We start from the raw sequence: 72,089 nt of genomic DNA, 5'->3' as shown, positions 1-72,089 counted from the left end.
TAGGCCGGTCTTATCTATGCGCCTGATTCATAGAACCAGTTACGCATAGATATGCCTAAGATCTGACAGGTGTAACTGTGTTACACCGTCGGATCTTAACTGCAATTTAAAAATGGCCGCGGGGGGCGTTCTCGCTGATTTACGCTGAGAAATATGTAAATCAGCGAGATACGCCAATTCACGAACATACGCGGGCCCGACGCAGTGTTGTTACAACGTTTACGTAGCGGTTTTCCCGGCGTATACATACCCCTGCTTCTATGAGGCGCAGCCAATGTTAAGTATGGCCGTCGTTCCCGCGTCATTTTTTTTTTTTTACGTCATTTGCGTACGCCGATTCTCAAACGCGCTGGACGCGAGTTACGCTCACGCCGAAACCAATGACGTCCTAGCGACGTCATTGGGAGCAATGCACGCCGGGAAAATTTGCGGACGGCGCATGCGCCTTTAAATCGGCGCGGGGACGCGCCTGATTTAAATGCTACACTCCCCCTAGCCGCGGAATTTGAATTCCGCCGGGGGATTTAAGATACGCCGCCGCAAGTTTGGAGGTAAGTGGTTTGTGAATTACCCACTTGCTTCTCAAACTTGCGGCGGCGGATCTTAAATCAGATAGATTAGACGGATCTAAAGATCCGCTGATCTATGTGAATCTAGCCCCTCATCTGTATTTGGGAATGTGAGTTTGATTATCTTTGGCTGTACAAATGTCCCCTCCACTAAGGGTTGTCCTATAAACCATGAAGATTCTTCTCTTTGCCAAGTTTATTTGTTGCTAACCACCTCTCATACCTGAATTAATGTAGTGTAGGTTTATGTCGATTTATTAGTGACTACACTTTACCTATTTTTGGTTTGTAGTTTTTTATGGTCTGTCTTTAACTCTCCCATGACCTCTGGTGGGAAGACACGGCCCTTTAGTTAATGTCCCTTTATTTAATGTCCCTTTAGTTGATTTAGTTGATGTCCCTTTAGTTGATGTCCCTAGTTGATTTGGTTGATGTTCCTTTAGTTAATGTCCCTTTAGTTGATGTCCCTAGTTAATGTCCCTTTAGTTAATGTCCCTAGTTAATGTCCCTTTAGTTAATGTCCCTAGTTGATGTCCCTAGTTGATTTGGTTGATGTCCCTTTAGTTGATGTCCCTTTAGTTGATTTGGTTGATGTCCCTTTAGTTGATGTCCCTTTAGTTAATGTCCCTAGTTAATTTAGTTGATGTCCCTTTAGTTGATGTCCCTAGTTGATTTGGTTGATGTTCCTTTAGTTGATGTCCCTAGTTAATTTAGTTGATGTCCCTAGTTGATTTGGTTGATGTTCCTTTAGTTGATGTCCCTTTAGTTAATGTCCCTTTAGTTAATGTCCCTAGTTGATGTCCCTTTAGTTGATTTGGTTGATGTCCCTTTAGTTGATTTGGTTGATGTCCCTTTAGTTGATTTGGTTGATGTCCCTTTAGTTAATGTCCCTTTAGTTGATTTAGTTGGTGTCCCTTTAGTTGATGTCCCTTTAGGTAATGTCCCTAGTTAATTTAGTTGATGTCCCTTTAGTTAATGTCCCTTTAGTTAATGTCCCTAGTTGATGTCCCTTTAGTTGATTTGGTTGATGTCCCTTTAGTTAATGTCCCTTTAGTTAATGTCCCTAGTTGATTTAGTTGATGTCCCTTTAGTTGATGTCCCTAGTTGATTTGGTTGATGTCCCTTTAGTTAATGTCCCTTTAGTTAATGTCCCTAGTTGATGTCCCTTTAGTTGATTTAGTTGGTGTCCCTTTAGTTGATGTCCCTTTAGTTAATGTCCCTAGTTGATTTAGTTGATGTCCCTTTAGTTGATGTCCCTAGTTGATTTGGTTGATGTCCCTTTAGTTGATGTCCCTTTAGTTGATTTAGTTGGTGTCCCTTTAGTTGATGTCTCTTTAGTTAATGTCCCTAGTTGATTTAGTTGATGTCCCTTTAGTTCATGGGTGCTCAACCTGTGGCTCTCCAGCTGTTGCGGAACTACAATTCCCATGAGGCATTGCAAGCCGCTGACAGGTACAAGCATGTCTCCCAAAGGCTGAGGCATTATGGGAATTGTAGTTTTGCAACAGCTGGAGAGCCACAGGTTGAGCACCCATGCTTTAGTTGATGTCCCTTTAGTTGATTTAGTTGATGTCCCTTTAGTTGATGTCCCTTTAGTTGATTTAGTTGATGTCCCTTTAGTTGATGTCTCTTTAGTTAATGTCCCTAGTTGATTTAGTTGATGTCCCTTTAGTTGATTTAGTTGGTGTCCCTTTAGTTGATGTCTCTTTAGTTTATGTCCCTAGTTGATTTAGTTGATGTCCCTTTAGTTGATGTCCCTAGTTGATCTGGTTGATGTCCCTTTAGTTGATGTCCCTTTAGTTGATTTAGTTGATGTCCCTTTAGTTAATGTCCCTAGTTGATTTAGTTGATGTCCCTTTAGTTGATGTCCCTTTAGTTGATGTCCCTAGTTGATTTAGTTGATGTCCCTTTAGTTAATGTCCCTAGTTGATTTAGTTGATGTCCCTTTAGTTGATGTCCCTAGTTGATTTGGTTGATGTCCCTTTAGTTGATTTAGTTGGTGTCCCTTTAGTTGATGTCCCTTTAGTTAATGTCCCTAGTTGATTTAGTTGATGTCCCTTTAGTTGATGTCCCTAGTTGATTTAGTTGATGTCCCTTTAGTTGATTTAGTTGGTGTCCCTTTAGTTGATTTAGTTGATGTCCCTTTAGTTGATTTGGTTGATGTCCCTTTAGTTGATGTCCCTTTAGTTAATGTCCCTAGTTGATTTGGTTGATGTCCCTTTAGTTGATGTCCCTTTAGTTGATTTAGTTGGTGTCCCTTTAGTTGATGTCCCTTTAGTTCATGTCCCTAGTAGTCCCTTCAGTTGATGCCTTACTGCCTCTCGGCCCAGGGTAAATTTCCTGATCCTATTTATGGGGCCAGATTACTACTAATAACACTTCTTGCCTATTTCTCTGATATATTTTGCATTACAGTGTTGTTTTTTTCTCCATTTTTAGACATTGTAAGCCTTCATACCTCCTGATGAAGCAGCCGAGCGCCGTGAAACATGTAGAGACACACGGATTGTGTAACGGTTCCCCACGCACCAGACAGTCTGATGTTATAACAGTCTCTGTTTCTATGTGTTGTATACCAGTTGATACTATGAGTACTGATTTTTTTTTATGTGGGAACAGAGTCCAAGGATATGAGCCAGTATTAGGCTTGAAAGAATGGAAGTCTACATATTTCTCTTGGTTTTAGTATATTTTATATTCCTTTATTAACCACTTAAGGACCCGCTCACGTACAGTGGGGATCGAAAGTTTGGGCACCCCAGGTAAAAATGTGTATTAATGTGCATAACGAAGCCAAGGAAAGATGGAAAAATCTCCAAAAGGTATCAAATTACAGATTAGACATTCTTATAAGTTGTCAAAAAAAGTTAGATTTTATTTCCATCATTTACACTTTCAAAATTGCAGAAAACCAAAAAATGGCGTCTTCAAAAGTTTGGGCACCCTGCAGAGTTAATATCTTGTACTGCCCCCTTTGGCAAGTATCACAGCTTGTAAACGCCTTTTGTAGCCAGCCAAGAGTCTTTCCATTCTTGTTTGAGGGATCTTTGCCCATTCTTCCTTACAAAAGTCTTCCAGTTCTTTGAGATTTCTGGGCTGTCTGTCACGCACTGCTCTTTTAAGGTCTATCCATAGATTTTCAATTATGTTGAGGTCAGGAGATTGTGAAGGCCATGGCAAAACCTTCAGTTTACGCCTCTTGATGTAATCCCCCGTGGATTTTGAGGTGTGTTTAGGATCATTATCCATTTGTAGAAGCCATCCTTTCTTTAACTTCAGCTTTTTCACAGATGGCATCAAGTTACCATCCAAAATTTGCTGAAATGTTATTGAATCCATTTTTCCTTCTACTCGTGAAATGTTCCCTGTGCCACTGGCTGCAATACAACCCCAAAGCATGATTGATCCACCCTCATGCTTCACAGTTGGACAGAGGTTCTTTTCATTAAATTCTGTGCCCTTTCTTCTCCAAACGTACCTTTGCTCATTCCGGCCAAAAAGTTCTATTTTAACCTCATCGGTCCACAGAACTTGTTTCCAAAATGCATCAGGCTTGTCTATATGTTCATTTGCAAAGTTCAAACGCTGATTTTTGTGGTGAGGACGTAGAAGAGGTTTTCTTCTGATGACTCTTCCATGAAGACCATATTTGTACAAGTATCTCTTTATAGTGGAATAGTGTACCACAACTCCAGTGTCTGCCAGATCTTTCTGGAGGGATCGTGCAGTCAGACGTGGGTTTTGAATTGCTTTTCTCACAATCCTGCGAGCTGTTCTGTCTGATATTTTTCTTGATCTTCCAGATCTTGCTTTAACTTCCACTGTTCCTGATGACTGCCATTTCTTAGTTACATTCCGAACAGAGGATATTGACATCTGAAAACGCTTTGCTATCTTCTTATAGCCTTCTCCAGCTTTGTGAGTGTCAACTATTTTCAGTTTCAGTTTTCTAGACAACTGCTTAGAAGAACCCATGGTGCTGATTGTTGGGGGAGGGTCAGATTAGTCTGGGCATTTAAAACCTTTGAGATTGACATCACCTGGTCTTCCCAGACGATGATTGAGAACAATCCATGACACTGGCAGGTCTCAGCTTTGCAAAGGGGGCAGTGCATGCTATAAATTCTGCAGGGTGCCCAAACTTCCCAAATTTTTGCAGACGCCATTTTTTTGTTTTCTGTAATTTTGAAAGTGTAAATGATGGAAATAAAATCTAACTTTTTGGATGACTTTTGGAGATTTTTCCATCTTTCCTTGGCTTCGTTATGCACATTAATACAAATTTTTACCTGGGGTGCCCAAACTTTCGATTCCCACTGTATTTACAGTACAGACCAAAAGTTTGGACACACCTTCTCAATCAAAGAGTTTTCTTTATTTTCATGACTATGAAAATTGTAGATTCACACTGAAGGCATGAAAACTATGAATGAACACATGTGGAATTATACATAACAAAAAAGTGTGAAACAACTGAAAATAGATTTCATATTCTAGGTTCTTCCACCTTTTACAGCAGACACATCTCTAGAACTGATAAGAGGAGACTGTGTGAATCAGGCCTTCATGGGATGGACATTAGACCAGTGGAAATCTGTGCTTTGGTCTGATGAGTCCAAACTTGAGATCTTTGGTTCCAACCCCCCGTGTCTTTGTGCGACGCAGAAAAGGTGAACGGATGGACTCTACATGCCTGGTTCCCACCGTGAAGCATGGAGGAGGAGGTGTGATGGTGTGGGGGTGCTTTGCTGGTGACACTGTTGGGGATTTATTCAAAATTGAAGGCATACTGAACCAGCATGGCTACCACAGCATCTTGCAGCGGCATGCTATTCCATCCGGTTAGTTGGACCATCATTTATTTTTCATCAGGACAATGACCCCAAACACACCTCCAGGCGGGGGAAGGGCTATTTGACCAAGAAGGAGAGTGATGGGGTGCTGCGCCAGGTGACTACCTCTTGAAGCTCATCAAGAGAATGCCAAGAGTGTGCCAAGCAGTAATCAAAGCAAAAGGTGGCGACTTTGAAGAACCTAGAATATGAAATATATTTTCAGTTGTTTCACACTTTTTTTTTATGTATAATTCCACATGTGTTCATTCATAGTTTTGATGCCTTCAGTGTGAATCTACAATTTTCATAGTCATGAAAATAAAGAAAACTCTTTGAATGAGAAGGGGTGTCCAAACTTTTGGTCTGTACTGTGTATATATTACATTTTTTCTAACATTTTCCAAAATTCGAATTTCATTTAGAACGAATCTGGATAGAAAAGATTAGGATAGAATCTAAAATAATAGAAAAACAATAGAACAGAACTTATAAAAACATCTTCCGAAATTCAAATTTCATATACAATGAATGTAAATTTGAATAGAGAAGATTAGAATAGAGTACAAAAGAATAGACCAGAAGAACAATAGAACAGAATAGAATAAAATATAATATATGTTTTTCTAGTTTATCATTTTCTATTCTATTCTAATCTTTTCTATTCAAATTCATTCTATACAAAATTCGAATTTCTGAAAATGGTTTATATATATATATATATATATATATATATATATATATATATATATATATATATATATATATATATAAAATATAAAATAGGGTTAGTGTTACGGCTAACACTAACCCTAATATTTATATACATAACCATTTTCCGAAATTCGAATTTCGTATAGAATGATTTTGAATTAGAATAGAAAAGAATAGAATAGAAAAAAAATGGAACAGAATAAAATATAATATATGTTTTTCTAGTTTATTATTTTTTATACTAATCATTTGTATTCAAATTTGAATTCATTCTATACGAAATTCGAATTTCGTAAGATGTTTATATATATATATATTCAAATTTGAATAGAAAAGATTAGAATAGAGTAGAAAAGAATAGACTAGAATAACAATAGAACAGAATAGAAATATATATATATATAAATAAACCATCTTCTGAAATTGGAATTTCGTATTGAATGAACTTGAATAGAAAAGATTAGAATATAATGTAAAATAATAGAAAAGAATAGCATAGAAAAACAATAGAACAGAAAAAAATATAATATAATATATATTTTATTCTATTCTATTGTTTTTTTTAGGCTATTCTTTTCTACTCTGTTCTAATCTTTTCTATTCAAATTCATTGTATACGACAGGGATCCTCAAACTAGCTGGAGGGCTGTAGTTTGAGGATCCCTGTCGTATACAATGAATTTGAATAGAAAAGATTAGAACAGAGTAGAAAAGAATAGCCTAAAAAAAACAATAGAATAGAATAAAATATATATTATATTTTATTCTATTCTGTTCTATTGGTTTTCTAGTCAATTATTTTCTATTTTCTATTCTAATCTTTTCTATTGAAATTCAAATTCATTCTATACGAAATTCGAATTTCGGAAAATGGTTTTATATACATATATATATTGAAAAGAGTATCAGAAATAGTCGATTGATTATTCTGATCCAAGCGCTCAATGGAATCATGTAAAAACGTTTAACGCAGTGAAAAGCAGCTATTATAACAAAGAAGTACTGAAAAAACAATGTATTACTAAGAAATAGGACGCCCTCTGAAGACGTGGACCTATCACGAAACACGTCAGGGTGGCTACACGACAATCCAGCTTGTGAGGCAGCTTGCTTCTACCCGGGACTCACGAAGGGGATACTGTGGTAAAACTTTGAAGCCATATTTCTGAGTGAGCAGAGGCAGCAGCCCATATGACAAGCCTTTCATACTTTTTTACTGTGTAAGCATGAGCGGGTAGCAGTGGTGCAATATTGAAATAAAAAGGGTTTTTACACTATGCAAAGTTTCTTTTGCTTCCCTGCATGTCTGCCGAGCTACACATCTCACAGCATAAGATCACTACCACCATACACCAGAGGAGGAGTGCCGATGTGTGATCGCTGCAAGTGGTTGTATCCAATGCTTTGAACTTACTACATTCTGGTGAGTACAAAACCATAAGGGGGATATCACAGAGAGATATTTTCAGCATTTGAGCAGACCAGTGCCTACACCCTGAGATTTCTTCCAACAGGATTGAGCAAATCGGTATCTGAGGAAGTGTTTGGACTGCTTTTAATGGGACTTTTAGGATCAGGAATCCTTTGAGTGTTAAACATTTACTTGGGACATCTACCATTACATATTCACAGTCCCAACTACATTCATTATATAATAGATATTTGCGGAATATGGGTGATTGACTCAAGAGCCAGATTTAAAGGCTTTATTTAGCGCTGTTAGTGTTTTATTAATATTTCTTAGTAATACATTGTTTTTTCATATATATATACATATATTAAAATATATCAAACTGAAGCTAAAAAGTCCAAATGATAAAACAGCGCTTGTATTAAATTGGTTAAATTCCCAACTGCATTAAGGCATTTGACGATGCAACAAAGATATTCAACAGTGATGGGTGCTTAAACAATAGATATGTGATGGATCCTACACCTGCTCCCAATCTTCACCACAAGTGAGGCACACTCCCCTTCAGGGTACAAACTCACCAGAAGGCCAATAAATTTGAGCCTTAAGAGGTAACTGTCACTGGAACATCCGTCAGCACTGCCAGGGTCAGCATTGGTTAATACTCCATATGCATATACAGGGGCAGACTGACAACTCATGGGCCCCCGGGCAACAGAAAATTATGGGGCCCCCGGGCTTACAGATGGCCACCATGCCAGGAGGCAGTGCACCTAAAATCTCTGGATTTTCACATCAAAAGCATGTCAGTTTCGGACATATCAGGGACAGATGGAAAAAAAAACACAGATGTGTACATACTGTCCCTGGTCTTACTGAGCCTGGCAACCCTGATGGGGCCCCCTAGTGGCATGGGGCCCTCGGGCAGTGCCAGAGTGACTCAATGGTCAGTCCGCCCCTGTGCATATATAAAGACAAGAAGGCACCAACATAGTGTAATCCCGTTTTTATTAGATAAAAGAGTACCCCTTTAACACATTAAGCAAACCCCCGCTCCAAATGCACGTACCGTCAGTATATTGTTGATAAGCGTATATAGTTAGAGGGGCAGATCCACGTACATCGGCGCATATTTGCGTCGGGCGTAGCGTATCTAAGATACACTACGCCGCCGTAACTTACTTTTTTTTGTATCCTCAAAGAAAGCGCACCGTAGGTTACGGCGGCGTAGTGTATCTTTGGTGGCGTAAGGGCGCGCAATTCAAATGGATGTGATGGGGGCGTGTTTTATGTAAATACGTCTTGACCCGACGTAAATGACGTTTTTTTTCAACTGCGCATGCGCCATCCGTGGGGATATCCCAGTGCGCATGCTCGAAATTAAACCGGAACAAGCCAATGTTTACGACGGTGACGTCATTCTACGCAAATCCCTATTCGCGAACGACGTAAAAAATTAAAAATTTGACGCGGGAACGACGGCCATATTTAACATTGAGTGCGCCTCATATAGCAGGGGTAACTATACGCCTGAAAAAGCCGAACGCAAACAACGTAAAATAATGCGCCGGCAGGACGTACATTCGTGGATCGCTGTATCTAGCTAATTTGCATACTCGACGCGGAATTCGACGGAAACGCCACCTAGCGGCCGGCGGAAAAATGCACCTACGATCCGACGGCGTACTAAGACGTACGCCAGTCGGATCGAGCCCAGATGCAGTCGTATCTTGTTTTGTAGATACAAAACAAAGATACGACGCGGGAACTTTAAAATTACGCCGGCGTAATTCTTCTGTGGATCTGGCCCACAGTGTCTCCGAATGGTAACTATGGGCCAGATTCACGTAGAAGTGCGGCGGCGTAACGTATAGTAGATATGTTACACCGCCGCAAGTTTTCATCGCAAGTGCCTGATTCACAAAGCACTTGCAATGAAAACTTACGCTGGCGGCCTCCGGCGTAAGCCCGCGTAATTCAAAGGGGCGTGTGCCATTTAAATTAAGCACGCTCCCGCGCCGGACCTACTGCTCATGCTCCGTTTCGAAATTCCCGCGGTGCTTTGCGCGAAATGACGTCATTTTTTCGAATGGCGATGTGCGTAGCGTACTTCCGTATTCCCGGACGTCTTACGCAAGAAGGAAACATTTTCAAATTTCGACGCGGGAACGACGGCCATACTTTATACAGCACATACGTTTGCTGTGTAAAGTTAGGGCACCAAAATCAACGACGAACTCCTAATTTGCATACCCGACGCTGGATTACGACGCAAACTCCCCCCAGCGGCGGCCGCGGTATTGCATCCTAAGATCCGACAGTGTAAAACAATTACACCTGTCGGATCTTAGGGCTATCTATGCGTAACTGATTCTATGAATCAGTCGCATAGATACTCTGAGAGATACGACGGAGTATCTGAGATACTCCGTCGTATCTCGGCTATGAATCTGGCCCTACGTCCCCAGGAGCTTGCGAGTTGTTGCCACAACGCTCGAACTCCTTCCTGGTCTGAGAAAAACAATGGTGGAGCGCACTCGTCATTTACGGTTTACGGATCGCCGTAGTAGTGCCGCCCTGACCGGTTTCGTCACTCGATTGACTTCAAAATAGGGTTAACCCTAATATTTTTATATATATAAAACCATTTTCCGAAATCCGAAATCTGTTCTGTTTTGTTTTTTTTATGCTATTCTTTTCTATTCTATTATAATCTTTTCTATTCAAATTCGATTTCATTCTATATGAAATTCGAATTTCGGAAGGTGTTACTATATATATATATATATATATATATATATATATATATATATATATATATATATATAGTATGGGCCAGATCCACAAAGCAGTTACGCTGGCGTATCTATTGATACGCCGCGTAACTTCTAGCTTGCTCCGGCGTATCTTTGTTTTGTATCCACAAAACAAGATACGTCTGAAGCTCTAGTATGCCGTCGGATCTAAGGTGCATATTTACGCTGGCCGCTAGGTGGCGCTTCCGTCGATTTCAGCATCAAGTATGCAAATTAGCTAGATACGCCAATTCACAAACGTACGTCCGGCGCATTTTTTTTCGTCTTTTCTGTAAGGCTTTTTCCGGCGTAAAGTTACCCCTGCTATATGAGGCGTAGCCAATGTTAAGTATGGACGTCGGGCCAGTGTCGAATTTTCCGTTGTTTACGTCATTTGCGTAAAACGTTCGCGAATAGGGCTTTGCGTAGAATTATGTTCATGTCGAAAGCATTGGCTTGTTGCGGGTAAATTTGGAGCATACGCACTGGGATACCCCCACGGACGGCGCATGCGCCGTTCAAAAAAAAACGGCATTTACGTGGGGTCAATAGGAATTACCATAAAACACGCCCACATCTTATCCATTTGAATTGCGCGCCCTTACGCCGACACAGTTACACTACGCCACCGTACCTTACGGCGCAAATTCTTTGTGGATACAGAAAATATGCTGTAAGTTACGGCGGCGTAGTGTAAGAGATACACTACGCCAGACTTACAAATGTGCCGCGCTACGTGGATCTGGGCCTCTGTGTATATATATATATATATATGAAAAGTATAGAAAAAAAATATCAAATAATTATAAATATATATATATATATATATATATATATATATTTTTTTTTTTCTTTTGTTTTATATGCTATTCTTTTCTATTCAAACTCGGTTTTATTCTATATGAAATTCAAATTTCGGAAGATGTTTTATTTAGATATATAAAACAAATATTTTGTATTTTTCTGATTTGTTCTAGTGTTTTTCTAGTCAATTATTTTCTATTCAAATCTTTTCTACTCAAATTCATTCTATACAAAATTCGAACTTCTGAAGCCATCTTCCGAAATTCAAATTCGAATAGAAAAGATTAGAATAGAATAGAAAAGAATAGCATAGAAAAACAATAACAAAAAAACAATAACAAAAAAATGATAATATATATATAATATTTCTATGCCATTCTTTCCTATTATTTTCTTTTCTATTCTTTTGTAATCTTTTTCTATTCTAATTCATTCTATACGAAATTCAAAATTCGGAAGATAACTTCAGAAGTTCGAATTTCGTATAGAATGATTTTGAATTAGAATAGAAAAGATCTGAATAGAAAAGAATAGACTAGAAAAACAATAGAACAAAAGTGAATCAAATATTATATTTTATTCTATTCTATTGTTTTTCTAGTTTATTCTTTTCTATTATTTTCTATTCTATTGTAATCGTTTCCATTCCAATTCAATTTCATTCTGTACGAAATTTGAATTTTGGAAAATGGTTAAATATAGTTTACTTTTCTAATTCGGTAAATTTTTTTCAAATGCAGTCGTTTTTTCTAATTTGGTAGATTATTTTCAAATGCGGTTGATTTTTTCGAATTTAATAAAAAATTTCAGATTTGATCGACTTTTTATGAATTCGGTCAAATTTTTTTCAAATCTATTATAAACTTTTCTAATCAAATTCAATTTCAATAAATAAGAAATTTGAATTTCGTATAGAATGAATTCAAATTCTAATAGAAAAGATTAGAATGGAATAGAAAAGAAAAACAAGAGAATAGAATAAAATATAATATATATTATAATTGATTCTATTCTGTTCTATTGTTTTTCTATTCTTTTCTTTTTTAGTTTCCATGAATTTGAATTATTTTCCAATCTATTCTAGAATTCGAATTTATGCTATTCGAATTTCGGAAGACTGTCATGTTCTATTTTATTCCATTTCATTAACTTCTATTCTTTTCTATTCTTTTTTTATTCTATTGCTTTATTGTTTTATATTTTATTGTAGTTTTTAGAAAATTATTTCTATTTTTTCTAATTCGATTCGAATTAGATTCGAATTTGTTTTCAAATTAGATTCAAATTTGTTTTCGAATTCGATTTAAATTTGTTTTCGATTCGAATTCGAATTTCATTTGCGTTTTTTTGGATTTGTTTAAATTCTTTCTTTTGTAATTTGGAAATTCGGATGCATACGAATTCCGAATAATGAAAAATTTGTCCGAATTGGAATTTGGAACAAAACGAAATGCACATGTCTAAAACCTAAACATTGCTTATTTGATATAGGAAGGAAGAAGAAACCAACACAGCTCAAAAGTCAATAAATTAGCAGTAGCATTTTAACTGTTTAATAAGAGAGCATGAAGCGTTAAAGCCAAAACAAACGTTTTCCAAGTTCAAAAAGTTTCGAACTATAATACATTTTTTCATTATAGAATGTGCACCCTGAGGAAGAATATAAGGCGGTCTTTCTCAACTAGGGTCCCTCCAGAGGTTGCTAGGGGTTCCTTGAGAAATAAGAAATATCTCCCTCTCAGATTAACCAATAAAACCAATGATCTTTTTATTTGTTAGGCTGGGTTCACACTGGTGCGACACAACACTAGTACTACTTTGGATCCGACTTTGCCCTGCGACTTGAAGTCCGACATATGTCCGACTTTCAATGAACGGGGATTCGACTTGGATCCCTGCCAATACCAGGCACGGTGTTTGATATGATTCTTGAGGGAGAACTCCACACCAAATTTTAACAAAAAAAACGTCATGGGTTTACCCCTCCAGGAGCATAACAGGCCCATGGGTCTGGTGCGGATTTAAAGGGGAACCCCCTACACCGAAAAACCAGCGTGGGGGTTCCCCCAAGATCCATACCAGAGCCATATCCGAGCAGCAGCCTGGCCGGTCAGGAAAGGGGGTGGGGACGAGCGAGCGGCCCCGCCCCTCCTTAACAGTGCCAGGCTGCATGCCCTCAACATGGGGAGGTAGGTGCTCTGGGGCAGGGGGGCACCCTGTCCCCCTGTTGATGAGGACAGGGCCTCTTCCCGACAACCCTAGCCGTTAGTTGTCGGGGTCTGCGGGCGGGGGGCTTATCGGAATCTGGGAGCCCCCCACCCTAGGTGAATGAGTATGGGGTACATCGTACCCCTACCCATTCACCTGGAGGAAAAGTGTCTAAAAAATAAACACACTACACAGGTTTTTAAAATCATTTATTAGTCAGCTCTGACTTCTCCACTCTCCGGGGGTCTTCTTCTGACTTCGGGGGTCTTCTTTCGTCTTCTCCGCTCTCTTCTTCTCATCTCCACGCTCCCCGATTCTTCTCCCGCTCTCCGGTGCCTTCTGCCGGACTCCGCCGCCGCTATCTTCTTTGTAGCTCTTTCACTAGCAGCGGCGGCCAGCCCGGTCTTCCTTGTCGCCTTCTTCCTCGTCGCCTTCTTCTTCCCTTTCTTTTCTTCCGATGTTGACTCGACACTCCCTCCCGCTGTAATGCCGGGTGTGTGGTGCGCGATGATTTATATAGGCCTCTTATGACGTCACAGTCCCAGCATGCTCCAGGTGGTCACGGGATGCATGCTGGGACTGTGACGTCATAAGAGGCCTATATAAATCGGTGCGAGCCGCGCACCCAGCATTACAGCGGGAGGGTGCGTTGAGTCAACATCGGAAGAAAAGAAGTCGGAAGAAGAAGGCGACGAGTAAGAAGGCAGGGCGCCCCCGTGCCCCAGAGCACCTACCTCCCCATGTTGAAGGCATGCGGCCTGGCATGGTTAAGGAGGAATGTGGCCGCTCGCTCGTCCCCACCCTCTTTCCTGACCGGCCGGGCTGCTGCTGGATCTAGTATGGATCTTGGGGGAACCTTACGCCGTTTTTTCGGCGTAGGGGGTTTCCCTTTACATCCGCACCAGACCCATGGGCCTGGTATACTCCTGGAGGGGGAACCCATGCTGTTTTTTTGTTAAAGTTTGGCGTGGAGTTCCCCCTAAAGATCAGCAGAGTACAAGTCGCATGCCAAAGTCGGAGCGTGCAAGACTGCTTTCCGACTTTGATCCGAATTCAATGATATTCAATGGAGTGAAGTAGGATCAAAGTCGGACCAAAGTAGTACAGGGAGCATTTTCAAAGACGCTCCGACATGTGTCGGACCAGTTAAGACAGCTCCCACAGGGAAACATTCATTTTCACACGTCATGCGACATGAACTCCCAATGTCGGAGCGTTTGTCGGACTAGTGTGAACCCAGCCTAAGGGGAGGATTCTTCACAATGATTCCACATGTAAGGAGCAATCTTCCCATATAATGACCATATATAAATAAAAATTGTGATCTGGAGCAGTGTTTCTCAACTCCAGTCCTCGGGGCGCACCAACAGGTCTTGTTTTCAGGCTTTCCATTATTGTGCTACAGGTGATTTTATCAGTTTCACTGCCTTAGTAATTACCACAGCAGTTTGATCTAAGGGAAATCCTGAAAACATGACCTGTTGGTGCGCCCCGAGGACTGGAGTTGAGAAACACTGATCTGGAGCACCATTTGGGATGTGCCTCCATCCCTAAATACAGAATTTGCACAAGTTTCATTAGGTCCTGGGACTTGGAATGAGGCAAATGAATACAAGTCTTAAAATTTATACACATGTCTGCAAATGCAAATTAGCAGGGATTCCAAGAATCCAGAAAGTTACTTCAAGGGTTCCTCCATGTTAAAACATGTGAGAAAGGCTGATATAAGCTATCGTTGAGGACCACCTTGAAAATGCTCAATGACTAACTGTTATGATGATCCTCGGTTTTTACCACTTTCTGAGGCATTCACTCTCATAACACTGGTTTTTAGGGATGAGCTTCAAGTCGAACTCATGTTCGACTCGAACATTGCCTGTTCGGCGAACAACGAACAATTAGGGGTGTTCGCGGCAAATTCGAAAAGCCGCGGAACACCCTGTTAAAGTCTATGGGAGAAATCTAAAGTGCTAATTTTAAAGGCTAATATGCAATTTATTGTCCTAAAAAGTGTTTGGGGACCTGGGTCCTGTCCCAGGGGACATGTATCAATGCAAAAAAAGTTTTAAAAACAGCTGTTTTTTCGGGAGCAGTGAATTTAATAATGCTAAAAGTGAAATATTCCTTTAAATTTCGTACCTAGGGGGGTGTAAAGTCAGCATGTGAAATAGCGCATGTTTCCCGTACATAGAACTGTCCCTGCACAAAGTGTCATTTCTGAAAGGAAAAAAGTATTTTAAAACCGGACTTGCGGCTATAATGAATTGTCGGCTCTGGCAATTCAGAGAGAATTCATTCATAAAAAAAAGCGTGGGGGTCCCCCCAAATTCCATTACCAGGCCCTTCAGGTCTGGTATGGATATTAAGGGGAACCCTGCCGTCAAATACGTGGGGTTCCCCCCAAATATCCATTCCAGACCCTTCAGGTCTGGTGTGGATTTTAAGGGGAACTCCACCCCAAATTAAAAAAAAAATCGTGCAGTTCCCCCAAAAATCCACACCAGACCCCTTATCCGAGCACGTTAACCTGGCCGGCCGCAGAAAAGAGGGGGGACAGAGTGCGCCCCCCCTCTCCTGAACTGTACCAGGCCACATGCCCTCAACATGGGGAGGATGTCCCCATGTTGATGGGGACAAGGGCCTCATCCCCACAACCCTTGCCCAGTGGTTGTGGGGGTCTGCGGGCGGGGGCTTATCAGAATCTGGAAGACCCCTTTAACAAAGGGGACCCCCAGATCCTGGCCCCCCCTATGTGAATTGGTAATGGGGTACATTGTACCCCTACCATTTCACGAAGGAAGTGTAAATAGTTGGAAAAAACAAACACACACCGTAGGAAAAAGTCCTTTATTAATAAAAAAAAAAATTAAAAAAATCCAGCGGTGGTAATCCACTCGGTCCCAGTTCCCTGCTCCAACGTTGTCTGTATCCAGCAACGGGTGATCTCCGGTCCAGCAATGAGAAGATCCATCCATCCAGAGCGCAGCCACGCCGACCTCCTCTCCGCCGCACAAAGCACAGCGGAATGACGCGGCTGGAGCTTTGACATTTCTTATATAGGGGAGGCGGGGCCACCCGTCACGTGACCCCGCCCCCTCTGACGCGTCAGAGGGGGCGGGGTCACGTGACGGGTGGCCCCGCCTCCCCTATATAATAAATGTCACAGCTTCAGCTGTGTCATTTGCTGGGCTGTGTCCTGCGGAGAGAGGAGATCGGTAATGCTCCGCTCTGGATGGATGGATCTTCTCATCGCTGGACCGGAGATCACCCGTCGCTGGATACAGACAACGTTGGAGCAGGAAGCCGGGACCGAGTAGATTACCACCGCTGTTTTTTTGTTTTTTTTTATTAATTGAGGACTTTTTTCTACGGTGTGTGTGTTTTTTCCAACTATTTACACTTCCTTCGTGAAATGGTAGGGGTACAATGTACCCCATTACCAATTCACATAGGGGGGCAGGCCAGGATCTGGGGGTCCCCTTTGTTAAAGGGGTCTTCCAGATTCTGATAAGCCCCCCGTGATTCTGACATCCTTCCCATGTTGAGGGCATGTGGCCTGGTACAGTTCAGGAGAGGGGGGGCGCACTCTGTCCCCCCCTCTTTTCTGCGGCCGGCCAGGTTAACGTGCTCGGATAAGGGGTCTGGTGTGGATTTTTGGGGGAACTCTGCGCCATTTTTTTTTAAATTTGGGGTGGAGTTCCCCTTAAAATCCACACCAGACCTGAAGGGTCTGGAATGGATATTTGGGGGAACCCAACGTCATTTTTTTTTAAATTGACGGCGGGGTTCCCCTTAATATCCATACCAGACCTGAAGGGCCTGGTAATGGAATTTGGGGGGACCCCCATGCTTTTTTTTTTTTTATGAATGAATCCTCTCTGAATTGCCAGAGCCGACAATTCATTATAGCCGCAAGTCCGGTTTTAAAAAACTTTTTTCCTTTCAGAAATGACACTTTGTGCAGGGACAGTTCTATGTACGGGAAACATGCACTATTTCACATGCTAACTTTACACCCCCCCCCCCCCCCCCTAGGTACGAAATTTAAAGGAATATTTCACTTTTATTGTTTCACTTTTAGCATTATTAAATTTAACTGCTCACGAAAAAATGGCCATTTTTAAAACTTTTTATTTGCATTGATACATGTCCCCTGGGGTGGGACCCAGGTCCCCGAACACTTTTTAGGACAATAACTTGCATATTAGCCTTTAAAATTAGCACTTTAGATTTCAAATGTTCGAGTCCCATAGACTTTAACAGGGTTCTAAAGTTCACAAGAACATTTGGTGTGTTCGCAAGTTCTGGTACGAACTGAACAAGGGGATGTTCGGCTCATCCCTACTGGTTATAAGCATGTATGAGGCAGTGCCTACTAAAGCATTAAAGCCAGAGAATCAATATGACAGCCTAGTAGCTGCCATTTATAAAAGGAGATCAGGAATGGAAGTCTACATATTTCTCTTGCTTTTAGTATATTTTATATTCCTATATTAAAAAGCAGCAGAAGAGATGAGCAGATGGAGATTGGAGGTATTTTTTGAGGTTCAACAGCACAGCATCTCCTTCTCACAGATATAATTGTACGGCACAGTGCACTGTCTGTCATCCCAATCACTTCCACCGTAGACCGTAACGCAGTCTTGTCCTCCTACGTAACCAACAACGGTCCAGTTATTGGGCTGACCCTTACCCCAGAACCTGCAGGAAACAAGTGCCATTAGTGACCGGGGTGAAGCTGATAATGAACAGTGTAAAGGAGTTTGAGATGATGCAGGAATTTCTGATAATCAGCCGCTTACATTTGAGTTATCACACTTCCTTGATCGGTAAGGCATTTTTGGAACAAAGGGTACCTATTTAACTTCCTATAATTGAACTGTATTACCGTATTTTACGGTTTTTGGGCTTAAAAACTTGCCTCAAAACCCAGGGGTCGTCTTATACACCGGTACCTATCTCGGGGAGCCATTATTCAAAAGCCGCGCCTCCTCCTTGTGGTGTTCCATAATAGGCGGAACACTTGGTTTCCCAGCAGAGCCTCTGTTCGGTGTTCCGCCTATCACAGATGTCTTCTCATCCTCGGCCTTCGGATGAGAAGACCTCCGTGATACAACAAAAAATAAAACAAAAAAGAAAAATAGACTGCTGCACACCCTGAAGAGTTTACTACAAATTTATTATGGTATATATCAAAACAGGACATATATATATGTAAGGCATTAAAAACACAGGTTACCCAAAATGGGATAAATCTACCCATGGGGTAACCCAAAATTACACACTCAAAGAGACGGCATTGACCAGTGACTTACAAGAGAAAAGAAGACTCGATCATCCCAAAGGGGATCAAAGTCTATATGCAGCCCACTCACCCTCCACACAACACACAGAGACCCCCCACCCAAAAGCACAAAAGAGACCCCACTATCAACAATAATCCTAATAGTTTCCACACTAGGCAGTGGTTCCCTGTACCAACAGGTGAAAAAATACCACTGTCTAAGTGGGAAAATGCAATGAGAAGGGATATCTCAAAGAGGAAACATGGGTTGAATCCACTGATAAGTGGTATATAAGCACTGCTCTATTAATGGTTAATGGAAGAAATTAAAAGTCAATGAAGAGTTCCTTAGAGTTCCTAGCTCTAAGGAACGAAACATGTAAACTCTTGGGGAACAGGGACCCCCCCGATGCACATTCTGAACCCCATTGCTTCTCCTTCCCCGAGCTCGGTAACACGGGTACTTTGAGCTACTAAGCAACCATAAGAAGGATATCGCATGGCGACATGAACAGCACAATGTGAATACAATCAGCACGCTCGACTTGGAGCTACTGCCTTCAGGAGACCGATCATCTTTTACTTTCAGTTCGGATATTGGTACCACCTAATATCATCAGAGACACTGTATAACTTAAGTCCTATACTGGATATTTAAACATCAATTCACCTACAACTGCTGCACTGATGAATAGTGCTTCAGGTCTTGTGTAAAGCACACAGATGGATGGCTCGGCTGCAAATCCCTCCAGCAGCACGTGAGTACAGATTAGATGCGATAGCTACAATTCTGAGCTACAGCTTAACAGTGAGTAATACTTCAACTCTTCATTGTTGTGGAACACTGTCCTATCATCTGCTCACCAGCATATTATATGTTCACACATCTACCATCTATTTGTGCTTATCTGCTACCAGCTCATGGAGTACGAGCAGTTTAACAAAACACAAGCACCATAAGGACAAGTCTATCTGAAATTTTTGAATGGACTTTACCCATACGCTATGGGAATCCGTTTATTATTAGTGTCTAGACTGTTGCATTTCTCTCAAGTGCAGTTCAGGTGAATTTTTGACGTTGAAGAATCTTATTACAGTGCCTCCAATACATATATTACTTTTTGAAGGTCTCCTTAATATTTTTGTTTGATGGAATTTGGATAATCTACTACGCCAGACGTGGCGATATATATGAAGAGGATATTTTCCAGCTAGCTGACAAGCTTATGGTCCCTTAATTTCTTCATTGACTTTTCATTTCTTCCATTAACCATTAATAGAGCAGTGCTTATATACCACTTATCAGTGGATTCAACCCATGTTTCCTCTTTGAGATATCCCTTCTCATTGCATTTTCCCACTTAGACAGTGGTATTTTTTCACCTGTTGGTACAGGGAACCACTGCCTAGTGTGGAAACTATTAGGATTATTGTTGATAGTGGGGTCTCTTTTGTGCTTTTGGGTGGGGGGTCTCTGTGTGTTGTGTGAAGGGTGAGTGGGCTGCATATAGACTTTGATCCTCTTTGGGATGATCGAGTCTTCTTTTCTCTTGTAAGTCACTGGTCAATGCCGTCTCTTTGAGTGTGTAATTTTGGACCGATGGACTGTTTTCATCGGTCAAACCGATCGAGTGTGGGGCCCATCGGTGAAAAAAAATAGAACATGTTTTGAATTTTTCTTATGGATAAAAAAATGATAGAAAAATCCGATTGTCTGTATGGAACGCCATCTGTCAAAAATCCACTCATGCTCAGAATCAAGTCGACACATGCTCGGAAGCATTGAACTTCATATTTTTTTTCGGCTTGTCGTAGTGTTGTACGTCACCGCGTTTGGGCACGATCGGATTTGTGTCTGATGCTGTGTAGGCAAGACTGATGAAAGTCAGCTTCATCGGATATCTGACGAAAAAATCCATCGGATTAGATTCCATCAGATATCTGATCGTGTGTACAAGGCTTAATTCTTTCTCTAGCTCTTTTTTATTTAAGTTGTAAAGCCATTTTTTTCCCTGCTTTATTGATTTGTGAGTAGGCTGCTAATTTAAGGCCTTTGAAGTATTTATCATGTTCAGTTATTAATACTGTTCTGAGGAGTGTAAATTGGTACAGTAATGTGTTTTGGGCTGATTTTCCAGTAGAGCAATTTCAGCAAGTAGTGTGGATATTTTTAAGTTTCTCCTTTTCCTCTCTCTGGAGGCCATGTGGATCAACACACCCAACGAAAGCCTTGTGGGTGCACCAAAGATTGAATACACTGCTGGAGGACCCCAAATTAAATAAGAACTCCTTCAGCTTTGTCCGCAACTCCAATACATATTCTGGGTGTGACAATATATAGGTATTATTCCTCCACAATGGCATATTTTTACCTGTGCGTCCCTCTGAAATTATCAGAGAGATAGGGGCATGGTCGGACCATGCAATATATTAAATTTTTGCCCTTGTTACCTTCTGGAGAAGGTGCTTGTGCCAAACTCAATGTGTACCACCAACCTAAATGCTCAGGGTAGGGGAAGATACAAATGGTAAAAATGATGAAAACAATGACTTAGAGCAAGTCCATAAAGTTGTAAATAGCAACTTTTGAAGGCAGCCCATTGGAAGAGTAAGATGTCTTCTGGAATGGCTGGGGATGAAAACACAGGCGCCACTCTAAGTGTAATAAATCAAAGGATTTTTAATTTCATAAATACTTGAGGTACTCACAAAGGTACGATCAAAACAGGCATGTAGGAAAATGAATGCTCCGCCCCCTAATTATAATAAGACCCTGCCTACAGACAAAAAAAATGTCCCTATATTTTTTTTTACAATGTTGGCAACTATGTGTAATGGATGGTCAGAGACTGTGGGCATGGTATAGTGGATGGTCAGAAACTGTGGACATGCTACAGGAGATGTTAACATGGCAAATAAGATATTTAAAGATTGTGGACTTACTACAGGAGATAGCCAGAGACATTGAACTCACTGCAGACATTAGGGATGTCCCGATACTGATACTAGTATCGGTACCGATACCAAGCATTTCCCCGATTCTTGGTGATCGGTGCGGCAGGGGAGTTACAAGCACTGATCTGCCCCCTTTTCAGCTATTTTGGTTAAAGTTATACATCGGTGATCGGTGCTTGTAACTCCCCCCAAAGCCACACCGATCACCGCTGACTGTCCCCCTCCGTGCTGTCTTCCCCCTCCGTGCCGTCTCCCCCCCCCCCTCTGTGCTCCGTGCTGTCATTCCCCCTCTGTGCTGTCTTCACCACTCCATGCTGTCTTCCCCCCTCCGTGCTGTCTTCCCCCCTCTGTGTAAATAAAAAAAACACAATGATAATCCACTCCCCCCTCCCCCCTAAAAAAATAAATCACTGTAAAAAAATTGTAAAAATAAATAAAAAATAAATACTGCCACTGTCACATGACATTAAAAAAAGTATCAGTAATCGTTATCCGTACTTGAACTTGGTCTAAAAAAAGTGGTATCGGACAACCCTAGCAGACATGATACAGAAGATGGTCAGAAACTAAAAATATGCTACAGGAGACTGTGGACGCGCTACAGGAGATAGGCAGAGACTGGGGGCATGCTACAGGAGATAGGCAGAGACTGGGGGCGTGCTACAGGAGATAGGCAGAGACTGGGGGCGTGCTACAGGAGATAGGCAGAGACTGGGGGCGTGCTACAGGAAATAGGCAGAGACTGGGGGCGTGCTACAGGAGATAGGCAGAGACTGGGGGCGTGCTACAGGAGATAGGCAGAGACTGGGGGCGTGTTACAGGAGATAGGCAGAGACTGGGGGCATGCTACAGGAGATAGGCAGAGACTGGGGGCGTGCTACAGGAGATAGGCAGAGACTGGGGGCATGCTACAGCAGATAGGCAGAGACTGGGGGCATGCTACAGGAGATAGGCAGAGACTGGGGGCTTGCTACAGCAGATAGGCAGAGACTGGGGGCGTGCTACAGGAGATAGGCAGAGACTGGGGGCATGCTACAGGAGATAGGCAGAGACTGGGGGCGTGCTACAGGAGATAGGCAGAGACTGGGGGCGTGCTACAGGAGATGGGCAGAGACTGGGGGCGTGCTACAGGAGATAGGCAGAGACTGGGGGCGTGCTACAGGAGCTAGGCAGAGACTGGGGGCGTGCTACAGGAGCTAGGCAGAGACTGGGGGCGTGCTAAAGGAGATAGGCAGAGACTGGGGGCGTGTTTCATGAGATAGGCAGAGACTGGGGGCGTGCTACAGGAGATAGGCAGAGACTGGGGGCATGCTACAGGAGATAGGCAGAGACTGGGGACATGCTACAGGAGATAGGCAGAGACTGTAACAGGTATGACTGAAGACAAAGGACAACACTCCCACTCATTGTACGGTTTGCTGAGCTGCAAAATACCAAAGGGTCACAGGTTTGGCATCAGGGGTGTAGCTGTGGCATCTGAGAATATTGTGATAAAGTGCATTTTATCTTTCAGTTACTATAGATGCACCTTTCTGTTTGGAAGAAGGAATTTGACATTTTGGGGATTCAGGTCTTACTTTGGAGTCATATCATAAGAGGTCCCATCGGACCATTCCCAGGCTCCATTGACCTTTTTGAGATCAATCCAGTAGCTGGTCCGATTTTCTGAAACACCACGTATGAAATTCTTTAAAGAGAAAGACAAAAGAGCATGTTAAATGTGAACATTTTCCAATGTTCTTCTTATTCATCTAGCTCACACTCAAATGTTCCCACCAGCTTTAGGCCTGCCCCCCCCCCCCCCCCCCCGGGCCTGACCACCAACATTCCACAGGGCCCGCCCACTAGCCATCACGCCAAGTCCTTCAGTGCACACACTTTTATTTTAACACTCTTACAATGTCATATAAAAAAAAAGAACAGTGTATTGTTAGTCATCAGTGCTTTCAAGGTTTAACAGCAGGAAATTATATTTTGCCCAAAAAAGACATCCCAAACCAAAAGCTGTACGCGCTCAGTCCCCCTCACACATTTTCTCTCTCAGCCCCCCTCATACATGTACCCCTTAAACAAGAGGACCCCCAGATCCCAGACCCCCCCCCCCCATGTGAATTGGTAACAGGGTACATTGTACCCCTACCATTTCACCCAAAAAAGTGTAAAAAAAAAATGTAATCCATCTTGACCCCGACAATACCGCTACAGATGCGCCTTCAGAGGAGATTCCTGTCGAGTGACGCTTCACTTGCTCTAACAGCTCTTATATAGCTGAGGGCGGGCCACCCAATGATGTATGCGGGTGACTCCGCCCCCTCTGATGCCATGGGGAAACTGCAGGAAACTGTGGTGATTGCCACTCTTACCATCTCATCCTCCCCATTAATGATCACCAGGTGAGCTCTCTTTTTCTCGCATTCACTTTTAGCGGAATTCAATGTCTCCACATTTGTGGACTTGTAGTAGCAGCTGAGACCATAATGCATCCAGGGCTTAACACATAATGACTGAGCAATGCCTGAGAGAGAGAGAGGAGGGATGATAAAAATCATGTTCAAATGATTATACAACACAGTAAGTGGAAAACAATGATACCTCTCAGGCCCCGTACACACGACCGAACATGTCTGCTGAAACTGGTCCGCGGACCAGTTTCAGCAGACATGTTCGGTCGTGTGTACGGCCGATCGGACAGGATTCCAGCGTACATTTGCCCGGCAGACCGTTTTTGAGCGGGCAAATGTTTCTAAACTTGCTTAGAAACATGCCGCTGGAATCCTGCCCGTCGGACATGTTCGGTCGTCTGTACAGACTTACCGTACATGTTCGAGCGGCCGCCATCCCTCGCATGCGTCGAATGACTTTGACGCATGCGTGGAAGCATTGAACTTCCAGGGCTGCGTACATCGACGCGTCATCGTCGCGGCCTCGTCACCGCGTATCGTGTACGCGCGGATTTCTGTATGATGGTGTGTACAGCCATCATACAGAAATCTCTGGGCGGGCATGTACGCTGAAAACGATCCGGCGGACCGTTTTCATCGGACATGTTTGGCCGTGTGTACAAGGCCTCAGACTACCAGAAAAGCCTGTAGCAAATATGAAATATTAAGCGCAGGGCTGGCATGACTAGGCAGCCAGTCACTGCACTATAGGGTTACATTTAGGGGAGTGAACATGGCAAGCTAGGGGGTTGGCAAGAGTTTAATGTTTTCCCGGGGTAGGAGGGGCTGGGGGAGGTCTGCAGTCAGTGAGCCCACAGCATAGGAAGAGGAAGCTGCCACCCTCCCGCCCTATTGTTTTGTGATTTTTTTTTTGATGCAGGTAGGGTTTAGATTGGCGGTTGGGGATCTTTGGAGGCAGTAGACATTTTTGACCAATTTGGCATAAGTGGGAGACCCATCATGGTATGGGATCCTCATTTGATGCCAGTTAACCGTGGTTTAGCTGGCATCGGTTGATGGGTATCAGCGTGGGGAAGGTTCAGAGTGCTATGGTCCTTGAGTCGGCGCACTGCGACTGGGATCGGGGATGGCCACGCTGATACGGAGGAAATTTGGTCAACTCCTTCAATGATCCTTAATAGGGGACAATGGTATCTGGGAAGGATTGTTGAGTGTAAATAAAGATGTTTTGGTTAATATGTCAATAAAATGGCCGATGCGGCCAATTTTTTTACTCCAAATTTGATGTCGCCTGTTTATTCCTTAGGTTAAGGTATAGTTGGGGTTAAGTGGCAATATGCAGTTTATCTGGCTTACCATAGTCAAGGGTCTTTTCCATTCTATAAACTTTTCATTAACCACTTGCTTACTGGGCACTTAAACACCCCTCCTGCCCAGACCAATTTTCAGCTTTTAGCGCTCTCACACTTTGAATGACAATTACTCAGTCATGCAACACTGTACCCAAATGATTTTTTTGTCCTTTTTTTTCATACAAATAGAGCTTTCTTTTGGTGGTATTTGATCACCTCTGGGTTTTTTATTTTTTGCGCTATTAATGAAGAAAAATTTAAATTTTGAAAAAAATTATTTTTTCTTAGTTTCTGTGATAAAATTTGGCAAATTATTAATTTTTCTTCATAAATTTTGGCCACAATTTATACTGCTACATGTCTTTGATAAAAATAACCCAAGGTTTTTGGAAATTAAGTTTTAGAGTCTACAAGCTATAGTGCAAATCATAAAGAAAAATCATCACATCTGATCACACCTGATGTACTGAAGGCCTATCTCATTTCTTGAGACCCTAACAAGCCAGGAAAGTACAAATGCCCCCCAAATAACCCCTTTTTGGAAAGGAGACATTCCAAGGTATTTATTAAGAGGCATGGTGAGTTATTTGAAGTTGTAATTTTTTCCCAAAATACTTTGCAAATTTAAGATTTTTATTTTTTTATTTAAAAATGTTCTCAATATTGTCATTGTGATAGCTTATTTCTCTCACATGGCATATGCATACCATAAATGACACCCCAAAATACATTCTGATACTCCTCCTGAGTAGAACGATACCCCATGTGTGCGACTTTTTCACTGCCTGGCCACATACAGAGGCCCAACCTGCAGGGAGCGCCATCAGGGGTTCTAGGAGCATAAATTGCACATCTAACTAGTTGACTACCTATTACACTTTTGAAGGCCCTGGAACACCAGGACAATGGAATTACCCACAAAGTGACCCCATTTTGGAAAGCTAACACCCCAACGTATAATCTATGAGGCATAATGATTTTTTTTGAACGTTTCAATTTTCCCAAAAGTTTTTGGAACATGTGGAAAAAAAATGAAAACGCATTTTTTTTACACAAAGTTGTCCGTTTATAAGATATTTCCAACACATAGCATTTAGATAGCAAAAATGACACCCCAAAATACATTATGCTGAGCAAAGCGTAAACAAAATATTACCTGTGGTAATAGTAGTGCAGTTCTGCACAGCAGGATAGCACTGGTCCAGGCAGCAGGCAGGGACTTGGTCAGCAACGGCATACACAATTGTCCAGGCAGGGATACTGTCCCGTCAGGGTTAGTGCAGGCAGACATATTGTCAGCAGTGCCAAAAATATTGGTCCTGGTAGTAGGCAGGTCCATGTGGTGTGGTCAGTTCATGCAACAGGCAGAGGCATGATGGCATAGGTCCTACAGGCAGCAGGCAGAAGTAGGGCCTCGTTCAGGACAGAATGGGGACAGGGGTAGAGGCTTCTCCCACCCAAATCTCTTTGAAGCCTCCGGGCAACCAGACCCCAATCTAGGATGAGAAAACAAAAAAAAATGTTTTCTTCATCGAGAAAAACTTTTCTGGAGCCCCTCACATATGTGAGACCTCCTGTGTTGAATCCCACTAGTCCAGTAGCAGGCTACAAGATCAGTCCATGAGGCAGGCAAAAACATGGTGAAAGAGTTCGAGGTCAGTTCCAGATCAGGCAGAGGTATTACAGAATCGTTAGGCAGAAGAGTGGTCGAAAAACAGTCCAGGGTCAGTTCCAGATCAGGCAGAGGTATTACAAAATCATTAGGCAGAAGCGTGGTCGAAAAAACAGTCCAGGGTCAGTTCCAGATCAGGCAGAGGCATTACAGAATCGTTAGGCAGAAGCGTGGTCAAAAAACAGTCCAGGGTCAGTTCCAGATCAGGCAGAGGCATTACAGAATTGTTAGGCAGAAGCGTGGTCAAAAAACAGTCCAGGGTCAGTTCCAGATCAGGCAGTGGCATAAGGGGTGTGAAGGTGTGTGAAGGCAGGAACGGAGGATTACATTTAATAGGGTTGTCCCGATACTAGTATCGGTATCGGGACCGATACTGAGCATTTGCGCGAGTACTTGTACTCGCGTAAATGCTCCCGATGCTTCTGCCGATACTATTTTTTTCTTAACTCATGCAGGCTGAGAGTGGGCGGTGAGTGGGTGCAGTGAGGGAGCGGAGAGCGGCAGCTGAGAAGGAGTGGAGAGAGCAGAAAAGATCATCCTCATTGGTATGTTTTCCTCACCTCGAACGGGTGAAGAGAGGGGGCGGAGAGCGGCAGCTGAGAAGGGGTGGAGAGAGCAGAAAAGATCATCCTCATTGGTATGTTTTCCTCACCTCGAACAGGTGAAGAGAGGGGGCGGAGAGCGGCAGCTGAGAAGGGGTGGAGAGAGCAGAAAAGATCATCCTCATTGGTATGTTTTCCTCACCTCGAACGGGTGAAGAGAGGGGGCGGAGAGCGGCAGCTGAGAAGGGGTGGACTGGAGACAGCGGCAAAGATCATCCTCCTAATTGCTGGTATTTGTTTTAAACAACCTCACATCAAGTGGGTGCAGAGAGGGGGCGGAGAGCGGGGGCTGAGAATTGGTGGAGAGAGCAGCGGAGATCATGCTGCTAAATGATGAGAGGGGTGGAGAGTGGGCGGAGAGGGGCTGAGACTGACCTGAGAGTGTGCTAATAGTGGGCGGAGAGTGGGAGGAGAGCAGGCAGAGAACAGAACGAGCAGGACGGACATCGTAGCAGGCAGCCCTGTAAGCAAGTAAGATACACTGAAGTGATTCAAGCTGAATAAATAGTTGAATACTGTACAGTAGTGCACACTATCACAGTTGGAAGCTATGTGTACTGTAGTTGCCAGAAGTAATTGCCTGCCATGTGTCACTGACTTGTCTAGCATTGCATGTTCTGTGTCAGTATGGAGTCACATAAAAAATAGAGCATTATCAATTGTACTTTAGGAATGTAATACTGTATAGTTTTATTCTAAATAACATTATTCATTTAAAAGAAATTGATCAATTTATGTAGATTTGTATTTTATTTTAGATCCGATTTTTTTAAGCAAAGTTCAGTTTTGATAAGCAATAGGGATGAGCTTCGAGTTCGAGTTGAACTCATGTTCGACTCGAACATTGCCTGTTCGGCGAACAACGAACAATTAGGGGTGTTTGCGGCAAATTCTAAAAGCCGCGGAACACCCTGTTAAAGTCTATGGGAGAAATCTAAAGTGTTAATTTTAAAGGCTAATATGCAAGTTATTGTCCTAAAAAGTGTTTGGGGACCCGGGTCCTGTCCCAGGAAACATGTATCAATGCAAAAAAAGTTTTAAAAACGGCTGCAGTGAGCAGTGAATTTAATAATGCTAAAAGTGAAACAATAAAAGTGTAATATTACTTTAAATTTCGTACCTAGGGGGGGTGTAAAGTCAGCATGTGAAAAAGTGCATGTTTCCCGTACATAGAACTGTCCCTGCACAAAGTGTCATTTGTGAAAGAAAAAAAGGCATTTAAAACCGGCTTTGCGGCTCTAATGAATTGTCGGCTCTGGCAATTCAGAGATGATTCATTCATAAAAAATAAAAAGCGTGGGGTCCCCCCAAATTCTATTAACAGGCCCCTCAGGTCTCATATGGATATTAAGGGGAACCCCGCCATCAATTTTAAAAAAAATTACGTGGGGTTCCCCCCAAATATCCATACCAGACCCTTCAGGTCTGGTGTGGATTTTAAGGGGAACTCCACCCCAAATAAAAAAAAAATGGCGTGAAGTTCCCCCAAAAATCCACACTAGACCCTTATCCGAACACGTTAACCTGGCCGACCGCAGAAAAGATGGGGGACAGAGTGCGCCCCCCCCCTCTCCTGAACCGCACCAGGCCACATGCCCTCAACATGGGGAGGATGTCCCCATGTTGATGGGGACAAGGGCCTCATCCCCACAACCCTTGCCCGGTGGTTGTGGGGGTCTGCGGGCGGGGGGCTTATCAGAATCTGGAAGACCCCTTTAACAAAGGGGACCCCCAGATCCTGCCCCTCCATGTGAATTGGTAATGGGGTACACTCTACCTCTACCATTTCACGAAGGAAGTGTAAATAGTTAAAAAAAACACACAGACACCGTAGAAAAAATTCCTTTATTAATAAAAAAAAAAAAAAATCCAGCGGTTGTAATCCACTTTCGATGCGGCTCCCTGCTCCAACGTTGTCTTCTATCCAGCGACAGATGATCTCTCCAACGACGGGTGATCAGCGGTCCGGTCCAGCGATGAGAAGATCCATCCTTCCAGAGCGCAGCAGGCGAGCTCCTCTCTCCGCTGGACACAGCCCAGCGGAATGACGCGCTGGAGCTTTGACACTTCTTATATAGGGGAAGCGGCCACCCGTCACGTGACACCGCCCCCTCTGACGCACCCTCGTACGTCACTGGGAAAGCCCGGGCAGTTTGTGCTGTATGGGGCCCATGTAGCCACAAAGTGGTCAGGGTCAGGGTGCCCATGCTGATCCATGTCCACAGCCAAAAGCACCTACAATGGGCACATAATTATGAGAACTGCACCACAGAGCAATGGAAGAAGATGGCCTGGTCTGATTTTCTTTTACACCATGTGGATGGCCGGGTGCATGTGTGTCTCTTACCTGGGCAAGAGATGGCACCAGGATGCATCATGGGAAGAAGGTAAGCCGGTATAGGCAGTGTGGTGCTTTGGGCAATAGACATGAGCACACTGAAATATTTCATTTCGGAATTTCGTTTTTGTCGAAAAAAATAAATGTATTTAATTACCTGTATATACTTGAGTATAAGCCGAGCCAAATATAAGCCAAGGCACCTAATTTTACCACAAAAAACTGGGAAAACTTAATTACTCGAGTATAAGCCTAGGGTGTCCATCTGCATGCCTCACTTTGCCTCACTGTGTCCATCTGCATGCCTCACTGTGTCCATGCCTAGACTTATGTTTAACATGGGAGTCTATGGAAGGTGTGCCCGGATTTGAAAAATCGGTGCTCCCCGGCCATAGGTTCCCCAGACAGCAAACTTTGAACACTTTTAGAGAAAGAGTGGGGCTACATGTGTGCCAAGTTTGGGGTCCAGGGGACCTACGGCCAGCCAGTACTGGGTCCCCAAATTCCAGGAGATCAGGCGCAAAAGGGTGACTGGAGTACAAGTCGAGGGGGGCATTTTCAGTACCAAAAAATGTGCTGAAAAAAAACTTGGCTTATACTCGAGTATATACAGAACTCCCAAAATGTTTTTTTTTTTTATTTTGTTTAAAAATGCATTTGTCCGAAAATCCGAATTAAAGGTTGAATCTGTCAATTGAAGGCTTATGGTGTCTGTTGAAGGTTCTAAGAAGATTTGAAGAAGCAGCGAAACTGTACAATACCACAATCGTACATTTCCGGTCGAATGCTCCGCCCATAGGCTATAGAAGAATTCTAATGTTGTATGACACTAGTAATAATTATATTTATTAATTATTATTACTAGTCAACCAACATTAAAATTCTTCTATAGCCTATGGGCGGAGCATTTGACCGGAAATGGCAGTTTGTGGCGATCGTATGTTTTTAGCCGCTTTGTCGAATCTTCATGTCTCTATAATGTCAAATCTTTTCTCTCTATAATGTTGAATCTTTCCTCTCTCTGTCGAATAATCTTGGACTAATGGAGTTAGGTTAGGCACATTCAACCGCAGATTCGATGGACACAGATCACTATTGCCACCGTCATGCCAAATCTTCTATCTGTATCGTACTGTTGTCGCCGGGGCTTTTTATTTCCGCAGAGAATAGGTGCAGGAACTCCCTATTTCTGAGTCACCTGTTGTGTCCACCCCCTACCCACCTCCGAGCACCATTCTGTGGTTCCACCCTCTACCTACCTCTGAGCACCATTCCTTGGTTCCACTCCCTACCCACCTCCAAGCACCATTCCTTGGTTCCACCCTCTACCTACCTCTGAGCACCATTCCTTGGTTCCACTCCCTACCCATCTCCGAGCACCATTCGTTGGTTCGACCCTCTATCTACCTCCGAGTACCATTTCTTGGTTCCACCCTCTACCTACCTCCAAGCACCATTCCTTGGTTCCACTTCCTACTCACCTCTGATCACCATTTCTTGGTTCCATTCCCTACCCACCTCCGAGCACCATTCCTTGGTTCCACCATCTACCTACCTCCGAGCACCATTCGTTGGTTCCACCCTCTACCTACCTCTGAGCACTATTCCTTGGTTTCACTCCTTACTCACCTCCGAGCACCATTCCTTGGTTCCACTCCCTACCCACCTCTCAGTAATGGATACAGAACCATGTATCAATTTGTGGTGCTAAGTAATTTGTATATGATAGGAAGTAAAATAGAGCCCCTGTAGCCAGCAACAATGGATCTCCCCCAGCAACAATAGACTTTGAACAGCTAGCAACAATAGACCCCTCCCTCAACATTTGCTGTCTCCCAGCAACGATTGTCTCCCAGTAGCCCCCCCAGCAACAATAGATCCCCTACAGCGACAACTGACCTCCCCAGTAACAATAGACTCCCCCTGTAAAAATAGATCCCCTCCAGCAACAATAGATCCCCCAGCAGCCAGCATTAATAGACCCTCCAGTACACCCCAGCACCACTTGCCATTGCATACATTCAGAGCTGAAGGTGCCGGAACTGCGTTCCCCGCGTTCTTGCTGAAAAAAAAGCCCTGGTTGTCGCAATGAAACTAAAATAAAGCATTTTTTATGTCGTATCTTTCGAATTTCGGATTCTGCATGGTCGTTATCGTTTGTTAAACCGAACACGAAAATCCCAGAAATTCGGACGAAAACGAATGCACATGTCTATTGGGCAATGTTCTGCTGGGAAACCATGGCCCCTGCTATTCATGCGAATGTTACTTTGACACGCACCACCTACCTGGATATTGAAGTACACCCCTTCATGGAAACCGTATTCCCTGATGGCAGTGGGCTCTTTCACCAGGATAATGAGCCCTGCCACACTGCAAAAATGGTTAAAGAACGGTTTGAGGTGTTTATTTGACCTCAAAATTCTCTAGATCTCAATCCAATCGAGCATCTGTAAGATGTGCTGGAAAAACAAGTCTGATCTATAGGAGGTTTCACCTCCCAACTTACATGATCTGCTACGAACGGTCTAGTGCAGTGGTTCTCAACCTGGGGGTCGGGACCCCTTCGGGGGTCAAATGATGATTTGCCAGGGGTCACCGAATCCTGGGCTGTTCCTGAAGTTCGCACCGCTCTCCCAGCCTTTTTGCAACCACCCAGCCGGGCTGTCCCTGGAGCCTGTGGCCACCCAGCTGGGCTGTCCATGGAGCCTGTGGCCACCCAGCTGGGCTGTCCCTAGAGCCTGTTGCCACCCAGTCAGGCTGTCCCTGGAGCCTGTGGCCACCTGCCTGGGCTGTCCCTGGAGCCTGTGGCCACCCAGCCGGGCTGTCCCTGGAGCCTGTAGCCGCCCAGCCGGGGCTGTCCCTGGAGCCTGTGGCCACCCAGCCGGGCTGTCCCTGGAGCCTGTGGCCACCCAGCCGGGCTGTCCCTGGAGCCTGTGGCCACCCAGCCGGGCTGTCCCTGGAGCCTGTGGCCACCCAGCTGGGCTGTTGCTGGAGCCCGCGGCCGCCCACTCAGCCTCTTCGCAGCCGATCATTTAGTTCACGGCATGGCTGGGGGACACAGACTAGAAGTCAGCTAACTGGTGAGGGATGTGAAGTGGGAGGGGCTGGAGGAGACCTCAGATTTTGGCATAGGTGAGAGAGACAAAAGGGAAAGAAAGGAGAGCAAAGAGAGAGTGGTACATCCTAAAATTTACCATAAGGTTTTTTAATACTGTACAAGTGGAAGGGGCATCAAGGAGCGCTAAATATCCGTGGGTTAGGGGCGGAAAATCCTTGTCTTGCCTTGGGTGCTGACAACCCACACTACGGAAATAATTTTACTGTTGGGGGTCCCCACAACTTGGGCAATTTTATCAAGGGGTCACGGCACTAGAAGGTTGAGAACCACTGCTCTAGTGGATAGTGTTGAGCAGAATATGCCATATTCGATTTCGCGATATATCTCGAATATATATTCGAATATTCGAGATATATTCGCTAAATTCGAATATTCGTGATATTTTATCGAAATTAAATGATTGCGATTTTTCGCTATTGCGAATGCGAAAATAATTGCGATTTTTTGATAACTGCGGTAGGAGCACTCTGATTGGCTCAGAATATTCGTGATATTTTATCGAAATATCGCAACATGCGAATGCGATATTTATTGCGCAATTTCGAGAAATGCTGGAGGAGCGCTCTGATTGGCTCAGAATATTCGTGATATTTTATCGAAATATCGCAACATGCGAATGCGATATTTATTGCGCAATTTCGAGAAATGCTGTAGGAGCACTCTGATTGGCTCAGAATATTCGTGATATTTTACAATACAAAATAATTGCGAATATTCGGCAAATGCAGAAGGAGCACTCTGATTGGCTCAGAATATTCTTGATATTTTACAATACAAAATAATTGCGAATATTCGGCAAATGCAGAAGGAGCACTCTGATTGGCTCAGAATATTCTTGATATTTTACAATACAAAATAATTGCGAATATTCGGCAAATGCGGAAGGAGCACTCTGATTGGCTCAGAATATTCGTGATATTTTACAATAGAAAATAAAAAGTGTTTTGCATTGGTGGTGATTCTTTACTCTATCCATCTGTCACAGCCGTTTGTCAATCAAACACCTTGAAGATTGAACACGTTCATGCTGCATGCTTTGGACTTTTTTTCACTTCACATATCAAAGACATTTTTATGAAAGATTATTTTTCTATTATTGGGACTATATTTCTTTATATATTTGTTTCACTGTGTATTTCACAAGTTATTTGCGCTTGATTATTTTATAATTTGCCCACATGTCTTGTCACTAGACATATTTTTTATTCTTGTAGAGCGACTCCATTTTCTGTCTTGTATTAATTTATGTTGTATAACATTTTTGAGTTGCTGCTGTATTCTCCCCTTTTTTTAAGGTATGCGCAATTTTTTCCTTCTTACAAAAAATAATAATATCAAACATACAAATATTCATAACAGAAACATACACAAAGCCCCCCCCCCTTTTGCATCAGAGACAATCAGAGTTCTCCTACCACAGTTATCGAAAATTCGCAATCATTTTCGCATTCGCAATAGCGAAAAATCGCAATTTTTTTTTTTTCAATTTGGCAACATAAAAGGATCGCCTCAGCTTAGCTACTCGGCCCAGGGTCTCTAATCATACCAGCAATGCTTTTAGACGTCGATAGGATGTGATCTGTTTTAAAAATCAAATTGAAAAAATGCGAATATTCGGAATTGCGAATATTCACCGCGAAATTCGAAATATAGCGCGATTTCTCGAATATGCTATATTCGAGTTGAATATTCGCAATGCGAATATTCGTGAGCAACACTACTAGTGGAGTCCATGCCCGGACAGGTCAGGGCTGTTTGGTGGCAAAAGTGGGACCTACTGAATATTAGGTGGGCAGTCATAAAGTTTTGACTGATCGTTATATGTTGGCAGTTTTTCTCTTTTGTTTATTGTTTATATCTGCACTGATACTTCTGAATAATTGCTGTGTAGAAGGGAGGATATATTCAGTTTGTTGAAGCGCAGAATTTTTGGATTATAATTTATAGAAGTTTCTGCATAGTAATACAAGCTCCTTCTTCACCTACCAGTTTCCCTCAGACGTGACTGCTCCTCGGCCATGTTCTTATCTGGTCAGGTGAAAACAAATATAGGAAAATGTTAGCCAATGACAGAGAACGGACATATCCAAACATTTCTTACCTCTGAGATTTGGATTCGGGTCAAATTCATCTCCAATCCCAAACCAGATTTCAAAACTAAAATACATTCTGTTGTGTTCTTTGAATTCCAATTACATGTGTAATGGAACGTGGAATGTCATATTTCTATCCTCTAGTCCAGTGGTCTCCAAACTGCGGCCCGGGGGCCAGATGCGGCCCCTTTGCTTGCCTTTATCCGGCCCTTGGGGCACTGTTACTATCACTGATGCAAGACACTATACCTCCCACTGACACCAACAATGGTTTAATAATTTCAGGTAAGGACATCAACAACAGGGCACTATTTCCCACATTGATGCCAACAATGGAGCACTATTCCTCCCACTGTTAGCATGGATGGAGCACTATTTCTTCCACTGATGGCAATGATGGTGCACTATTCCTCCCACTGATGGAACTGATGGGGCACCATTCCCCCCAGTGACACCAACGATGGGGGCACTATTCCCCCCCCAGTGTTGCCAACAATGGGGGCACTATCCCCCCCCAGTGATGCCAACAATGGGGGGCACTATTCCCCCCGCCAGTGATGCCAAAAATGGGGGCACTATTCCCCCCCCAGTGATGCCAATGATGGGGGCACTATTCCCCCCCAGTGATGCCAATGATGGGGATACTATCCCCCCAGTGATGCCAACGATGGGGGGCACTATTCCCTCCCAGTGATGCCAATGGTGGGGGCACTATCCCCCCCCCAGTGATGCCAACGATAGGGGCACTACCCCCCCCCCCAGTGATGCCAACAATGTGGGCACTATCCCCCCAGTGAAGCTAGCAATGGGGGTACTATTCCTCCCGCTAATACCAAAAATTGGGCCTTCTTTTTTTTAACAACAAGGTTGGTCTTTATTGAAGATAAAAACACATCATCTCACATGGCATACATTAAAGCTCTCACACACAATTCAGATATTAATGAACAAACAGGTACAGAATATATTCGAGTGTAGCACAATGAATGAACAATCAAAGTAGCAAAAACAAGGGCATACAACTGTCTGAAACATACATAGTTCCATCCAAACATAAGGAGACCTGCCAACCCGGGGAAGGGAGAGCAACCCTCCCAGCAAAAGTGAATCTCGGGTTCTAATCCATGGGCGTACAATACCCCAGAGAACACAAAGAAAATACAAAAAGAAATAAGAAATTTAAGAGGGGGGGGACAACACTCCCCCTCCACCCCCCTACAGTTGCTCAATCCAAGGCAGCCACAAGCGGTCAAATTTCTGGGGACAGAAAAATTGGGCCTTCTTTACTTCCACTGAAGCCAGGACATTTTCTACTTTCACTGGCCACAGTCTGGCCCCCCTAAAGTCTAAAGGACAGTAAACTGGCCCTTTGTTTAGAATGTTTGGAGACCCCTGCTCTAGTCTATGAGGATGAAGTATATGCTAAGATTTTGTCTAGAGGTTTCAAAGCTGTCTCACGTCGGGCGCCCTTCTCAGGGTAACTGTTTATCTCCCAGTGACTTTAACTCTAATACCCGTAATAAAACTTGGTAAGATTGTGTAGGTGATCTTAAGTGTGGAGTCAGTACCGTATTTTCCGGCGTATAAGACGACCCCCTAATTTTCCAGGAAAAATTTTGGTTTTGGGATATACTCACTGTATAAGACTACCCCCTTTTTTTCCAAGCCCCACTGTGCCATTACATGCCCCCACTGTGCCATTACATGCCCCCACTGTGCCATCACAGTACATGCCCCCACAGTGCCATCACATTAAATGCCCCCACAGTGCCATCACATTACTTTCCCCCACAGTGCCATCACATTACTTTCCCCCACAGTGCCATCACATTGCATGCCCCCACAGTGCCATCACATTGCATGCCCCCACAGTGCCATCACATTGCATGCCCCCACAGTGCCATCACATTACATGCCCCCACTTTCCCCCCCACTGTGCCATCACTCACGTTTTGCAGGCCGGTGACAGTCTCCGTCTGCTGCGAGCGTCCATGATTTCGCCGTCTTCTCAGCGTGTCCTGTGATTGGCAGAACACAAATTTTCCCAGTAGCGCCTATGTTCCGCCAATCACGGATGCCTTCTCATCTCGTCCGAGGATGAGAAGGCATCCGTGATAGGCGGAAAACAGAACAGAGGCGCTGCTGGGAAGATTTCTGTTCCGCCTATCACAGGACAGCGAGGACGCGCTGAGAAGACGGCGCGCAGCTTTGAAATTATGACGATCGCAGCTGCACGGAGACCGTACCCGGCGTATAAGACGACCCCCGACTTTGGATGCATTTTTTTGCATCCAAAAAGTCGTCTTATACGCCGGAAAATACGGTAACTGTTCATGAAAATAAAGAGATATTCCCAAGCTACCTGTCGCAATCAGGTGTTGGGCTTGAAGACCAATTGCAATAGCAGTGGCAGGACAGGCATACAGGCAGTCACTTCTGGCAGATGCGGAGTCTAAGTACTAGCTGGTTTTCCCCAGAGCTCCTTATAGTGGAGATGGATTTAGCTGCAAGATAGTACCAGGTCGCGGTCCTCAAGTTTGCCCCACTAGGGTGTGAGCAAGCTGGGGTCCAATAGCGGATAAACAGATGTAGCGCCTGGCTATGTTCAGAGCCGGTGCTATTGGAAATTTAGGGGAAAGTTCAGAGAAATTTTGGCTCTGAACTAGTCTAGTTGTTTAAATTTGGGGCCTCTGCTTTAGCTCTGGCTGAGCTGACTGTACACGCTGTCATTGCTGGGGGAGTGAGTTCTGCCCCGGGACAATAGGTGGCAGCAGTGGAGTCAAGTGCGGTTGGATATTTCCCCCCAGCAGCCAATCAGGGAGGGGGATCGCCTCGCTGTGCATGCTAGGGAGGGGTATTTAGGGGCAGACGCCATTCTCTCTGGGTTCTTCCTCGTGTGGCACCCACCATTGTGTAGTCATTCCAAGACACCCACGCAAATGGCCCTCCTGGCCGAGGTGTGCGTGTGTCACAGTGTTCCTGGACCACGTTGGCTCTGAGCAATTGATCTGCTGTGCGAGCCCAGTGATCGACCGGGTCCCCAATCTGAAGGTGCTCCTGAGCTGTCCGTCCAATTGGAGGAGGCTCAACGATGAGGAGTCTGTCCGAAGGATACCAAGCACGAGGCTGGTGTTCCAGGAGGGGCCTGTCCATTCATCGGAGGACAACCTTGGTTCTGAGAGGCTGGATATTGGTCGCCTGTCAGTTGCCAATTTGACCAAAACCACCTGATCCGGGTGCTGAATCTACTGAAAGAGGATTCTGGACCATAATTGTCTCCAACCTTTAGGAGGGTCTGTGGCAGAGACTTAATCCTAAGTTCGAGTGACACTCTGGCTGCCAGGCTGGTGAGAGAGGCCTGTCCAGATGCACTGTACCCACTCTGGCTGGAGTGGCAAAGTAAAATTGTCGTTGGAAGCAGGACTGTCTCCCTATCAAGTTACACCTGAATTTGCCATCTTCCATTCTGCCATCTCTTCCCCTTCCATTTACTTTTTTTATTACCCAACAGGGTAAAATGGTAGCACAGAAAAGACACCTGTCATGTGGACATTCCCTTTACTACAGCTCTCATCAAGTACCCTAAACAGCGGAGATACAGTAATAACGTGCCACCCAAAACAAACCAGCGGCTCCTTCGGGGGTAGTGCTACACATACATGGATGAAACAGCAGCGTGTTCAGTATGCAAACCAAGGGATCGATCACGAGTGGCTGCAGGTTGGGATCAAGCAGTAGAGTAGTCAAAGAACAGGCCGAGGGTCAAACACAGGTGGTTGCAGATTGGGATCAGGCAATAGAGTAGTCCAGGAACAGGCCGAGGGTCAAACACAGGTGGTTGCAGGTTGGGATCAGGCAGTAGAGTAGTCCAGGAACAAGCCAAAGGGTCAATCACAAGTGGTTGTAGGTACAGATGGCAGCAGGAAAGGCAACAGCACTGGCAGGGAAGGCACAATAACCTGGCAAAGAGGAAGTGCTGAGACAAGGCTTATATAGGAAGTTCATGGGAGGAGCAAGGGGTTCAACAGCAATCAAGACACCAAGCAGAGAAGTCTAATGGATCAGATAAGTTTATCCAGCAGATCAGGCAGGGAACTGTCCCAGATAGCTCAGTGGGAAGAGTCGATGCCACACACAGAAGAGGTCTCAGGTTCAAGCCCAGGTCCTGACACTACCAAAGGAAAAAACGGGGAGGGTGTGACACCAGTTGCAAGCGCCGAAATGGTCAGAATAAAATGAAACAAAATCAATAGATGAGCATCAACCAGCAAACTCGTATACTGACGTCACTTCCGGTGCCTGTCTGTTCCGATGCGTAGCGTCGCGATCACGTGACTTCATCAGGGAAAGATGAAGTCACGTGATCATGACGCTACACATCGGAGAACCTTCCACACCATATATTTCACCCCTGAGATACATATACATCATCCTAAACCACTGACCAGGACATAGAGCTGTTTAGATGAGCCCCATGCCATGCTATTGATAGGAAGCCAGCAGAGGGATCCACTGTAAGACCAGGGATCTACATTTGCTTTAAATAAACGCTGTTACCTTACAGCGGTAAGGTAAGGGGGCCGTGTTTTATTGAGGTGTTATCACACTGAAGAAAAGTCACATTGCTGTATTTGCACAGAATACCAGAGGGATTCCAACACTTGTTCATTCACTGTTTTTTTTATTATCAAATTAGGATACTTTATTTTCTGGGACTATTATTTAATATTTATATTTTTTAGCACTGCTCTTTTGGTATTTTATTTTTTATTTTCATCTTTTGGGTTTTTTCTTGTTTATACCAGGTTATATCCCACCAGGATCAGTAGGAGCCCACCATCTCTCCTACGCCTGCTACGTAGACTCATCCCCTTCATCCCGGAAGACGACACAGCAGTAGGGATGAGCTTCGTATTCGAGTCAAACTCACGTTCGACTCAAACATCGTATGTTCGAATTACGAACGTTTTGGGTCGTTTGCGCCAAATTCGAGTTACGTTTCACAGACCATAATTCACTGTGGCATCGCTGGCTGATGATTGGCCAAGCATGCACTATGACCCGCATGCTTGGCCAATCACAGCTTGAAAAAAAGGAGAGCCATAATTGGCCAAAGCCAGGGTGGCTTTGGCCAATTATGGCTCAGGGGGTTTAGTACACGCCCCACACTAATAAAAAAGGCCGCCTGCAGGTCGGCCTTGTGTAGTGTGTTGCGGTGGTTAAGAGAGGACAGGGAGAGTGTCATTTTTTGCAGGTAGATAGAGCAGGCAGGCTAGTCAGTTAAAGTTACAGTGTGTAGAGGATATATATGCATCCCAGGTGTTGTACATATATTTATACACTGTATAGTTTAGCTAGATCAGCTCTTCCTAATTTACTGGCAGGCAGGCGATTGTGCAAGCTGCAGTATTCTCACGTGGTTTATTGCCTGTGTCCTCTGTAGTTTGCACCTAAAGCTACGTGGTGTGTGTACTGTCTGTGTCTGTGCAATTTTTCTCAGTGATTTTCATCCATATTGCAGGGACCAGACATTACATTAAAGCCGCGAGCAGTTTTAAAGTACTTTTTTCTTATAGTAATCTCATTTTGTGCAGGGACAGTTCTAAACACATGCCACTTCACAGGCATACTATAGACACCCAGCAGGTACAATATTTAAAGGAATTTTTAATTTTTTTTTAATTTAAGCATCATTAAAATCACTGCTCCTGAAAAAACGACCGTTTATAAAACTTTTCTTTCCATTGATACATGTTCCCTGGGGCAAGACCCGGGTTCTCAAAGACGTTTTACGACAATAACTTGCATATTAGGCTTTAAAATGAGCACTTTTGAATTTGAACATTCGAGTCCCATGGACGTCAATGGGGTTCTAAATGTTTGCACGAACGTTCGGTCCGTTCGAAGGTTCTGGTGCGAACCGAACGGGGGGGTGTTCGGCTCATCCCTATACAGCAGTAGTAGTCAGAACAATCATCAATGCTCGACTCGATTACGCTAACTCCCTCTACCTAGGACTACCCAAATACCAGATCTCGCATCTACAAGTCGTCCAGAATGCAGCCGCCAGACTGATAACGAGAAAAAAGCCTTGGGATTCCATCACCCCACCCCTGAAGTCCCTCCATTGGCTAACGGTAAAGGATCGGTTGACATTCAAGACACTCTGCTCATTTACAAATGCACATAAGGAAAAGCAGCGCAATACCTATGCGAGAAAATACGACACTACAACCCTGGGCGGGCCCTACGGTCAACGAATCAAAACCTGCTCTGCATCCCCAAGACCCGCTACAAGTCGAAAGGAGAACGAAGATTTGCAGTCAAGGGGCCACGGCTGTGGAACGCGCTACCAAAGATCATCCGCATGGAAGATAACCATCCCGCCTTCAGGAAAAAAACTGAAGACCCAGGACTGAAGACCCCCATGGACGAGGTCAAGAGGATGTCTGTGATAGGTGGAACACTGAACACTGACTCACTGCTGGGAAACTGAGTGTTCCGCCTATCACGGACGAGGAGGAGGCACAGCTTTTGTACACTGGATGGCCGCCATCTGACTGGGTTAGGCAGTGGAGCCTTGCGGCTTCAACACCCGGGTTCCTACTGCGCATGCGTGAGTCGCGCGGGGCTTTGTGAATGGCTGTCTGTCTTCTGGGACACACAGGTGCACCCCATTCCCCAGAAGACAAAAGCGAGGAGGACAAGAAGGAAGCTCGCCGCGGTATAGGAACTGGCAGATTAGGACGATCTGCCTAGCAACAGGCATTTCTGGTAAGTACATTTTTTTTTCCAATTGTTTCTTTTATGTATTTTAACCACTTAAGCCCCGGACCTTTAGGCAGCTAAAGGACCCGGACAGTTTTTGCGATTCGGCACTGCGTCGCTTTAGTTGATAATTGCGCGGTCGTGCGACGTGGCTCCCAAACAAAATTGGCGTCCTTTTTTCCCCACAAATGGAGCTTTCTTTTGGTGGTATTTGATCACCTCTGCGGTTTTTATTTTTTGCGCTATAAACAAAAATAGAGCGTCAATTTTGAAAAAAATTCAATATTTTTTACTTTTTGCTATAATAAATATCCCCCAAAAATATATAAAACATATTTTTTTTTCCTCAGTTTAGGCCGATACGTATTCTTCTACCTATTTTTGGTAAAAAAAAAATCGCAATAAGCGTTTATCGATTGGTTTGCGCAAAATTTATAGAGTTTACAAAATAGGGGATAGTTTTATTGCATTTTTATAAAAAAAAATTTTTTTACTACTAATGGCGGCGATCAGCGATTTTTTTCGTGACTGCGACATTATGGCAGACACTTCGGACAATTTTGACACATTTTTGGGACCATTGTCATTTTCACAGCAAAAAATGCATTAAAAATGCATTGTTTATTGTGAAAATGACAATTGCAGTTTGGGAGTTAACCACAAGGGGCGCTGTAGGAGTTAGGGTTCACCTAGTGTGTGTTTACAACTGTAGGGGGGTGTGGCTGTAGGACTAACATCATCGATCGAGTCTCCCCTATAAAAGGGAATCACTCGATCGATACGCCGCCATAGTGAAGCACGGGGAAGCCGTGTTTACATACGGCTCTCCCCGTTCTTCAGCTCCGGGGAGCGATCGCGACGGGGCGGCTATAAACGAATAGCCGCGCCGTCGTCCCGGATCGCTCCCCGAGGCTTACCGACCGCCGCATGTACCGGGGGGGGGGGGGGTCCCGATCGGACCCCCCAACCACGTCAAGCAGAGCACGTACAGGTACGCACATGTGCCTGTCCGTGCCATTCTGCTGACGTATATGTACATGAGGCGGTCGGCAAGTGGTTAAGGAGCATGTTTGTGTGATTTTATTTTTTAGGGTGGACCTCTGCTTTAAAGTGGTTGTAAACCTCTGAAATGAACAAAGCATTTGTGTATAAGTAGCCCAATCAAAGGCACAGAGTCTGGTTCCTATCTACTGTCTCCTCCCTCTGCTATCTGCAGAAGTCACTTCTATTCAGGCACCACAAAATGCCCCGCCCCCCTCCAGCACACAACAGGTGATTGAAATAATTTCCAGAAGTTACCAGACAAGCTCATTCTTCACCTACCAGTTTCCCTCAGACGTGACTGCTCCTCGGTGATGTTCTTATCTGGACGGGACAAAACACAATAATAGGAGATGTTATCCAATGACAGAGAACCCACAGATTAATGAGATTCGGATTCAGGCCAAATTCAACTTCAATCACAACCTGGATTTCAAAACTAAAATACATTTTCTTCGGTTCAAATTTCTTCAATTTCAACCCATTTCAAATTCCCAATCACACCTGTGGCCAGAAAATTTGCCCTGACCCATATCTGCCATCTATTTAATGATGGAATTCAAGTTTTTCCAGTAAAATGTCTGTAGGGATATGATGCCCTCTACTGTTTGTATTTGTGAATAACCTATCTTTGACAGAGATATGTATAAATCACTATGTATCAGCACTTCCTGTCTCTGGCAGGCTGGCTTGGAAACCCCAAACGGAGGAAGTGTGGAGAAGGGGAGGGAAGAGTTGAGACCACATGTCTCCATGGAAGAACTGTTGCTATTCCAGACCAGAAGTAGGGAATATTAGGCAAGTGTTCTTATTTTAATATTGTTTACTATTGTTGCTCATAGCTTCTGGATGTATATATGTATATATTTAGTGGCCCAGATTCAGGTAGCAATTGCGCCTGCGTAACCATAGTTACGCAGCGCAATTGCTGACTTGCGCCGGCGTAACGAGTTCTCCTGATTCAGAGAACTCGTTACGCCGACTGCAGCCTAAAATCTGCGTGGCCTAAGGCTCTTAGGCCACGCAGATTTTAGGCTGCATTCTTGCGTTGACCGCTAGGGGGCGCTCCCATTGTGGTCAGCGTATAGTATGCAAATTTACAATGTTGCGCGCCCCCTTCGTACGCAAGTTACGTCAGTTGCGTACGGCGTCTTTAGCGTAAGGCTGCCCATGCTAAAAGCAGGGGCAGCCAATGCTAAAGGATACCCGGGCGTTCCCGCGTCGCCGACGGAGCATGCGCTGTACGCTCGGCGCGGGAGCGTGCCTAATTTAAATGATTCCCGCCCCCCGGCGGGATCATTTACATTGCGCGCGCTTACGCCGGGCAATTTTGCCGGCGCGCCCTCGCAATTTACGGAGCTACTGCTCCGTGAATCGAGGGCAGCGCAAAATATTTGCGTGGGCGCAGGGCAAAATCGTTGCCCTGTGCTTCCGCAAATAAAGCGCAAGTCCTACCTGAATCTGGGCCAATGTTTGGTGACATAAGTATCATATATACTTGTGTATAAGCTGACCCGAATATAAGCCGAGGCACCTAATTTTACCACAAAAAATGGAAAAACTTATTGACTCGTGTATAAGCTTAGGGGGCCAGATCCACATAGAATTGGATAGGCGCAGCGTATCAGAGATACGCTACGCCACAGTATTTTACCTGGCTTTAAGTCAAATCCAGGAAGTTACGGCGGCGTAGTGTATTTCTGGCGGCGGAATTCAAATCGGCGATTAGGGGGCGTGATTCATTTAAATGAAGCGCGTATCCACGCCGATTGAACTGCGCATGCTCCATTTCGAAATTTCCCGCCGTGCTTTGCGCAAAATGACGTAATTTTTTTGAACTTAGACGTGACTTACGTCTATCCCTATTCACGGACGACTTACGCAAAAAAAATAATTAAAATTTTGACGCGGGAACGACGGCCATACTTTAACATGGCAAGTCTACGCCGCAAAATAGCAGCTTTAACTATACGCCGGAAAAAGCCAACTAGAGACGACGTAAGAGAATGCGACGGCCGCGCGTACGTTCGTGGATCGTCGGAAAAAGCTCATTTGCATACCCGACGTGGAAAACGACGCAAACTCCACCCAGCTGATGCCGAAGTATTGCATCTACGATCCGAAGGCGTACGAAGCCGTACGCCTGTCGGATCGAACCCAGATGCCGTCGTATCTTGGTTTGAGGATTCAAACTAAAGATACGACGCAGGAAATTTGAAAGTACGCCGGTGTATCAGTAGATACGCCGGCGTACTCGCTATGAGGATCTGGCCCAGGGTGTCCATCTGCATGCCTCACTGTACCTCACTTTGCCTCACTGTGTCCATGTGCATGCCTCACTGTGCCCATGCCTCACTGTGCCCATGCCTCACTGTGCCCATGCCTCACTGTGTCCATGCCTCGACTTACGTTTAACATGAGATTCTATGGAAGGGGTGCCTGGCTTTGAAAAATGGGTGCTCCCCAGCCGTACGTCCTCCAGACAGCAAACTTTGCACACTTGTAGAGGAGAACTGGGGCTACATGTGTGCAAAGTTTTGGGTCACCTAATTTTACCACAAAAAAATGGGAAAAAATATTGACTCCAGTATAAGCCTAGGGTGGCCATCTGCATGCCTCACTGTGCCCATGCCTCACTATGACCATGCCTCACTGTGCCTCACTGTGTCCATGCCTCACTGTGCCATGCCCTACTGTGCCTCACTGTGCCGATGCCTCACTGTGTCCATGACTAGACATACGTTTAACATGTACCGGGTCTCCAAAGTTACCAGAGAAATTACCGTATAACATGGGAGTCTATGAAAGGTGTGCCCTACGGCCGGCCAGTACCGGGTCCCCAAAGTCTGGGAGATCAGGCACAAAAAGGTGACTCGAGTATAAGCCAAGGGGGGCATTCCATGCACAAAAAAAAATTGCTGAAAAACTTGGCTTATACTCAAGTACCGTATTTATCGTGGTATAACGCGCTCCCGCGTATACCACGCACCCCTAAAGTTGCCCCGAATCCTGTGGAAATATTTTTTTTTTGTACTTACAGTTTTGGTGTCTTGCGCGGCGTCCATGTCGGGTCCGGCGTTCGTCTGCGGCTTCGGGTGTCCTCTTTGTCGGGTCCGGCGTCCTTCTGCGGCTTCGGGTGTCCTCTTCGTCGGGTCCGGCATCTGTCTGCGGCTTCGGATGTCCTCTTCGTCGGGTCCGGCGTCCATCTGCGGCGTCCTCGCGTCCTCCCCGCTCGTTTCCCGCACCGAGTTTGAATACTGCGCCGACATATACAGAGCGCAGTACACTCGTGTATTGTCGGCAATGCTCGGCAACTCTCGCGCTTAAGTCCTGTACGTCCAGGACGTGAGCGCGGAAGGAGCCGAGACTGCCCGAATATATCTGAGTGTACTGCGCTCGGTATATGTCGGCGCAGTATTCAAAACTCGGCGCGGGAAAGCGGGTATCGGCGTATACCGCGCACCCACGATTTTGCCCTGATTTTTAGGGCAAAAAAGTGCGCGGTATACGCCGATAAATACGGTATATACGGTATATCTATTTCTTTGCTGTTATAATACATGCACTACACCAGATAGTTGAGTATGTAGATTGTGTAATGGTTACCTTGCTGTATGTTATATGCAGTTCCTGCTATTTTTGGTAGCTCTGCCCCCTCTGGTCTGGGGGATCTATTGTTCGTTTTTGGTTCAGGGCTCAATAACCATCATAGGCTAGAACCAGGGATAGGCATCTGACAGCCACTTCTGGTAGTTAGAGGTCTGGTTTCATGACAGATTAGATGCTACTAGGGACTAATGCCGCGTATACACGATCATTTTTCGGCATGAAAAAACGTTGTTTAAATAAATGTCATTTAAAATGATCGTGTGTGGGCTTCACATAATTTTGCGGCTTCTGAAAACCGCCAAAAAAAAAAAATTCGAGCATGCTGCATTTTTTTAACAACGTTTTAAACTACAGGGTGGGCCATTTATATGGATACACCAAAAACAAAAGTTGGATTCAAAATGGCCGACTTCAAAATGGCCGCCATGGTCACCACCCACCTTGAAAAGTTTCCCCCCTTACATATACTAATGTGCCACAAACAGGAAGTTAATATCACCAACCATTCCTATTTTATTAAGGTGTATCCATATAAATCGCCCATTCTGTATGTCGTTTTTCGGGTTGTAAAAAATGATCGTGTGTGGGCTAAAAACCCGCACATGCTCAGAAGCAAGTTATGAGCTCTAGTAAAACTACCATTCATAATGGAGTAGACATGTGCGTTCCCATTCATAACGAATGGATTTTCGTACGAATTTGTTAGTATCCGTACATTCGGATCAATTCGAACATCTGAAAAGCTGAAAGAACCAAAATACGAAAATTACGGAATTACGAATAAGCAAAATAATGAACAAGCGAAAATACGAACGTACGATTGGACAATGTTACTACAAATACGAAACACCGAAAAGGCAAAAGAAGGAAAATTACATCTATAACCAACGATTTGCATTCCGTATTTTAACTCCTTTGTCTGTTCGTATTTTCATTTGTGTGTTTTGTAAATCCGTTTCTTTGTCTGTTGGTAAATTTGTGTACTTGTATCGTTCTTTCGAATGGTCAGTGTAGTTAGTGAGTGACGTATCTTACTTAATATCTTAGCCAATCAGCTTATCTCTTCTGTGCTGAGTCACATTGGACGGTGTAAAGCCTCGTACACACGATCGGACTTCAAACAAACTTTTCCATGGATTTTTGTCTGAAGAGAGTTGGCCGGACTTTTGAAACCGAAAAAGTTTGTCCGATGGAGCGTACACACGGTCGGATTTTTTGGAAAAACGCAAATTTTTACGTTTGTTGGCAAAAAGTCCGACTGTGTTTACGGGGCTTAAGAGAAAAATAATATGGATTACATATACAAAATTATGAATTTCATTAAACGAAAATTATTATCTAACAAAATTAAGAATTTCGAATCAACGAAAATAAATTAGACGGAATTACGAATCATTCAGTATAAACGAAAATATAACTGTTACGAAATTACGAACGGGTCTGAATAGGAAAACTTGCGTCTTACGAAATACGAACGGGTCCGAATAGGAAAACTTGCGTCTTACGAAATACGAACGGGTAAGAATAGGAAAACTTGCATCTTACTAAATACGAACAGGTCCAAATAGGAAAACTTGCGTCTTACGAAATACGAACGGGTCCAAATAGGAAAACTTGCGTCTTACTAAATACGAACGGGTCCGAATAGGAAAACTTGCGTCTTACGAAATACGAACGGGTAAGAATAGGAAAACTTGCATCTTACTAAATACGAACAGGTCCAAATAGGAAAACTTGCGTCTTACGAAATACGAACGGGTCCAAATAGGAAAACTTGCGTCTTACTAAATACGAACGGGTCCGAATAGGAAAACTTGCGTCTTACGAAATACGAACGGGTCCAAATAGGAAAACTTGCGTCTTACTAAATACGAACGGGTCCGAATAGGAAAACTTGCGTCTTACGAAATATGAACGGGTCCGAATATTACGAAATTACGAATCTTTACGAATCTACGGAACGAGACGAAACTGAACAAAAAAATGCAATTTTTTTTGTTGTGCACACGTCTATAATGGAGATAGCCCATTCATCACGCTGTAACAGACAGAAAAGCGTGAATCGTCTTTTACTAACAAGAATCAGCTAAAAGCAGCCCCAAGGGTGGCGTCATCCACATGGAACTTCCCCTTTATAGTGCCGTCGTACATGTTGTACGTCACCGCGCTTTGCTAGAGCATTTTTAAAAAACGATGGTGTGTGGGCAACTTCGTTTTAATGATAAAGTTGGAAAAACTTTGTTTTTTCTACATGCCGAAAAACATCGTTTTTTTTTTCATGCCGTAAAATGATTGTGTGCATGCGGCATAAGATGCCGCATGCACACAATCAGGCTGATAAATAGGCTGACTCGGAGTTGCAGTGCCACACCACAGTCTCTGCTGGTGAGAAGCTGTGTTCCAAGCTGGTTGGACAATGGCTTGAGGGTCTCCTCATCACCATAGATCTTCTCTTCAGGTCTCTGACACCAAGACAAACTCTGCATCAGGATCATCCTGGACTTTGCTGCAACATTCATCTGGAGAAATCTCTATTAATAACTATAGATACCCTTTATATGTGCACAATTCCACCAGGACTCTTGTAGGGCCCGTCGCTGATAATACCTGTGTGTTTATTGGATGTATGTACTATTATTAATATTATATTATTTCCATACTAGTGAGCATCTACCGTATACTTAGAATATTTGGAGTATCATTTATAGAAGTTGCCGGATAGTAATACAAGCTTCACCTACCAGTTTCTCTCAGACGTGACTGCTCCTTGGCCATGTTCTCACCTGGACAGAATAAAACAAGAAGAGGAAATGTTATTTAACCACTTAAGACCCCAGACCTTTAGGCAGCTAAAGGACCCGGACAGGTTTTGCGATTCAGCACTGCGTCGGTTTAACAGACAGTCGCGCGTTCGTGCGACGTGGCTCCCAAACAAAATTGGCGTTCTTTTTCCCCCACAAATAGAGCTTTCTTTTGGTGGTATTTGATCACCTCTGCGGTTTTTATTTTTGGCGCTATAAACAAAAATAGAGCGACAATTTTGAAAAAAATGCACTATTTTTTACTTTTTGCTATTATAAATATCCCCCAATATATATATAAAAAAAAAAAATTTTTTCCTCAGTTTAGGCCGATACGTATTCTTCTACCTATTTTTGGTAAAAAAAAATGTCAATAAGCGTTTATCGGTTGGTTTGCACAAAACTTATAGGGCCAGATTCAGGTACCTGCGCCGCGGCGTAACGTATCCCGTTTACGTTACACCGCCGCAAGTTTTCAGCGCAAGTGCCTAATTCACAAAGCACTTGCCTGTAAACTTACGTAAAGGCGTCCAGCGCAAGCCCGCCTATTTCAAATGGGGCGTGTACCATTTAAATTAGGCGCGCTCCCGCGCCGGACGTACTGCGCATGCTCCGTTTTGAAATTCCCGCCGTGCTTTGCGCAAAGTGACGTCATTTTTTTGAACGGCGACGTGCGTAACGTACTTTCGTATTCCCGGACGTCTTACGCAAAAAAAAAAAAAATTGAAATTTGACGCGGGAACGACGGCCGTACTTTAACATGGCTCGTCTAAAGTTAAACCATGTAAAAACAGGCTTAACTTTGCGACGGGAAAAAACGACTAGCGACGACGTAACGAACGCGAAAACCTTCGTGGATCGCCGTAAAAAGCTAATTTGCATACCCGACGCTGCAAAACAACGCGAACTCCACCCAGCGGCGGCCGAAGTATTGCAGCCTAAGATCCGAAGGCGTACGAAGCCATAAGCCTGTCGGATCTTAGCCAAAAGCCGTCGTATCTTGTTTGTGAATCACAAATTAAGATACGACGCGGCAAATTTGAAAATACGCCGGAGTTTCAGTAGATACTCCAGCGTATCTCTTCTGTGAATCTGGCCCTCAGCGTTTACAAAATAGGGGATCATTTTATTGCATTTTTTTCACTACTAATGGTGGCGATCAGCGATTTTTTTTTCGTGACTGCGACATTATGGCGGACACTTCGGACAATTTTGACACATTTTTGGGACCATTGTAATTTTCACAGCAAAAAATGCATTTAAAATGCACTGGCCCAGATTCAGTAAGAATCTGCGCCTTTCTTACGCAGGCACAGGAAGCAGAAGCAGAAGCTCCGTAAATTGCGGGGGCGCTGTGTTAACTTGCCCGGCGTAAAGGCGCCTAATGTAAATGATCCCGCCGGGGGCGAGAATCATTTAAATTAGGCGCGCTACCGCGCCGAGCGTAGAGCGCATGCTCCGTCGGGAAACTTTCCCGACGTGCATTGCGGCAAATGACGTCGCAAGGACGTCATTTGCTTCAAAGTGAACGTGAATGGCGTCCAGCGCCATTCACGATCCACTTACGCAAACGACGTAAAATGTGAACGTCGCAACGCGGGAACGTGGCCATCCTATAGCATTGGCTGCGCCTGCTATTAGGATGTGTAACGTTACGCGAAACCCGACGTATGCAAATTACGTAATTTGCGTACGCAGGGCCCGTGCAAGTTTGTGAATCGGTGTTAGTATGCAATTTGCATACTATACACAGATCACAATGGGAGCGCCCCCTAGCGGTTTTCGCTAGAATGCAGCCTAAAATCTGCGTGGCATAAGAGCCTTATGCCGCGCAGATTTTAGGCTGCAGTCGGCGTAGCGATGTTCCTGAATCAGGAGCATTCGCTACGCCGGAGCAAGTAAGCAATTGCGCCGTGTAACCTATGGTTACACGGGCGCAATTGCTTCTTGAATCTGGCCCATTGTTTATTGTGAAAATTACAATTGCAGTTTGGGAGTTAACCACAAGGGGGCGCTGAAGGGGTTATGTATGACCTGATATGTGTTTCTAACTGTAAGGGGGTGTGGCTGTAGGTGTGACATCATTGATCGTGTATCCCTATAAAAGGGAACACACGATCGATGCGCCGCCACAGTGAAGAACGGGGAAGCCGTGTTTACACACAGCTCTCCCCATTCTTCAGCTCCGGGGACCGATCGCGGGACTCCAGTGGCGATCAGGTGCGCGGGTCCCGCATCTTCGGACCGGGTCGCGGGCGCACGCCCGCGACCCACGGCTGGATACTAGCACAGGACGTACCTATACGTGCTTGTGCCCAGCCGTGCCATTCTGCCGACGTAAATGTGCAGGAGGCGGTCCTTAAGTGGTTAATGACAGAGAACGCACACCGGCAAACCCAACTTTCCTCTGAGGTTTGGACGCAGTCAATTTCAACTCCAATCCTAATCCAATAAATATACACTATATACAGGGTTTGACAAATTTGCTTGGAATCTAGGAGCCAGCTATAAAAGTTAGGAGCCAGAAAAAAAAAACGCCCCGTCCCGCCGAGCTCGCGCGCAGAAGCGAACGCATACTTGAGCAGCGCCCGCATATGTAAACGGTGTTCAAACCACACATGTGAGGTGTCGCCGCGATTGGTAGAACGAGAGCAATAATTCTAGCCCTAGACCTCCTCTGTAACTCAAAACATGCAACCTGTAGAATTTTTTAAACATCGCCTATTGAGATTTTTAAGGGTAAAAGTTTGTCGCCATTCCACGAGCGGACGCAATTTTTGAAGCGTGACATGTTGGGTATCAATTTACTCGGCGTAACATTATCTTTCACAATATGAAAAAAAAAAATTGGCTAACTTTACTGTTGTCTTATTTTTAATAAAAAAAGTGTATTTTTCCCCAAAAAAGTGCGTTTGTAAGATGACTGCGCAAATACGGCGTGACAGAAAGTATTGTAACGACCGCCATTTTATTCTCTAGGGTGTTAGAATAAAAAAATATATATAATGTTTGGGGTCTCTCATTAGACGGCAGTGAAAACACTGCGGAAGCTCCATTAGCATTGCTGGTTTACTTGTCATGCCAATGGCCACCACAAGATGGCGCCAGATCACAGAAGGAAGAATAGGCCTGCAGAAGGCCGCAAATTGGCCTGCTGGTAATTGAGGACGCAGCTTTTCGACCTTCTGTAGGCCTATGCTTCTTTCCCCGGGCGCCAGGACGCTAATTCTAGTCGCAATTGCGATGGGGCACCCGGATTTTGTTGAACCCTGCACTACAGTGAGGGGGAAAAAAGTATTTGACCCCCTGCTGATTTTTTACATTTGCCTACTAACAAAGATGTTATCAGTCTATAATGTTATTGGTCGTTTTATTTTACCAGTGAGAGGCAGAATAACAACAAAAATATCCAGAAAAACGCATTTCAAAAAAGTTTTATAAATTGATTTGAATTTTAATGAGTGAAATAAGTATTTGATCCCCTTCGCAAATCATGACTTAGTACTTGGAGAAACCCTTGTTGGCCATCACAGAGATACTTAATTTTCTTTTACCAAAAAATTGGGTATTACCGTATTTACCGGTGTATAACACACGCCGGCATATAACACCCACCCAAATTTAAGAGGGGAGTCTCAGGATTTTTTTTTTTCAAATAAACCACTTTGAAGCAAAATAATGGTCAGTGTAATGGTCAATGCAGCCTGATTAGTGCCCATCTGCAGCCTCAATGCAGCCTGATTAGTGCCCATCTGCAGCCTCAATGCAGCCTGATTAGTGCCCATCTGCAGCCTCAATGCAGCCTGATTAGTGCCCATCTGCAGCCTCAATGCAACCTGATGCCCATCTGTAGTCTCAATGCAGCCTGATTAGTGCCCATCTGCAGCCTCAATGCAGCCTGATTAGTGCCCATTCTGCAGCCTCAATGCAGCCTCTGTGCCTATCTGCAGCCTGATCTGCACCCATTCAATGCAGCCTGATGCCCATCTGCAGCCTCAATGCAGCCTGATGCCCATCTGCAGCCTCAATGCAGCCTGATGCCTAACTACAGCCTCAATGCAGCCTGATTAGTGCCTATCTGCAGCCTCAATGCAGCCTGATGCCCATCTGCAGCCTCAATGCAGCCTGATGCCTACATGCAGCCTGATTAGTGCCCATCTGCAGCCTCAATGCAGCCTGATTAGTGCCCATTCTGCAGCCTCAATGCAGCCTCTGTGCCTATCTGCAGCCTGATCTGCACCCATCTGCAGCCTCAATGCAGCCTGATGCCCATCTGCAGCCTAAATGCAGCCTGATGCCTATCTGCAGCCTCAATGCAGCCTGATGCCCATCTGAAGCCTCAATGCAGCCTGATTAGTGCCCATCTGCAGCCTCAATGCAGCCTGATGCCCATCTGCAGCCTCAATGCAGCCTGATGCCTATCTGCAGCCTCAATGCAGCCTGATGCCCATCTGCAGCCTCAATGCAGCCTGATGCCTATCTGCAGCCTCAATGCAGCCTGATGCCTATCTGCAGCCTCAATGCAGCCTGATGCCTATCTGCAGCCTCAATGCAGCCTGATGCCCATCTGCAGCCTCAATGCAGCCTGATGCCCATCTGCAGCCTGCACCTGCTGTTCCTGCCATTGGACCAGCTCCTGTGATTGACAGAACACTGGTCCAATGCCGGTTGGCGGAGGCGGGACGTGTGTGTGTGTGACGTCAGAGCCGAGTAAACAGGACATGACGGCTCGGTGATTCTGGCGGCGCTCGTCCCCCTCCTTCTCCACGAGGTACGCTATCGGCATATAACACGCACTCGTAAATTTTCCCCTTATTTTCAGGGGGGGAAAAAAGTGCGTGTTATACACCGATAAATACGGTATATTGTATTTGGGTACACTACAATGCACTAAAGCAGGGGTCTCCAAAGTTTGAGAAAGGGACAGTTTACTGTCCTTCAGACTTTGGGGGATAAATTTCCCCTCCCCCAGTACAAATCCTCCCCCCTCCCATAACAAATCCCCCCCATTCTCCCTAGCTCAATCCCTTTATTCTGAATATGCTCCCAGCACAATCACCCCCCCCCCCAAAAAAAAAAAAAAATTCCCCCCATTCCCCCTTCCTCGCACAGATCCTCTACCTCTCAAATTACCCCTCCAAGCACAAATCCCCCCTCACTCCAATTCCCCCTCCCAGCACAAATTACCTCCCGAATCATACATCCTAGCACACCCCCCCCCCCAAATTCCCCTCCTAGAACAAATGCCCCCCAAACATCTCTACTAGCATAAAATCCCCCTCCAAATTATTTTTTCCCTCCTAGCACAAATTCCATACCCCCTACCATATTACCTTATCTAGCACAAACCCCCCCAAATCCCTAGCACAAAAACTTTGAGCCAATCCCTTCTCTCAACACAACCCCCCCCCCCCCTCAAATCACCACTCCTAGCACACCTCCCCAAATTTTCCCTCCTAGAACAACTCTTACGTCCTGCAGCCCCCCAAATTCCCCCTCCCAACACAAATCCTCTCATCCCAATCTCCTTGTGGTGCCCCTACACCTCACATGATGCCACAGTGCCCAGGGCAGCCACCCCTTGTGCCAGGGGCGGACTGACAACTCATGGGGCCCCCCGGGAAATAGAAGATTATGGGGCCCCCGGGCTTACAGATGGCCACCATGCCAGGAGGCAGTGCAGAGGCGGGGCAGCTAAAATCTCGGGATTTTCACATCAAAAGCATGTCAGTTTTGGACATATCGGGGACAGATGTACAATAAACACAGATTTTTACATACTGTCCCTGGTTTTACTGAGCCTGGCAACCCTGATGGGGCCCCCTAGTGGCACGGGGCCCTCGGGCAGTGCCCGGGTGCCTTAATGGTCAGTCCGCCCCTGCCTTGTCCTGACCCTGGTTGCCAGACAGCAATACAAGCTCCTTCTTCACCTACCAGTTTCCCTCAGGTGTGACTGCTCCTCGGCCATGTTTTTATCTGGGCAGACAAAACAAATATAGGAAATGTTATCCAATGACAGAGAATGTACATAAGCAAACATGTCTTACCTCTAAAATTTGGATTCAGGTCGAATTAATTAGACTCCAATCCCAATCTGGATTTCAAAGCTAAATATATTTCTAGGCCCAGATTCACAGAGTGTGGGCGCACATTACGCCGCCGTAGAGTAACCAATGTACGCTACGCCAACGCAGCGCAGAGAGGCAAGCAATGCATTCAGCAAGCCAGTGCTCCCAACGCTGCGCCAGCGTGGCGTGGGATTCGAAGGCGTACTCTGGCGTAGGTGGAAGTGGGCGTGACCCATGCAAATGAGGCGTGACCCCATGCAAATGATGGTCCGAGCGCCAGACAGATACGTATCACAAACTGCGAATGCGCCGTGATGTGGACGCATCCCCCTGCGCCTGCTCACAACCACGTCGGAACAACTGCCTAAACTACGCCGGATCACTGCGTACGGCGTGAACATAACCTACGCCCAGCCAGACACACGTCCAACGTAAAATACGCCGGCTTGTGTTCCCTGGTGTAGACCTTTGCATGTCTGCTGCTGGGTTGCGCCTCCTTTATGGGGAATAACCTTACACCGGACGTACAACTTACGGGCACCTCGCGTAGCCTGCGTCGGGCGCACGCAGATTCGTGAATCGCCGTATTTCCCTCATTTGCATGTTTGAATGGCTAATCAATGGGAGCGGCCTAAATGTGCATCCACCCTACGCCGGCGTAAGCAAGCTACGTCGGCGGGGTGTAGCCTGGTTTTAGGCGCATATCTGTTTGTGGGTCCGGCGCACAGATACGACGGCGCACATTTGCACTTACGTCGGCGTAACTTGTTATACGCCGGCGTAAGTGCTTTGTGAATCTGGGCCAGAATGTTCAAATTTCTTCAATTTAACCATTCCTAGTTCCCAATTACATTTGTGGTCAGAGAATTTGCACTGATCCATATTCGCAATCTAGTTCAATGCTAAATAATGGAATTCAAGTTTTTTCCAGTGAAAGGTTCTAGAGCTACAGGGCCAGATTCTCATACAATTACGTTGCTCCTGGGCAGCGTAACGTATGTGATTTACGTTACACCGCCACAAGTTTACAGGTTTACAGCCTGATTCTCAGAACACTTACCTGTAAACTTGCGGCGGTGTATCGTAAAATCGCTCGGCGCAAGCCCGCCCAATTCAAATGGGGCGGGCACCATTTAAATTAGGCGCGCTCCCGCGCCGAGCGTACTGCGCATGCTCCGTCGGGTAAATTACCCGACGTGCATTGCGCTAAATGACGTCGCACCAACGTCATTTGCTTAGACGTTAACGTAAATGGCGTCCAGCGCCATTCACGGACGTCTTATGCAAACGACGTCATTTTTTTAAATTTCGACGCGGGAACGACGGCCAACATTGGTTGCCCCTCATAATAGCAGGGGCAACTTTACGCGTCGGAATGGCTACGGAAACGACGTAAATTCTCTGCGTCGAGCACGCGTACGTTCGGGAATCGCCGTAATTTGCTCATTTACATAAGCGACGGGGAAAACGACGTCCGCGACACCTAGCGGCGGGAAACAAAATTGCATTTTAGATCTGACAGCGTAAGGGCCTTACGCCTGTCAGATCTAATGGGTATCTATGCGTAACTGATTCTAAGAATCAGTCGCATAGATACCCGGGGCCAGATGAGGAGTTACGACGGCGCAAATGGTGTTGCGCCGTCGTAACGCCTTTGAGAATCTGGGCCATAGTGAAAAAAGACTGTGATAACAGTTTGGTGAAGGCCCTTCATGGTTCCAGCAATACTGCATCCCTGTGTACAAAGCCAGCTCCATAAAGACATGAGTTGCCCAGCTTGGTGTGGAGGAACTTGAGCATCATTTACAGTTCCCTGACCTCAACCCTACTGAACTAGGGTGACCACATTTCCAAACTGCCATTCAGGGACACCCCGCCCCCCCCTCACCTTCCCCAAAAAAAGATGAGGGGGGGCGGGGGGAAATCTAATCTCGGGGTTGATGAGGAATTTGGCGGCGGGTTATTTGTCTGGTGAATGTGCCACTTGCCACCAGATGCAGTGCGGCTTGCCACCCATAGCCTGCCACCAGATGCAGTGCTGCTGCCACTCCCTCTGCATGAGCCACGTGCATAGAAGGTAAGGAGTTGAGTTGCTATCTGGAGAGTGAAGATCACACCAGTCCCTACTGCTTGCCACTGGGTGCCGGAGAAGGTGCCGAGGTGGGTGGGGACAGCAGTGCTGCACTAGGCACAGGCCTCGCTCCCGGCCTCACTGTCTGAGAGTAAATTGTCACTGGTTGCAAGACGCCAGGCAGCGTTGGCCCTAGCAACCAGTTCCAGAAATGTAGTTATTTAGGTGAGAAAATAAAATGCCAAAACCCCAATCGCGTTCTTCCATCAACTAACCAAAAATGACTACAAATCCCTAAGGCCCCGTACACACGGCCGGATCGATCCGCTGGGATTGATCCGCGGATCAGTTCCAGCAGATAGATCCGGTCGTGTGTACGGCCTAGCGGACATTTTCAGGCGGATAAAAATCCAGCCGACGGATTTTCAGCGGATAAAAATTTCTTAGCATGCTAAGAAATCTATCCGCTAGAATCCTGTCCGCCGGACTGATCCGGTCGCCTGTACAGACTCACCGGATCAGTCCGTCCGATCCCATCCCTCGCATGCGTCGTAATGATTCGACGCATGCGTGGAAGTATTTACCTTCCAGGGTCGCGCACGTCGCCGCGTCATCATCGCGGCGACGGCGCGGCACGTCACCGCGGATGTATTCCGCTGGGATTTTGATCTGATGGTGTGTACAGTCATCAGATCAAAATCCGCCAGAGGATTTATCCGCTGGAAACGGTCCGGCGGACCGCTTCCAGCGGAAATCCTCTCGTGTGTACAAGGCCTAAGGCCCGCTACAAGACCAAAGGAGAACGAATATTTGCAGTCCAAGGACCGAACGAAAGTGAATCACCAGACCTTCAGAAAGAAACTCAAGACCCACCTATTCTGAAGGCCAAATAGAAGGAAAATGGATGCCAAGCGCCTTGAGGCGATTCAGTTCGCATTTGTAGCGCTATACAAGTTATTCACTCACTCACTCAGTAGGGGGTGACTGTGTCCTCTATCTCATTCCGGGACATTGTATTGTCCCAGAATGAAGGTGCCCGGGACCCAGGACAGACATGTTAATTGCGGGACAGTCCCGGGCAATCCGGGACACGTGGGCACCCTATACTAGACATGCGCGTTCCCGTTCGTAACGAATGGATTTTCGTACGAATTTGTTAGTATTCGTACATTCGGATCAATTCGAACCACCGAAAAGCTGAAAGAACCAAAATACGGAAATTACGAATAAGCAAAATAACGAACAAGCGAAAATACGAACGTACGATTGGACAATCTTACTAAAACAAGAAAACACCGAAAAAGCAAAAGAACGAAAATGACGTCTATAACGAACGATTTGCATTCCGTATTCTAAATCCTTTGTCTGTTCGTATTTTCATTTGTGTGTTTTGTAAATCCGTTTCTTTGTCTGTTGGTAGATTTGTGTACTCGTATCGTTCTTTGGAATGCGCAGTGTAGTTAGTGAGTGATTGTATCTTACTTAATATCTTAGCCAATCACCTTATCTCTTTTGTGCTGAGTCACATTGGACGGTGTAAAGCCTCGTACACACGATCGCACCTCAAACAAACTTTTCCGTGGATTTTTGTCCGAAGGGAGTTGGCCGGACTTTTGAAACCGAAAAAGTTTGTTCGAAAGGAGCGTACACACGGTCGGATTTTTTGTTGACGTTTGTTGGCAAAAAGTCAGACCGTGTGTACGGGGCTTAAGAGAAAGTCTATCTTAATATGGATTAGCCGCGTGTTGCGATGTATTTATGAAAGTACAAAATTCCGAATCCATTAAACTAAAATTATTATCTAACAAAATTACGAAATTTCGAATCAATGAAAATAAATTAGACAGAATTACGAATCATTCGGTATAAACGAAAATAAAACTGTTACGAAAATACGAACGGGTCAGAACAGGAAAACTTGCGTCTTATGAAATACGAACGGGTCCAAATAGGAAAACTTGAATCATACGAAATTGCGAATCTTTACGGACCTACGGAACTAAACGAAACGGAAAAAAAAAATACGATTTTTGTTGTTGTTTGTGCACATGTCTACCCTACAGGGATGGCCTGGCCATTGGAACTACAGGGAGTTTCCCGGTGGGCTGATGGCTCAGTGGGCCTGCTTCAGTGACAGCGGACCGCCGCCCCCCTCCGCTCCTCTGTCTCTCCCTTCCTGCAGCGCTCACCTCCTCTCCCCCCCCCCCCCGCAGTGCTCACCTGGGGGGAACAAAGAAGCAGAGGGAGGACCAGAGGAGCAGGGGGGGCGGCAGAGGATCATGGGGGGAGGGGACAGACAGCTGACTCAACAGCTATGGCCTGGGAGTTTCTCATTTCTGCCTAATCTTGTCCCATAAGGGGGACACCGAACTGATTCTTTGCCCCGGGTGAAATAATGTCTAGCTTCCCCACTGGTACTGCCTATAAGAGTACCAGTACCAGCCGTTCTACTCTAATAAAGTAGAACAGCTAGTGGCTAGTGAAGGGGGAGAGGGGGCTTGGGTGGCCGGGGGGGGGGGTGCGGAAGTTGTCCGGCCGCCATGGGAGAGACCTGTCAAAGTGGGCCAGTCTAGATGAAGTCCAGGGCCAAATTTTTGTCCCAGTCCAGCCCTGCTACCCTATACTGAACACCTTTGGGGTGAGTTGAAACTGTGAGCCAGGTCTTCCCATCCATCATCATCAGGACCTGACCTCATAAATGGCAACAAATTCCCACAGACACCCTCCAAAATCGTGTGGAAAGCCTTCCTAGAAGAGGGGCATCTGTTGCAAAGGGGGCAGCTCATTTTTATCAGTCATGGTTTTGGGGTGGGATGTCCAACAAGCTCATATAGGTGTGATGATCTGGAGGCCAGAGACTGTTGGACATGTATTATAAGGCCATGCTATGCCAACCTGAGGTCAAAAGGGGCTGCAAATCCAAAATTCTAATGGTAAACCTTTCTCAAATGGTTTTATTAGTAAAGTTTAAGACTGTAGCCATAATACTCACAGAAGGTGAACAAGATACCGATGACGACAACTTGAACAAGGAACAGGATAATGAGAAGGACCATCAGGATCAGTATGAGCCGAATTTGTGTATTCTTGCCAGCTGAAATATATATAGACAGACAATTGTGAAGAAGCCGGTAGCCATTAACTGTGTATAGGAATTCCCCATCCATACACAAAGCCATCCCAGCACAATTCCAAACAATGCGGTTGGCTATTCTCAGCTAGTGTTGCTCACGAATATTCGTATTGCGAATATTCGGCTTGAATATGGCATATTCGAGTATTCGCGAATATCTTGAATTTCGCGGCCAATATTCGCTATTCCGAATATAAAAAAAAATTGCGAAATTTCGCTAATGCGAATTTATTGCGAACATTTTGCGATTTTTTTTTTTTTTTTTCAGATTGGCTCTGATGCAAAAGAAGGGCGGAGAAAGTATTCTCGAATATTCGGAAATCGAATATTCGGAATATTTTATCAAAAAAAAAATGTTGTGAAATATTTTGACAACTGTGGTAGGAGAACTCTGATTGGCTCTGATGCAAAAGAAGGGCGGAGAAAGTATTCGTGAATATTCTGAAATCGAATATTGGTGATATTTTATCGAAATTTCGCTAATGCGAATGTGAAATTGATTGCGAGATTTTGACAACTCTGATTGGCTCTGATGCAAAAAAAGGGTGGAGAAAGTATTCGCGAATATTCGATTTCCGAATATTCGCAAATACTTTCTCCGCCTTTCTTTTGCATCAGAGCCAATCAGAGTTCTCCTACCACAGTTGTCAAAATATTTCACAATATTTTCTTTTTGATACAATATTCCGAATATTCGATTTCCGAATATTCGAGAATACTTTCTCCGCCCTTCTTTTGCATCAGAGCCAATCTGAAAAAAAAAATAAAAGTCACAGTTCGTTGCCACTCTAGCCAATAAATTCGCATTAGCGAAATTTCGCAATTTTTTTTTTTTTTTTAAATATCACGAATATTTAGCGAATATTTCACGAATATTCGGCTATATATTCGTGATATATCGCAAAATCGAATATGGCGTATTCCGCTCAACACTATTCTCAGCATGCCTTGTTGTATCTCTAGCCAATGAGCTGCTGAGTTGTACATAATCCTCCACATCCTCCATCAAATAAATATAACATTTAGGTTTTGGTCTTCATACACCAATATTTGAACCAATAAGAAGCTCTTTCATTGGCTTATGTGCTCCAGACAAATACACCACTTCTTAATAGTTGCAAGATTTATAGAGCCAAGACTACAAAATATTTGTGTTAGTAAAAAGTAAATGTCCTATAAATGGAGTTGTGTGTCCTCCGATGGAGTAGGACCTTAAAGGTACAATTTCCCTAAATAGCTTCCTTTACCTTAGTGCAGTCCTCCTTCACTTACCTCATCCTTCCATTTTTGCTTTTAAATGTTCTTATTTCTTCTGAGAAATCCTCACTTCCTGTTCTTCCGTCTGTAACTCCACACAGTAATGCCAGGCTTTCTCCCTGGTGTGGAGTGTCGTGCTCGCCCCCCTCCCTTGGACTACAGGATAGTCAGGATGCTCTCTACGTTGCAGATAGAGAAAGGAGCTGTGTGTTAGAGGGCGTCCTGACTCTCCTGTTGTCCAAGGGAGGGGGGCAAGCATGACACTCCACACCAGGGAGAAAGCCTTGCATTACTGTGTGGAGTTACAGACAGAAGAACAGGAAGTGAGGATTTCTCAGAAGAAATAAGGACATTTGAAAGCAAAATGGAAAGATGAGGTAAGTGAAGGAGGACGGCACTAAGGTAAAGGTAGCTATTTAGGGAAAACATTTTTTACCTTTACAACCCCTTTAACCACTTCAGACCCGGACCATTATGCAGGTAAAGGACCTGGCCAGTTTTTGCGATTCGGCACTGCGTCGCTTTAACTGACAATTGCGCGGTCGTGCGACGTGGCTCCCAAACAAAATTGGCGTCCCTTTTTCCCACAAATAGAGCTTTCTTTTGGTGGTATTTGATCACCTCTGCGGTTTTTATTTTTTGCGCTATAAACAAAAATAGAGCGACAATTTTGAAAAAAAAATCTATATTTATAACTTTTTGCTATATTAAATATCCCCCAAAAATATATATATAAAAAAAAAAATTCCCTCAGTTTAGGCCGATACGTATTCTTCTACCTATTTTTGGTAAAAAAAAATCGCAATAAGCGTTTATCGATTGGTTTGCGCAACATTTATAGTGTTTTCAAAATAGGGGATAGTTTTATTGCATTTTTATTAATATATTTTTTTACTACTAATGGCGACAATCAGCGATTTTTTTCCGTGACTGCGACATTATGGCGGACACATCGGACAATTTTGACACATTTTTGAGACCATTGTCATTTTCACAGCAAAAAGTGCTATAAAAATGCACTGATTACTGTGAAAATGACAATTGCAGTTTAGGAGTTAACCACGATGGGGCACTGTAGGGGTTAAGTGTGACCTCATATGTGTTTCTAACTGTAGGGGGCGGGGCTGGACGTGTGACGTCATTGATCGTCTTTCCCTATATCAGGGAACAGACGATTAGTGACATTGCCACTGTAAAGAACAGGGAAGGTGTGTTTACACTCACCTCTCCCCGTTCTTCAGCTCCGGTGACCGATCGCGGGACACCGGCGGCGATCGGATCCTCAGGTCCCGCGGGCGTGGACATGGAGCTTAGGACCGGTGGCGCGCTCGCGACCCCACGGCTGGGCTTAAAGAGTCACGTACAGGTACGTGATTGTGCCATTCTGCCAACGCATATCGGTGTGAAGGGGTCCTTAAGTGGTTAAATAGGACAGAACGTTGTACCTTGTTATAGTAACAGCTCACCTTTGGCTTCGGCATTCTTCTTCCTCAATGGATCGAGATCATACAAATTGCTGTATGCACCTTCTTCATCACAGTTCCCTGAGGATAAACATAGATGTGAAAGACACAACAAAGGGATCAGGAGCCAAAATGAAAAAACAAGGGCCAAGGAATATCTTCACAAAAAAAGTCCAGAAAAATTCTTGGGGGAGGGGGTAGCAAGAATAAACACATCAAGTAGTCTCTGTGTAAGTGCTTATTTCAGAAGATATGAAGTGCACAGTTGGGGTAAAAGAACCAGTTCATTGGAGTCCCAATACAGAAAACACAAATTTATTGATCAAGCTTTGGAGTCGCATCAAAAATTAGACCACACTGGCCTCTGTTGGAAATTCGATATCATATAAAAACACTCCTGATTGGTTGGTTCTGCAGTAGTAAATCATATACCGTAGACAGTTGTTGCCCCAGGTCCCTTCATAAGATAGCAATGTGGAGGCCACTTTCCCCACTGATGAAAGTGCAATACCGAAGACTTCAGCTATTGGAATCATAGCCGGTGGGACCGATGGGAAGTATGCCTGGAATACCTAAAGTCAGTCAGATCCATGGATATCCAATCCTACTTTGATAAGAGGACTGGGATTTTCCAATGCCGTAAAAGGGGTTGCCTAACCTGCCAATTTATCTCATGGTAGTTCCAATTTTGCCAACAAGGCTTGGCAAGACCTTTACCATCAAACCGTTTGTGTCACAACCAGGGCTCTTTTTCTCAGAGAATAGGTGCAGGAACTCCTCCCTTCCAAGTCACCCCTTGACTCCACCCCCTAGGACCATTCCTTGGTTCCACCCCTTACCTACCTCACCCCTTTTGCATTTGGCTAAGATCCGACAGGCTTACGGCTTTGTACGCCTTCGGATCTTAGGCTGCAATACTTCGGCCGCCGCTGGGTGAAGTTCGCGTCGTTTTCCAGCGTCGGGTATGCAAATTAGCTTTTATGGCGATCCACGAAGGTATTCCCGTGCGTTACGTCGTCGCTCGTTTTTTCCCGTCGCAAAGTTAAGCCTGCTTTTTCATGGCTTAACTTTAGACGAGCCATGTTAAAGTATGGCCGTTGTTCCCGCGTCGAATTAAATTTTTTTTTTTTTTGCGTAAGTACGTTACGCACGTCGCCATTCACAAACACGTCGGGGGGCCGTAATTTCGCGCAAAGCACGTCGGGAAATTTCCTAACGGAGCATGCGCAGAACGTTCGGCGCGGGAGTGCGCCTAATTTAAATGGTACACGCCCCATTTGAATTAGGCGGGCTTGCGCCGGACATCTTTACGTTACTCCGCCGCAAGTTTATACTCAAGTGCTTTGTGAATCAGGCACTTACGAGGAAAACTTGCGGCGGTGTAACGTAAAGACGATACGTTACGCCGCCGCATTTGTACCTGAATCTGGCCCAGAATATCATCAAGTAAGATAACCATAAAAAAGCAACTACACAACTAAACCTCTTTACAAACAACAGAACATGTGTTTCTCAGAGCAGGAAATATAAATGTCTTACTTGTTAAATTATTAAACATGATCAGAAAGTTTTTGTACTTAGGGCAGTGTAGAGATAGAACTGGACCCCAAGGTTGTATGATTGCCATTGCTATCCAATAGCATTGCAGTGGTGTTTGTACAAGTTATCTAGTTACTGGGCTGGCAGCTTCTACACACCAGAAGATTCCCACAATTTCCATGGTTTGCACAACAATGAATATGAGGTAGAGGTGCCTCACTCTAGGATTCTTCTTCACCTCATTGACCAGTCTGCGCTGTGCTCTTGCAGTCATCTTTATAGGACGGCCACTCCTAGGGAGAGTAGCAGCAGTGCTGAACTTTCTCCATTTATAGACAATTTGTCTTACTGTGGACTGATGGAACAGCAAGGCTTTTGGAGATACTTTTTTAACCCTTTCTAGCTTTATGCAAGTCAACAATTCTTAATCGTAGGTCTTCTGAGAGCTCTTTTGTGCGAGGCATCATTCACATCAGGCAATGCTTCTTGTGAAAAGCAAACCCAGAACTGGTGTGTGTTTTTTATAGGGCAGGGCAGCTGTAACCAACACCTCCCATCTCATCTCATTGATTGGACTCCAGTTGGCTAACACCTCACTCCAATTAGCTCTTGGAGATGTCATTAGTCTAGGGGTTCACATACTTTTTTCACCTTCACCGTGAATGTTTACATGGTGTGTTCAATAAAAACATGGTAACGTTTAATTCTTTGTGTGTTATTAGTTTAAGCAGACTGTGATTGTCTATTGTTGTGACTTAGATGAAGATCAGATCACATTTTATGACCAATTTGTGCAGAAATCCATATAGTTCCAAAAGGGTTCACATACTTTTTTATTGCAACTGTATATTGATCCTGCTCATCTTCCTTGTTCTGTTCGTCTTCTAGGCAGCAGGCAAGGGTAATTCAGAAGCAGATCAGACAAAATCCGGGTCAATAACAGAATTACCGTATTTATCGGCGTATATCGCGCACTTTTTTGCCCTAAAAATCAGGGCAAAATCGTGGGTGCGCAATATACGCCAATACCCGCTTCCCGCGCCGTGTTTGAATGCCTGCGCCGACATATACCGAGCGCAGTACACTCGCGTACATTCGACCAGGCTCGTCTTCACTCATAGTCACGCTCTGTGACGTTTATGCGTGAGAAGCCGAGCCTGGCCGAATATACACCCGAGTGTACTGCGCTCGGTATACGTCGGCGGAGGCTTCAAACTGAGCGTGGGAAGCCGGGATTCGACATGAAGACAGCGCGGGAGGACACCACCGAGGCCGCAGACGGACGCTTGACCGGACGAGGCCGCCGATGGACGCCGGGCAAGACACCAAAACTGTAAGTAGTAAAATGTAATAAATGTTTTTTTACAGGAAAACGGGTCAAAATTAGGGGTGCGCGCTATACGCCGGAGCGCGCAATACCCCGATAAATACGGTAATCAGGATTGAGGTGTAAAAGCGGGCTACAAGTGATAAACAGACAGAAGGGGGGTTTGGAGACAATGGGCTATATGGACACTAATGCCCTGAAAACGGACTGATGGATTTTTTCATCAGATATTCGATGAAGCTGACTTTCATCGGTCCTTCTTACACACCATCAGTTAAAAATCCGATCGTGTCAGAACGCGCTGACGTAAAACACAACGACGTGCAGAGAAAAACAAAGTTTAATGCTTCCGAGCATGCGTCGACTTGATTCTGAGCATGCGTGGATTTTTGACCGATGGATTTACCCACAGACGATCGTTTTTTTTTGACCATCAGATAATTTTAAAACAGGTTCTACGTTTTTTTTCACCCATGGGGGGAAAAAACCGATGGGGCCCACACACTATTGGTTCGTCCGATGAAAACGGTCCGTTTTTTATCAGACGAACCGATCATGTGTAGAGGGCATTGGGGGTGAATAAAAAACAAACAAACATATATCTGCATGTACATGCATTCTATGTAGGTGGGGCAAAGTTTTAGGTTTTGGTCTTCATACACCAATAATTGGACCAATAAGAAGCTCTCTTTCATTGGCTTATGTGCTCCAGGCACATACAGCACTTCTCAATAGTTGAAAGATTTATAGAGCCAAGACTACAAAATAATGGTGATGGTAAAAGGTAAATAGCCTATAAGTTGAGGTGTGTGCGTCCTCTGATGGAGTAAGACCTGGAGTGGTAGAGAAGGTTGTACCTTGGTGTTCTAAAAGAGCTTACCTTTGGCCTTTTCACCTTTCTTCTGTCTCTGTAGGTTAAGATCAGGCAAATTGATGTACGTATTATCTTCCTCGTCCTCCTTCCCTGGGGACAAATATAGATGTGAAAAAGCAACTCATGAAAATATGTGCAATCAGAAAAAAAAATAAGGTAAAAGAGGTCTACTAGTATGTAGCGCTACCCCCTCAGGAGCCGCTGGTTAGATTGGGACGGCATGATTATGTTACCTCTGTGAAGTGTCTAGGGGTGATGATAATGATGACGATGCAATAACGGAATGTCCAATCAGGAGAGTGTCGTTTTCTGTGCATTTATTTCTCACCCAACATGGCTAACAGTCAAATTGAGGTAGATAGAGAAAGGTTGGTGAAAGGAGAATTTGCAGATTCAGGCCTATGGATAACGGAAGCAGTCCTGCCTCCAATGAAACTTCCATTCACGTCGCCACTCCAGCCGGAGTGGGTGAAGTGTACCTGGACAGGCCTCTCACACCGACCTGGCAGCCGGAGTATCACTTAGAACTTCTGGGAAGGAACAAGTCTCTGGCCCAGATTCAGGTAGATCCGCGCAATATTTGCGTGGGCAAAGGGCAACGATTTTTGCTCTGCGCCCACGCAAATATTTCGATTTGCCCGCGATTCACGGAGCAGTAGCTCCGTAAATTGCGCGGGCGCTATGCTAATTAGCCCGGCGTAAGGGCGCCTAATGTAAATGATCCCGCCGGGGGCGGGAATCATTTAAATTAGGCGCGCTCCCGCGCCGAGCGAACAGCGCATGCTCCGTCGGGAAACTTTCCCAACGTGCATTGCGGCAAATGACGTCGCAAGGACGTCATTTGCTTCTAAGTGAACGTGAATGGCGTCCAGCGCCATTCACGAATCACTTACGTAAACGACGTGAAATTTAAATTTCACGAGCGGGAAGGGCGGCTATACTTTAGCATTGGCTGCCCCTACTATTAGCAGGAGCAGCCTTGCGCTAAAGTCGCCGTACGGAAACTCCGTACCTTGCGTGCGCAGGGCCCGCGCAACTTTTGTGAATCGGTGGTAGTATGCAATTTGCATACTATACGCCGATCACAATGGCCGCGCCCCCTAGCGGCCAACGCAAGAATGCAGCCTGAGATATGAAGGCATAAGGAGGCTTATGTCTGTCATATCCTAGGCTGCAGTCCGCGTATCGATGTTCCTGAATCAGGGGCATTCGCTACGCGGGAGCAAAACAGCTATTGCGCCGCGCAACCTATGGTTGTGCGGGCGCAATAGCTTCTTGAATCTGGGCCTCTGCCACCAACTTGGCTCTAGTAGAATTTTAATTAAGAGTGGGACTTCTGCCACAGGTCGGTACTCAGGAACATGGATAGTAGAGCGAATCCTTTCAGTAAATACAATTTTCGCCTGAATCTCCCTCGGGTAGACTGCCAAAAAAATGGTTTTTTTTTTTCGTTTATGCCATTTTCGTTTTTTTTTTTCTGAAATTCGGGAAATTCAAAAAAAAAAAGTTTTTGTTTCATTCGTTTTTTTTTTTTTTCGTAAATTGGGGAAAATCGAAAAAAAAATTTTTTTCCGTTTTATTCGTTTTTTTGCTTTTTTCGTAAATTCGGGAAAAATCGAAAGTTCGGAATTCTGTAATTCGGAAATTCGAAAATTCAGAATTTTCGGATTTCCGAAAAAAAAACGAATGAAACGAAAATGAAAAAAAAATTCGGAAAGTCTAAAAATTCGGAAATTTTCCATTTTCGAATTTTAGATTTTCGAACTTTAGATTTTTCGAATTTTCGAATTTTTCATTTTTGAAAATTCCAAATTTTGAAAATTACAAATTTTGAAGGTCCGTAAATTCGAAAAATAAAACATTTGAAAATGAAAAATTCGAAATTTCGAAAATTCGAAATTTCGAAAATTCGAAATTCGAAAATTCGAAATTCGAAAATTCGAAATTCGAAAATTCGAAATTCGAAAATTCGAAATTCGAAAATTCGAAAATGAAAAATTTGAAAATACAAAAATGAAAAATTTAAAAATTCGAAATTGAAAAATTTGAAAAATTCTGAAATACGAAAATTTGAATTTTCGGAAATCCAAAAATTTGGATATTCGGAAATTCGAAATTTTCGGAAGTTAGAAAATTCCGAAATAAAAAATTTGTTAATACGAAAATTCGGAATTAACGAATTTCCGAATTTTCGTTAAAAAACGAATTAGAAACTAAACAAATTGCACATGTCTACTTTCTGTATGGTCACTGACTAACAGGTTGCCATCGAGCAAACTGTCAGTGTCCGGTCACCGTGATTCCGATGGATTGTCTAGGCCCTGTTGGATCACCTGCCTCTGGGCTCACCTTAGACCGACTCCCCATCGAACAGCACAACTCGCCTGGGATCTTCCTCATGAAGTGTGGGGACCCAGTAAGTCACTGGGGCCCCTTTGTAGCTTTAGTTGCTCCGGGCCATGAAAGCCCAGAGTCCGTAACTCCGCGTAGCACGTGCGCCCCGGCCTGGTAGACCATCTCGCCGGGGGCAGTGATGTGCGCACAACCTAAAGGTGGGTGCTGCACCCGGAACCATGAACAGTCTCTCTTAAACATGGCGTCTGCCCTAGAAGTACCCTCCCCAGCATGCCACGCGAGGGAAAAACTCCTCTAATTGGCTGCTGGAGAAAAGCGCCTCCGCCTGGCCTCCTCTGGCGCCACCTGCTATCCAAAGATGGGAAAAGCATCTTTGGAACACAAAATGAACCCACAGGACGGCCCAGTCCAGCAGAAGCCCAATTTAACAAATCATATTGAATGAGAGCAAAATAACTCTCTCATTCCCCTCTAAATTTGACATAGCACCTGTACTAAAAGTACACAGGCGCTACAAGTATTTTTGGAAAACTCTTCTTTTTTTTTTTTTTTAAGGAAAACTCGCCCAAAATAGTAAAAAAATATATATTTTTTTAAATTTAGCTGTATATTTCTTATTACTACCCGGATTTCCCACAAGGCCACCGAGGCCAGACCTCGGGGCGGCAGGGCGCCGAGGGGCGGCAGCGGCATGTAGTCCCCCGACGCCCGGAACATACAGTTAAGGGCGGTAAGTTGTGGGGGAATCCGCTCGCTCGTTAACAAGTGATTGCGGCGATGTCGCCGAAACCACTTGTAAAATGTGTGCTGCCGTTCATCCTCCACCCCCCCCCCACACATACCTCTCTCTGCTGGCTCTGTCTTCGGGACTCCCCCCGGCCGCCGAGTCTGTCTCCTGTCCCTGCCGCCGATGTACACAGTGAGAGGGGAGAGCTGTGCACTTCCCATCTCAGCTGTGACAGGAGTTCTAGCACAGTGCTAGGACTCCTGTTTTGGAGGTGACAGGGTCAAAAAAGAGAACCTGTCACCTCAAATTGCTATCACATAGGGAATTGTTTTCTCCTGTGTGATAGCAATAAAGTTAAGTGAAAAAAATATTGATAAACAAAATAAAAAAATAAAAATAAAAAAATAAGAAAAAATAATTAAATTAATAAAATAAAAAAGTAACTAAAAAGTAAAGAATAAGAAAAATAATATGAAAAATAATATGAAAATTATACAAAAATAAAAAAAGTAAACAAGCTACAAATAAATAAAAATAAAAAAGTGATAAAAAAGTAAACAAAAAACAAACAAAACATTTTTGAACTAACTGTGCCGCCCCTTTCATCCGGTTGCCAAATATCCGTTCATTTGGGGGGGGGGGGGTGATTCGGTTGGCGGGGAGGGGGTGCATTGTGGAACCTGTCCTTGGGGCGGCAAGGAGAGCAAATCCGGCCCTGATTACTACTATAGCCTATCATCATTGAGCAACCTAAAATAAATTATCTTGCTCCCAACTATCGCAGCAATACCACATATGTGTATGTTAGCTGTTGTTTGTACCCGGAGGACAGCCCAGAAACAATAGTGCGCATTTTGCCTTTTTTTTATCCTACCTAAAACACACCGACACGGATACTAATTAAAAAAATTTGATTTAAAAAAAAACCCTGCCCAAAATTGACTGACCGTGACCTTTGACCCAGACCTTGACCCAAATACTAACCCTGTCACTGACCTAGATCAAGCCTTGATCTAGGTATTTTTTTCTCTATTTTATTTTTATTTATTTTTACGCACAGTTGTTTGTTTATCTCTCACTGCAAGGAGAGAGAGATACAGGCCCAGATTCAGATAGGAGATACGACGGCGTATCTCCAAGGCCGGCCGGTCGTATCTATGCGACTAAGGCCTCGTACACACGACCGAACATGTCTGCTGAAACTGGTCCGCGGACCAGTTTCAGCAGACATGTTCGGTCGTGTGTACGGCCGACCGGACCGGATTCCCGGCCGAGCGGACAGGTTTCCAGTGGACAAATGTTTCTTAGCATGCTAAGAAACATGTCCGCTGGAAGCCTGTCTGTCGGACATGTTCGGTCGTCTGTATGACTCACCGGACATGTCCGCTCGGCCGAAAGCCCTCGCATGCGTCAAAGTGATTCGACGCATGCGTGGAAGCATTGACCTTCATTGGCGCGGCCACATCACCGCGTATCCTGTCCGCGGGGAATTTGGTCTGATGGTGTGTGCAGCCATCAGACCAAATGATCCCAGCGGACATGTCCAATGGAAACGGTCTGCGGACCGTTTTCATCGGACAGATCCGCTGGTGTGTACGAGGCCTGATTCATAGAATCAGTTACGCATAGATATGCCTAAGATCCGACAGGTGTAAGTGACTTACACCGTCGGATCTTAGGCTGCAATTCCAGGCCGGCCGCTAGGTGGCGCTTCCGTGTCTTTTATGCGTTGAATATGCTAATGAGCATTTACGCCGATTCAGAAACGAACGCCCGCCCGTCGCTTTTTTTTTTATGTCGCTTGCGTTCGGCTTTTTCCGGCGTATACTTACCCCTGCTATGTGAGGCGTATCCTATGTTAAGTATGGCCGTCGTTCCCGCACCGAGTTTTGAATTTTTACGTC

The 72,089-nt window shown here is 44.6% G+C and overlaps 1 protein-coding gene across 1 annotated transcript; it reads right to left on the bottom strand.

Moving 5' to 3' along the window:
- Positions 1–22,407: 22,407 nt before the first annotated feature.
- Positions 22,408–67,438, bottom strand: LOC120930804 (asialoglycoprotein receptor 1-like). Its single transcript, XM_040341980.1, has 10 exons — positions 67,432–67,438; positions 67,110–67,193; positions 63,367–63,444; positions 60,503–60,604; positions 55,306–55,347; positions 49,312–49,353; positions 43,244–43,285; positions 35,046–35,087; positions 23,936–24,087; positions 22,408–23,259 (listed from the first exon to the last, which is right to left on the bottom strand). Exons 1-10 carry the CDS (start codon positions 67,436–67,438, stop codon positions 23,146–23,148), a joined length of 705 nt encoding a protein of 234 aa, XP_040197914.1. The 3' UTR covers positions 22,408–23,145.
- Positions 67,439–72,089: the final 4,651 nt, after the last annotated feature.

The sequence above is a fragment of the Rana temporaria genome, chromosome 3 (assembly GCF_905171775.1).
Source record: "Rana temporaria chromosome 3, aRanTem1.1, whole genome shotgun sequence".
Lineage (NCBI taxonomy): Eukaryota > Metazoa > Chordata > Amphibia > Anura > Ranidae > Rana > Rana temporaria.
Note: the sequence above shows the minus strand (reverse complement) of the source record. Positions and strands in the feature narration are given on the sequence as shown.

What these genes read in the sequence shown, in the direction of transcription:
- LOC120930804 (XM_040341980.1), bottom strand. An exon ending in GAAAGGTGAAAAGGCCAAAG is followed by an intron (nt 63,445 to 67,109) that starts GTAAGCTCTTTT and finishes GTTTATCCTCAG; the next exon opens with GGAACTGTGATGAAGAAGGT. An exon ending in GTCACGTCTGAGAGAAACTG is followed by an intron (nt 43,286 to 49,311) that starts GTAGGTGAAGCT and finishes TGTCCCGTCCAG; the next exon opens with ATAAGAACATCACCGAGGAG.